General features: G+C 42.4%; 4 protein-coding genes across 10 annotated transcripts in view; 3 read left to right on the top strand and 1 right to left on the bottom strand.

Annotated features, from left to right (window-relative positions):
• Window positions 1-8,926: 8,926 nt before the first annotated feature.
• On the top strand, window positions 8,927-21,275 carry LOC136686579 (NACHT, LRR and PYD domains-containing protein 3). 6 transcript variants are annotated; one of them, XM_066660461.1, is made up of 11 exons: window positions 8,927-10,679; window positions 11,326-11,434; window positions 13,308-13,532; window positions 14,313-14,595; window positions 14,945-15,010; window positions 15,344-17,129; window positions 17,690-17,863; window positions 18,163-18,336; window positions 18,551-18,724; window positions 19,405-19,451; window positions 20,201-21,275. In XM_066660461.1, exons 4-11 carry the CDS (start codon window positions 14,322-14,324, stop codon window positions 20,782-20,784), a joined length of 3,279 nt encoding a protein of 1,092 aa, XP_066516558.1. In that variant the 5' UTR covers window positions 8,927-10,679; window positions 11,326-11,434; window positions 13,308-13,532; window positions 14,313-14,321; the 3' UTR covers window positions 20,785-21,275. The 6 variants fall into 6 exon arrangements, with proteins under 6 accessions (XP_066516558.1, XP_066516559.1, XP_066516563.1 ...); XM_066660462.1 differs by having other exon boundaries at window positions 8,927-9,085; XM_066660466.1 differs by lacking the exon at window positions 8,927-10,679 and having other exon boundaries at window positions 10,897-11,434; window positions 14,321-14,595.
• Window positions 21,276-22,674: 1,399 nt separating this feature from the next.
• Window positions 22,675-42,117, top strand: dnm2b (dynamin 2b). 2 transcript variants are annotated; one of them, XM_066660468.1, is made up of 22 exons: window positions 22,675-22,872; window positions 23,878-24,043; window positions 26,234-26,307; window positions 26,706-26,855; window positions 27,279-27,363; window positions 27,661-27,779; window positions 27,885-27,983; window positions 28,656-28,816; window positions 29,130-29,272; window positions 29,463-29,598; window positions 30,185-30,252; window positions 30,988-31,126; window positions 35,432-35,518; window positions 35,732-35,802; window positions 35,912-35,960; window positions 36,190-36,300; window positions 36,697-36,806; window positions 36,907-37,018; window positions 37,577-37,741; window positions 38,261-38,487; window positions 38,632-38,868; window positions 39,063-42,117. In XM_066660468.1, the coding sequence occupies exons 2-22, from the start codon at window positions 23,883-23,885 to the stop codon at window positions 39,127-39,129; spliced, it is 2,571 nt and encodes an 856-aa protein (XP_066516565.1). In that variant the 5' UTR covers window positions 22,675-22,872; window positions 23,878-23,882; the 3' UTR covers window positions 39,130-42,117. The 2 variants fall into 2 exon arrangements, with proteins under 2 accessions (XP_066516565.1, XP_066516566.1); XM_066660469.1 differs by having other exon boundaries at window positions 23,881-24,043.
• An 804-nt stretch (window positions 42,118-42,921) lies between these two features.
• tmed1b (transmembrane p24 trafficking protein 1b) lies at window positions 42,922-49,526 on the bottom strand. The gene is made up of 4 exons (XM_066660495.1): window positions 49,219-49,526; window positions 47,130-47,227; window positions 46,545-46,731; window positions 42,922-46,148 (listed from the first exon to the last, which is right to left on the bottom strand). The coding sequence occupies exons 1-4, from the start codon at window positions 49,396-49,398 to the stop codon at window positions 45,930-45,932; spliced, it is 684 nt and encodes a 227-aa protein (XP_066516592.1). The 5' UTR covers window positions 49,399-49,526; the 3' UTR covers window positions 42,922-45,929.
• Window positions 49,527-61,813: 12,287 nt separating this feature from the next.
• Window positions 61,814-70,979, top strand: part of LOC136686599 (tumor necrosis factor ligand superfamily member 14) — a 12,335-nt gene continuing 3,169 nt past the window's right edge. The window contains exons 1-5 of the mRNA XM_066660494.1: window positions 61,814-61,906; window positions 63,560-64,072; window positions 69,924-69,959; window positions 70,085-70,112; window positions 70,370-70,438. Of these exons, the coding sequence (XP_066516591.1) occupies window positions 63,878-64,072; window positions 69,924-69,959; window positions 70,085-70,112; window positions 70,370-70,438 (328 nt within the window). The 5' untranslated portion in view covers window positions 61,814-61,906; window positions 63,560-63,877. The remainder of the gene's footprint in view (window positions 61,907-63,559; window positions 64,073-69,923; window positions 69,960-70,084; window positions 70,113-70,369; window positions 70,439-70,979) is intronic.

The raw sequence follows: 70,979 nt of genomic DNA on the forward strand, positions 1-70,979 counted from the left end.
TTGCCAACTGAGCGAGAAGGGTATCTCTGCAGGCCGGAGGCAGCTCCAAGTGGGTGGTACAGCTCCAAGTGAGTGCGGAAGAACATTTTAAGCATGACTCAAGCATGTCGCTAGCTTCGAGATATGTAGTTGACATAAAGGCTCTGAAGATGACCCAGAGGCTAAAGAACCCTTTTTGTTTTTGAAAACAGGGCTGGTATGGAGCTGTTTCTAAATGCTTGTGTTGATGAGCAGGGTCTCAGGGTAAATGCGATGTGTGTGGTTACGCCATGCCCCTCACCCCAGAATATTTAAGGCATGGAAACTGGACTGTAGGGCCCTCACCTCAATTCTTAAGGCACAGATACTAGACTGCAGGGCACCTTATACACCTCAGTTCAGACAGTGTGTATAGTTTGATACTTTTAGAAACCTAGGCTGTCTGGTTAACTGTGATGCCCTGCTTTGCATAAAATGCCCTTCCACAAAATAGGTATCCTCGTTATATTCTTTCTTCTAACAAAGTTCTATAACTAATGCAGCTCAGATTGCTCTGTTTGAGCATTGTTTGGAAGTTTAAGAGAATGTCAGTGTGTTCTTTGGGATATTGTGTTAGATTATTGTGTATTTTGTAGTACAGCTGTATGACCATGTAATAATGTTTTCAGTATTAATATTGTACCTTGTAAACATTGAGTACATTATATGGAGTACATTTTCAGCATTATGTGATTTACAGACTTGTTTGTGGTTGGCTTAATATGTGAAATGCTCGCAATAAATAAAGATAAATAAACCATTTAACTGAGACCACATGTGCTGAGAATGATAATGTTTGCTTACATATAGGCTACTACTCACTTCCTAACAAGAGACATGACAGTAAATATGGGTTCATCAGCACAGCTCAGTACTGGGGTGCTATATATTCTTCGCCTGGCATTAGGTTGATGTTTCTCTGCTCCAGAGAATCCAGTTCTATTGTCAGTATTTCTCTACAGGGATTAGAGAGGCAGTGTGTGCACGTTTGCACATCTGTGTTAGTAATGGGTGCAACTTAATGTAGAATACATTCATTACAACTTTGTCCTCAAATATTTGTACATATGGTGTATTTCTGAAATAAATGAAACTGAATAAATGAACTAAATAAAAATTAAATGATAGCCCTTTGGGCGGCACAGTGGTGCGGCAGGTAGTGTTGCAGTCACACAGCTCCAGTGACCTGGAGGTTGTGCGTTTGAGCCACATTCCATGTGACCGTCTGTGAGGAGTTGGTAGGTGGATTGGCGACTCAGTGTGAGCATATGTGATCATCTGATCGCAAAGAGTAATACATAATACTCTACAACAAGGACATACTTCTATAAAGAATCATTTAAAACCATGCAAAGGAACTAGATGAAGTACAGTGAACATCTCTGAATGTCTGTTTATATTCTTACTTTTAAGTTGAGCCAAATTTCCTGAAAGGTTGCACCACTATCTTGGAATTCCTTAAACCATAACTACATTACAGTGAATTTCCATCTTATTAAGTTCACCTAACTTGTAGTTACATGCACTGACTCTACTCTCATATACACCCACTGAGTGATCATGGTAGGTTTGCTGAATATTATGATTATTTGCAAATTATTAACACCATTTCTACCATGTCCATTCATTGAAAGGAGCTGCTTTAAATTTTTATTTGAATAGTGGGCTGTTTTCTTCAGTGTTACATACTTGCTCACTTTATTCACTTATCACTACTTTATTGCAACACTTCTCATATGCACCTCTGTCAATCTGCAGTTCTATGTAGACATTTAAAAATGTCTAATTCCTTCTCAAATCACATTGAGCACATTTAAAACACATCTCATTTCTAATATACTTCTTTTGTACTCACTCCTTTCTTATTTTATATAATTTACAAATATGGAATATTTTCATAAAATAAGCCTTTGTGAATATAAACCATGCTTATTACAATTCACACATCTAACAATCTAATACTACTTGCAAACATGTCTAAACATCCTTCTCTTTACTACAACTTCACTCCTTTACCCACACTTTTGTAAAGATACTCCTCACTGCTTTATAGGTACTTCATGTTAACCATAAGAACTTTTCCTATTCTGTTCACATCACTCCCTCAACTCTCTTCAACCATTCATTTATTTGAATTTTTTTATTACTATACATCCCATCATTTGAAATAACTCATCATATCACATGCAACATGAACATACTAATAAACATAATCTGCTTCCCTACAGCAACATGGATCACTTTTCCAACACTCGGGTATTGATTGCACTTTCGTCAACATTTCATTAAACCAACTCACACAATTCCCTTCTATTAATTCCACTTTGTCTAGACTACTCCTGTCTGTTGTATCTTGTTGAATATTATAATGACACGCTGTCTGCCTGCCTAGATAATTTGGCTCCTATTAAAACCAAACTAGTATCATTCATTCATTCTGCTCCTTGGTTTACGACTGAACTCCACCAAATGAAATCCTGTAAGTGCCAGCATGAAAGACTTTACAAGAATACTGGTCTACTAATATTGCCATTTTGAGGCACTCACCAGTCATAATTATACATACTCCTGTATTAATTGTGGCTATTACCCTGCTGTTGTTATTATGGACTTACACAAAAAAGGAGTCTTCAGCATGGCAGGTAAGTTCTTCCTTTTACAGCATCTCAGCCCCATACCTCATCCCAGAGGCCTAGTGGCTAGCCCACCTCATCCCAGAGGCCTAGTGGCTAGCCCACCTCATCCCAGCATCACAGAGACCTAGTGGCTAGCCCACCTCATCCCAGAGACCTAGTGGCTAGCCCACCTCATCTCAGAGTCCTAGAGAGTTGCTAACCCTCCTCATCCCAGTGTCCCGTTTAATAAAAGAGCCTTCTAGAAACTTCAAAGGAGAGGTCAACATTGAAGAATTCAATTTTGAAATGATTGTTCGTGGATTTGTCCCCAGTAATTTTATGAATTGTTATTTTAATAGTGATATAATAATATTAATAGTACATTACATTTATAAAATGCTTTCAAGAACCTTGACAGTTGAATACCTATGCACAGTGACACCTATTTGTCATTATTTTTGTTATTGATTTTTTATGCAAAATATCCCTGGGCTGTTCATCCATCTTATGAATATTGGGCACCATGGATTGGCAGACACACCAGAAAAGGAGACTATGTGCTTAACACAGAGTATGAAAAAGTCTTGCCTGTTTGAGAGGGTCCAGAGGCAGAACTGTTCATGATAACAGAGGAACGTCTTATGGATGAGCTTAAAAAACAAAAGGTACAACTAAAACATGAGTAGTGTAAATGCAAGATGAAATGTGATGAATGCACTTTATTTCTACACTTGTTATTTTCTCAGCTCCACTGAACGTACAGGACCACTATGTAGTGTGTAATGACAATAAAGGCTTTCTATTCTATTCTAGTTATGCAATTACAGACTGTAGTCCATCTGTTGATCTGCATATTTTGTAAACCTCATTCAACCTGTTCTGACCCCTAGTGGACCTTAGCACTGCAGTGACACTGATGGTGATTGTGGAGTGTTACTGTGTGTTGGAATGATAGGAGTGGATCAGACACATCAGCACTGCTGGGTCTAACAAAATATTTAGATGGACAGATAGACTACAGTCTAATTTTAGGGCTGTGAATGTGTGTGTGTGTGTGTGTGTGTGTATTTCTCTAGGTAGGCACAGTGCGCAAACTATGCAAGGCATGTCTCATAGACCCAAGAGGGTCCCGTGATGATCTAATTGTAAGACTGCAACAGGAGATGAAGAACAGGCACACCTATGATAAGGTCTTTCAGAAAATCTGGGGTGCCTCAGGTAAGCAAATTTCAGAAAAGATATTTTGCCTGTCCATCATTTTTGTTCTTCTCTTCATTATATTCATTTTTTTTTAACAGGTGGATGGTGTGTCATTGCATGTCCACATTGTGTTGTGTATAGTTTGAAATTCAACTTAAGGGCAGAAAGTCCTTCACTGATCTTCTCCTATCAACACATACCAAATGTGTCAGTCTATGATTTTGCTCATGGTTTGGTCACACATGCAAACTTGAGATTTCCAGCCATCATACCATTCAAACCCCATGACGGACTGTTGGCTGAGCCTACACCTCAAAACATTTCTGCAACACAGAAAGGAAAACTCGAATTGTCCCTCTCTTGGCTTGTTGAAAGCTCTCCCAATTCAGATGGTAGTGGCCATCCCATCAACTGGGGCTAACAGTCATTATGTGCTTTATGATAAGCTTCATGAATCAAACACAAAGGATCAGAGGGACATCTTAAAGAGAATCAATTTTGTCCCAGAACTCCAAGGTTCCCTCAACAGTCAGATAGCAGAACAATTGTTTGGAAGTATGCGAAAAAACAATTATTTTCTGAACAACATGTCCCCTTCAACACATGTTTTTCATGAGAAATATTATTCACCATCGCAATACATCAGTGAACTACCGCTTTTTGGAGACACAGCTGAAGAGAGGACTAATGGACCAGTGTATTAACAATATAACTCTGAATGAGCTTGGGCAAGCAGTTTTAGGTAAGTGTGTTTACGTTAATTATATACATCCCAGTTCCTATTTTTATACTCTGTCCGTGCGTGCACATATTTATATAAAGATTAATGACTGAGTGAATATTTGTCACGCCTGCTTCCCAGGCATATTTTAATGTGCTTTCTGTTCAAACCTCCCAAGCATCTACACATACACAGCAGTCAGGTGTGATGTCAGTGGAGCAAGAATCCCCAGTCTTCATGTGATGATGGTAGAACATTTTTTGCCTTTAAATAACAAATGTATTGTCCAAAATATATATATATATTTTTTTCTCATGTGACTTTTTATGTCTTTTTATTGTAAAAAATGGAAACATTTGCCTTGTCCGGGAGGACTTTTGGACTTTGGGCTTGCCCCAAGACATGGAAGCAACGGTGATTAAATGTTTTTAAGCCATTGAACATATTGTATAATTAAACCTATACATGTAATGTATCTGAATCAGGTTAGGCTGCATGTGTGTTGATATATTTGCACAGAACCGACACTTCATTAACTACACTTTGATGCAAGTGGCTGAACAGTGTATATATCTGTCTCTTCCTGTTTGTTTGTAGGTAGGAAATGCCTGCCTTAGTATCATTGATGGAATTGCCAGAGCACAGGTAATAATCACACAGCTAGGAACTTTCTTTGTAATTTTGCTGATTGTAGTTGTATTGCATTAATAAAAATAATTTATAGGGAAGGATTATTTTCATTGCAAATATCTATGTTGTGCCAACGTGGTTACTTCCTTGCAATGCTGATCCGCTTGACCATCTCCCTGTAAGTGTTTGCACTCTAACCCTAAACCTATTTTCACAATATTCAGTGTTATTATATGATGATTATGTGAATAATATCTGTATTTCTATGTATGATGCTCAATTGAAAGAGGCCCTTGTCATCCCACTGTGGACGTCAGGACACTACATTTTATCAGTAAATTAATTTAATCATTTGCATTGTATTTTTCCTTTGTTCTCGGTCTAGCATTGGACTGTTATAGGAAATGTAGTGAGCATTTTTGTGTGTAACATGTTTACTGAGAATGCAGACTTCATATCCACTCATAGGTTTTGAGCCAAGCCAAAAGGGAAAATCTATTTCTAGATCCCATGTACAAAAAAGGACTGAATCTCATGGATTTGGTGATCTGATGTTCCAATCAGTGATGAGGTTATAGCTTACAGTAAACATCGCATGCTGTTCAAGGGTTTACCGGCCTTGTTCCAAGACCAAGCGTGTAACAGCATGGAATATTTGGATTGCAAATTCATGTTCTGTTTGATGATAAATTTTATTTGTGTGATTCATTGTCAGCTGAGGTGTGCTGATGATATTTCTTTGCTTAAAACTATTGTTTTCTTTGAAATGACAGTAATCTGGCTCAGATGCCAAGTATGGCTGCCCGCTACTCTTGGTGTGTGTGTGTGTTCATTGCCCCAATCACCAGTGTGAGTGTGTTCACTGCCACATATGGGTTAAACACAAAGGTCAAATTTCGTTTTACGGATATACAATGATCATAAAGCATGTCACTTGTCACCTGTGAAAATAAATACTGAAACACTGAAGTTCTCATGGATAACTAACTATTATTACCAGTAGATTGACCAGAGGAGGATAGGTCACCCCTTGTGAGACTTGGTTCCTCCCCTGGCTTGCTCGCTTGGGGTTTTTTACATTTTTTTACATTTCATGTCAAATCTTTGTCTTACTGGAATTCTGTGAAGCTGCTTTGTGACAACATCAGTTGTAAAAAGCGCTATACAAATAAATTTAATTTGAATAAATAGGCTAGATGTGTCAAAGTTTGAACTTGTCCAGGAATACTCCCTACTCTGCAATTCAGAGTTGTCCTGCTCTGATGCAACTGACACCTGATCAAACCAATTGTCTTATTCAGAGGTCAACAGTCTTATCCACAAACAGATGCTACAGCTAAGCAGAAGCAAACCTTATCAATTTTTTGAAGACTGAAACCAGGTGATTAAACAAATATAATCAGTTGAACTCCTGCTTGATAGGCATAAAAACCTGCAGCCACACTGGCCCTTTTTGGATTAGACTGATGACCACTGGTAGGTGAGTTACAGCAAAAAATAATTAAAATGTGCAGGCTCTCCTCCAGAATTGGGAACCAATGTCCTAATATAATAATCTGATCTTTTATCATTTGTGTATGGCTCACCATTCTTTCAAAGACAAGTTAAATTAAATGATGCTCAGGTCACAAGTCTTGATTATAAGTAAAAAAAATAATTTAATGTCACAAGCTTCATTTTACTGTCTGTTCATATTTATGTCCAATAGTGTATAAATAAAACTTTATATTTCTCATAGACTGAAGCCATCATAGAGAGGACGTTTGAGGTGATAAAATGCAACAGAGCAAGTCTGAAGAGTACATTGTTCGTTTTAGAAGTCATGACTCCAGAGGTAATAAATTATATTTAAAATATTTGTTTAACATTGCATTATCCTGTCTAATCAATAATTCATCTCACTTTAGGATCACCATCCTTCTGTTGAGAAAACTGGAAGGTTCCAACAGATATGAAGTTGAAAATGTTTTTTCACATGTAGCCTTTGAATGATTCAAACTGATTTCTTTTTTTCATTCTCTGGTTTGTCGAATTTTAAAAAACTGCTTGTTTTTATTATTATTATTATTTTGTTTGCATTTTGTATTTTAGTATTGCTGTTTTTTGCGTAGTGGCAGTTTGTTTTATTAGTAAAAACCTGTTCTTGCATGTCACTTATTTTCTCTGTACAGATTTATTTTAAATTCTGTAGGATTTATTCATTTATAACTACTTTCTTTTATTACATTTGTCTCTGTTCATATTTGTGTTTTATTCCATATGTTTTATAAATAATTAAAGCAAGAATGATGTCATTAAATGCAAGATTTCTCTGTTCAGAATATTCTTTGTATTCATTCTGTAGTTTGTTTTTATAATAAACTGAATATTTAAATTAGTTTTAAACTGTAAAATTGAATGTGTGCTTTTTCTTAATTGTTGTTTATTCACATTTTGCATTGTTTTTTTATTATTATTTAATTATTTTAATAATTTTGGAATACAAATAAATGCTTTGTTTCCAGTGTAATTTAGTTAACGAATCATTTTGAAAATGTGCTTTTATAAGGTGTCATTAAAATACAAACTAGCATTTTATTAAAAGAAATGCAATAAGAACGAAATTCTTAAAAAGGATGCCTAAAATATGATTGAAAAAATGTCGAGACACATTGTTAGAGATCACAACAATTAGTCATCGACATTTTTAGTCACTGACTCCTTCATATTAGAACATAAACATATCACTTATATCCCAATCAAATTTAGTGGAGATTCTGAGACTAACCTCAATATTAGCTAGGCAAATATTTCACTAACCAACCATATACTATAATTCCAGGAATATGTTTGACTTAAATTTTGTGTACATCATATGTTACAGAATTGTATAAAATGTAAAAAGACTGCAAAAACATTGAGTTTTTTTACAACTATTTCCACTTGCCAGAGATTCGCACACTGCGTATTCCGCCATGTTCACTTTATCAATCATGTGACTTTCAGTGATGTCATTTCCCGGACTCAGTAATGAGATAGGTCTCGGAGGAGAGGAGGACTGACAAATAGTGATGGGAATTTTGGCTCTTTTTGGGGAGCCGGCTCTTTTGGCTCGGCTCTTCATAAAGAGCCGGCTCTTTCGGCTCCTAAATGGCTCTTTGTTTTACCACTTAACTTCCACTGGTACAGATCAATATTACCTACATTTTACATGACTTTATGGACAAAATATTATTGTTCAATATTAAAAATAATAAATAGTGTTGCAATGGCCAATTGTTTTTATGGCTGTCTTGTAATAACTCACTGATTGCACTCACACATTCAATTGTATAAATAACTGGATTTTTATTTAAACACCTTAATAAAAAAATCACTTGTAAACTCTGAAGTATAGCCAATGGAACCCAAAAGGTAGGTTTTACAAAATAGCTTATTAAATTAAATAATCATCCATTTCTGGGAAATAAAATAAACAAATACTCTGCAAAGTGCAAAACAGCAGCATTCAACGGTAGTGATTAAAACAACCACAACTGTCAACAAACATTTAACTGATTTAACATTTTCTTCAACTATTTTTTGGAAGGCAGATTGGCATTCAGGAAAACCAAGTGTCTCAGCTCGGAGGGTTGGAGGGTTGGAGCTTGCTTGTTGTTCTCTGATTGGTTGAATGACAAGCCTTAGAAAAAAATGGCTCGGTCTTAGAAGGGAATCGGCTCTCATCGTTCACTTACAAGAGCCGGCTCTTTGAACCGGTTCGTTCGCGACCGACACATCACTACTGACAAATGAGATTCACGGCCCGACGCTGTTGGGCAGAAGTGTCGTTCGTCCCCACGTGGACGGTGCCGAAGTCCCCACGCCGCAACACCGAGGGAGGTCGCCTGGCAACATCCAGGACACAGCAGCATTACGTTTAGTGCGTGAGACTCTTAAATGTCTGACTATAGAGTCGCGAATAATAAGAACACCGCCTTGTTTAGCTCTCGGTGCAGGCGAGGGCCATGAGCTGAGCACCTCAAACCGGTTGGTAGAGGGGGAGACGACCTCGGCTTCCCACGCCCACGCTGATGCTCCCAACTCGGAGCTGGAGTAAAGGTGGCCGTCCCAGAGAGCCGCCGCGATGAAGGAGCTGGAGTGCCATCGGCCGCGTAGGACGCAGCGCGGGCCTCGTCTTCTCCCGCTGGAGCTCCGTGTGCTTCTCCAGGAGACGCTGAATTCGGCGGCCCAGCTGCTCGAGCTCCGTGCTGAGCCTGAGCTCGTTCCTCCGCGGTCGCCATAATCAGGAGAGTAGAGGAGCGTAGTTATTAATGTGAAAAACAACAATAAAAGTGGTAGTGGTATTAACAGTAAATTTAGAAAAAACGCTAAGTACAACTAACAAGGATAAGTTAGCAAAGTATTAACAGTAAAGGCTTTAAGTAAAAAGCTTAGGCACAGTACTAAACAGCAGCAAGCAAACACAAACTGAGCGTGCAAACTGTCAGCGGTGATAAATCCATCCATCCATTATCTGTAACCGCTTATCCAATTTAGGGTCGCGGGGGGTCCAGAGCCTACCTGGAATCATCGGGCGCAAGGCGGGAATACACCCTGGAGGGGACGCCAGTCCTTCACAGGGCAACACAGACACATTCACACTTTCGAGTCGCCAATCCACCTGCAACGTGTGTTTTTGGACTGTGGAAGGAAACCCACGCGGACACGGGGAGAACACACCAACTCCTCACAGACAGTCACCCGGAGCGGGAATCGAACCCACAACCTCCAGGCCCCTGGAGCTGTGTGACTGCGACACTACCTGCTGTGATAAATCAGACATGATTATCATTGACCCAAAATCTTTCACAAAAACCACTCACAACTTTTGCCTTACTACTGACAACTCTACTCTCTCCTTCCTTTCATATCTGTAATTTCTGCATTATTTTTGATCGCAGCCTTTCCTTTGAACGTCACGTAAGTCAAATACAAAAATAAAAATAAAAAACTGCTTTCTTTCATCTAAAAAACATTTGTCCTTCATTTTCTTTTTCTGCTGCTGAAATCTTGATCCATGCTTTCATCACATCCAGAATTGATTATTGCAATAGCATTCTCTACAGAACATCATCCAAAATCCTCAATAAACTTCAGTATATTCAAAATTCAGCTGCATGTCTTCTCCCTCACTTTAGTTCTCACAAACACATCACACCTGTCCATCACAGAAACTTCACTGGCTTCCTGTTTCAGACCGGATTCTGTTCAAATTTCTTCTATTCACACACAAAACCCTCCACAACCATCCTATCTCACTGACTTGCTACACTATCACAATTCTTCCCGAAAACTTCTCTCTTATGATGCCAATCTCCTGTCCGTACCTCCTAGGACTAAACTCCGCACCTGGTGGGACAGAGCCTTTTCTTTAGCTGCTCCCTGACTTTGGAACTCTCTTCCCAAACACATCTGTGACTGCACTGCCCTGGCTCCTCAAATCTCACCTCTTCAGATCTGCTTTTAATACATGAGTTAATACTCTTTTTCATAGCTTGCTTTTCAGCTTTTGCCTGTTTTATTGTTTGATCTAGTGTTATTTTGTATTTTACTTTTCTTATTTGAACTGTATTTTATAGTCTTTATGTCTTTGTCTTATCCTATGCTCTTTAGATTTCCCTGATTTTTATGTATGTAAAGTGACTTTGAGTATCCTGAAAAGCACTATATAAATAAAATGGATTATTATTATTATTATTGTTATTATTATTATTCTCTTTAACAAACTTTCCTCTGAAAGTGCTCCACTATGGATTAATATGGAGCACTATATGCTAGCCATTTCCAGTGAAAAGGTTACACTCTGTGACAAATGAGGTTAACTGATTAATCAACTATTATAATATAAGGCATGTCTGAAACAGTGGGTTATTTTCAACATTGGGCTTTTTTTGAATTTATTTATGCATCAGTTTTGCTTGGTTTCAGAATCTGGGATCTAAAATTATGTTTAGAAATGTCATGAAATATCAAAAGTACAAGCAATAATGAATGACTTTAGTTCAGATCATTTTGCTTGTATTTTTGCCTGTAAGTTGGTGCCAGGACGTTAGGAGGAGACTGTCTCTGTACTGAACATTGAACTGTGAAACATTTACTTATGAGACTTTATCTTTTCAGATTACTTCCGGCTAATGATAGGAATAAAGCGTTCCACATGCACAGTCCAGAAGTGAGGAGACCAAGATCAGAAAACTATTACACACTGCCACTAGCTCTGCTTGTGAAAGTAAGGACATTTACTGTGTTTTTATGATGTTCTTGTTGGTCTTGCTGTAATAACACCTCTGGGATATCATTAGTTTCTCCTGTAAACCAGGGCTACTTTATTAATATGCTCTTTGTTTTTATTGAATATCTTTGTTAGTAACTACAGTAGTTTACTTTACTGATGGCTTCTGACATTTATTTCCAGCTTTTTATACACACTCCTCTTCTGAATTTCATAGAAAATTTACTTTGAATTCAACACCTTAGAGACACACATCGCTTCATCTCAGTGGTCATTTGTTGTGTAATCCTCTATGGGATGGAGTTGTGTGCACATATAATAGTGTACTTTTGATGATTTTAATGAGAAATTTGAAATTCCTCTATGATTCAGTGTGTGAGCTGTAAACAGTGATTGAGGGAGTGTAGGTGTGAAGTGGTTGATTGGAGAGAAATGTGGATTTATTTCCAGTGAGAGTAAACTGAACCCTGTTATTCCCTCTCCATCACCACCAGTGACGTCCACCCAGCTCTAAAGAGCTTTATGTGGAATGATGTTGATGATGGTGATGACGATGATGGAGAAAAGTATTCATCTCTAATTTCTTTGGGGACTACATTGTTGTACCAGTATCTTTACCAGTATGAATGTATGTTTAGACCGACGCCTTTTTCAAATAACCATAAAACTGACTCAGGGAGGATGCGGCACATTTATAACAATGTTCTCAGGGGGAAGTCTGGTTCTATTCATCCCCTGTCAAATCTTCAGACTGGGAATTTCTCTAGACTGGAGTCTTCCTTTATTTAATAATACAGAGACTTTAACAATCAAATGAATTCTCTCTTTGATTCACCCTGCTAATCCTGAGATACTGGTGTTTATTGGATCTAATGAAAGTATGTATGCTTTATAAGTGTACAATCTTTTTAATGTTTTTTTTGTTTGTTTGTTTTGTCCACTGATTATGTCTATTTTCCACTGACACCTAGAGGCCTGTATACATCAGAGACATGGCTGCTCTAATGTGAGGAATATACTCTCTGGAACATAAACTGGTTCAGTTGGAGATGATGAAACAAACTAGTTCATTTCATTTGAGCTGCGCTTTATCTAAAAAGTATGTGGTAAGATAAGTGATGACTTTTATGAACATTGTTTGCTGTTTCTTGTGGTAGAAATGACTGACTGCATTTTTTTAATCTGTAGTTGTTAACTGAGACTCTGTGTCTAGATCTGGAGCATCAACAGGCAAATCCACAGGTTTTCATAGGCCAAAACAGGCTGAACCTGTCAGTTCTGAATAAACACTAGTATCTCAACATTAGAAAATACATGGTTCAAGAGGAAACATGAAATTTTATTAACTATTTAATTAATTTGATGGAATGTACTCTAAGTCTTTACTTCTGTTGGAGTACGTAAGTAAAAACATAAATGTCCCTTTTTTCATCTGATTCATTCTTTCATTCATATTTTTTCTCTAATTTCTATGGCTTATGTTTAATTTCACTGATTCTTTTTCCATTCTTCATTCACTTTGTCATCCATTTGTTTGTATACTGCATCTGTTTTAACTTATTGTCTTTTTTTTCTCCTGTTTCTATTGTTCTCTTTGCCTTTCCTTTGTTGTCCTGTGCACTTTCTCTCTCTCTCTCTCTCTCTCTCTCTCTCTCTCTCTCTCTCTCTCTCTCTTTTTCATGTTATTTTTTGTAATTGGTGGCACCACTGATCCACAAAGAGAAGAACAGGGTGGCCCACATTTCAGTTCCTGTGCTGAGAGCTGCTGGACGTTTGTCTGAGCACTGCTCACTCACTCAGGACTGAAGGAGTTTAAATAGCTCAGACTTTGCCCAGACATTTTTTTGGTGAAGGCAATTATCTTTTTCAGGTTCAGGATCTCACGTGAGCAGTTCCTGTCTTTCTAGTTACATCATGAAAAGATGACTCATTTTTCCACCTGAAGTGTGCCTGATCAAACTTGTTCTCAATTCAAATATCACCATGACACTGACTTCATATCAGCACACGTCTGCTCTCACAGCCCAGCTCTGGTTATGATCATCCTGATGGAAATGGATCTACTTGGAACGGTCAATAAAAGACACTAGAAAAGGTAAAATAAATTTCAATCCAATTCACATTGTGTAGAATGTTTTATGAGGCAACATAAACATGCAGTATTTTACACATATATCTGATCAGTTAATTATAGATATAATAAAATGGATAATAAAATAAATGGATAATTAAATGGGTCTAATGGATAAAGTCCATATCATGCTTTGTGTGTGTGTTAAAGCCATTATATTTGTACAATCGTGTTTGACCTGTGGTTCTATGCATATCCTTTCAGGTCTGGGTTGTTTATCAAATGCCATTCTGTAGTTCTTTAATGAACCAATTTATACTCCATACAGTGGGTCTCTTAGGGAAAGCCACATTTTAAATACTTTTCTTTTATCCATAAATTTGCTGAATTCTCTCCACAATTATAGTAATTAATTCCCTTCTTGTGACCTTTGCATAAGCCGCTGTGATTTCATGTATTTGAAAAAAAAAAAGTTTTTCCCTTTTACCAACAACTAAAACTGGACACCTCTTTCTGACAGCTTCTGTTGTACACAGCTTCCTGATTGCTGTGTAGCTTTTGGCTTTTTCTTGTATGATACAGTAATGTAAATATTGTGGTATTCCGTAACGTAATAGAAATATAATTAAATGATTTTTAATCTTTAAATGTATTGGTGCCGTAGGAATGACCTTCCCCTAAATATTAATTCAATTTAGCAACACAAGGATTTCATGCAGGTAGCTGTCAGAATTGGATTTATTTATACTGGATTTACGACGCTTTGTACAGAAAATTACATTTTGTTAATTCCTTTATTTTGAGTGAAAAAGTATGGAGGCCGCCCCACTGCTGCTGCTGGAGATACTGGGAGATCTGATAGAGGAGGACCTGCAGACATTTCAGTGGCACCTGACCACAAGGAGTGACCTGAACAATTTTCAACCCCTTCCTAAGTGTGAGCTGGACAAGGCCAGTCGAGAGGTCACCGTGGATAAGATGGTGTGTAAATATAGCTATTCCGGATCTGTGGAGATTGCACTGAAAATTCTTATGAAGATCAACCAGAACCAACTTGCTGAAGAGCTGAAGACCAAGTTTGCACAGGGTAGAGTAGAAAACAAGTCTTCATTTTAAAATGCTTTGAGATGGGTTTAATTGGTGTACATCTATATACCGGTACATTAAGACCACTCACAGAAAAACAGTGATCTTGTTACTGATCTTGGAGTGAATGCTGATGTGGTGCATTCCAGAAAACAGTATTCTGTGAATAGTGCCCTGTGTCCACTGATGAAGGACTAAAGGATGACCAACACATCTACAACATAGATGTAGATGTATCTAATAGACTGAACAGTGGGTGGACAGAGTTTTGAAAAATTTCAGCATCACTGTAGTGTCTGATCCTTTCATACCTCATTCTGACCTATTGTCCATCTCTACCTCTGTTTCAGCCTCAGCATCCTCCAGCTCCAGCAGAACTGCCCAGCTGTCTGCCACCTCTAATGCTGTCACTGAAGGTAAAGTACAGGATAGGAGTGTAAGGTTCATGCCAATGCTTCAGCAACTCCGTAGTACACACTGACTGAGAGAGCTTGCTTTCATCACTGCTACTTGAACCTGAACCATCTAACAGCCTGCTCTTGCCCCTGTTGTCCATCCTGAGCCCTGACGGGGAGATTCTGCTTTCACCTCCATGATTGGCTCTACACACTGTGTGACTGTCTCCTCTCACTGCAGCTGTTTGCCAGAATCCAAAAATGTCTGTGGAAGCATGTCATTATCTGTGTATGACAAAGCTCGGATCTGTTTACCTGTATCTGATTTATTGTTCTAACTTTCTCTACCAACAGAATTATTCCAGTCAATAAAGGCAAGATTGAAAAGCAGTTTTATGACAAGGTTTATGAAGCTGTATCAAGGGACAGACCTGGAAGGTGACCATGTGTTCTTGAACGACATCTTCACTGAACTTTATGTGATTAAAGGCTGCACAGGAGGGGTGTGCAATGAGCATGAGATCAGACAGGTAGAGGCCTTTCATCCCAGAGTGGAAGAAACTCCAATCCAGTTCAGTGATATTTTCAAAGTCCAAACAGGTGATATTACAAAAGGCACAAAAGTCTTAACAGTTGGAATTGCTGGAGTTGGGAAGACGGTCTCCGTGCACAAGTTTGTTCTTGACTGGGCTGAAGGAAAGTCAAACCAGGACATAGATCTCATTTTGTTCCTTCCATTTCGGGAGCTGAACCTGATCAAAGATCAACATCACACTCTAAGGAAACTAATTCTTTACTTCCATCCAGAACTTTGTGACCTTAATGAGTCTGAGATGTTTAGTGATAAGCGCAGGATAGTGTTCATTTTTGATGGTCTGGATGAAAGCAGAATTCCACTTAATTTTAATGAGAAAAAAATAACTAGCCTCTCAGAAGAGACTACAGCCGAGAAGTTGATATCGAATCTTATCAAAGGAAATCTGCTCTCCTCTGCTCTACTCTGGGTAACGTCTCGACCCGCAGCAGTCAACCAGATCCCTCGTAAGTACTTTGAACCAATCACGGAAATACGTGGCTTCACAAACCAGCAGAAGGAGGAGTATTTCAGGAAGAGGATCATGGATCCAGAAAAAGCCAGTAGAATCTATTCACACATCAAGTCATCAAGGAGCCTCCACATTCTCTGCTACATACCTGTCTTCTCCTGGATTGCTGCCTCAGTTCTCCTGCAAATGCTGAGGGATGGCAAAATGGTGGAGAATGGCCCTACAACTTTGACAGAAATGTACATACGGTTCCTGCTCTTCCAGACAACACAGATGACTGAAAAATATAAAGGAAAGACAGACAAACGGCAGCCTCCCACGTATGGGATAAATGGAATGGGAACACAAGACATCCTGAAGCTTGCAAAGTTGGCATTTCTCCAGCTGGAAAAGGGACAACTCATATTCTATGATAGTGACCTGAAAGACTGCGACATTGATGTGGATCAAGCTTTGGTATACTCAGGCATTTGTACACAGATCTTCAGGAAGGACGAGAAGGTCTTCAGTTTTGTACATTTGAGTTTTCAGGAGTTTCTTGCCGCCTTACATGTATTCCTCACATTTAGTCCACAGTGGAATCCTTTCCTTCAGTCTTTTTTGGATAAAATAAAATGTAAACTAATGCATAGTCTCTGTAACCTTCACAAGACAGCAGTTAATAAAGCCTTGCTGAGTGAGAATGGACAAATGGATCTTGTCCTCCGTTTCCTCTTGGGTCTTTCGCTTCATGAAAACCAGAGACTCCTCAAGAGTCTACAGCCTCAACAGCAGATCAGAGAACACAATCTGAAGGACACAATTGACTACATTAAAAAGAAAATCCATGAGTCAAAGTCATCGGAAAGATGCACCAATCTCTTCTTCTGCCTGACTGAACTCAAGGATGACTCCCTGATGGCGACAGTCCAGAACTACCTGAGCTCAGAAGACATTTCCACAAAGGTGCTTTCATCTGCCCAATGGTCGGCTCTGGTGTTTGTATTGCAAATGTCAGAGGAAATCCAGGAGAAGTTTGAACTGAAGAAATTCAGAGGTTCGGATGTAGGACTGATTAAGTTGCTGGATGTGGTGAAACACACAAGACGAGCTTTGTAAGTTCTGCCTTCACTTAGCATTCTTTCAACGGCAAACACAATCTACATACATACATCTTCTTTTCCGCTTTTCCATTTCAGGGTCGTGCAAACACAATATTTAATGCCAAAATTTTTATATTTTTTTCCATAAGACTAAAAATACTTGATGTCCCTTCATATGCTGTAGTGTAATCACAATATTATGGACCTGGGATTAAAAAATCCTTGCCTTTAGCTCCCAAGTTCAAAACATTTTGGCAGGATTCCCAATGTCCCTCTTTCCCATCACTCATTCGGATGGCAAATAACTTGGGTGTTTGTTAGTTGATGTAATGGAACTTAATGTTCTCCTTCAAGCACTTTGAGCCCAAATGATGTTTCACTGGTGTCAACAGAAAAAGATTCACATATTATGTGATTGGGAGACCAAACTAACAAGTGGAATTGTAGAAAAAATGTACTACTGATCAATCAGGAGTATCTCCTGAAAAATTCTGCAAGAAAGTGCTTGAAATTTCTTCAGTTGTCTTTGATGTTACATTAAAGACAAATATTTTCCTTTTGTCTTATATAAGGTTGGATCACTGTAAACTGAGTGTGGAAAGCTGCAGGATGTTGGCCACAGTCCTCAGCTCTGATATGTCGCCCATGAGGGAGCTGGACCTGAGCAACAATGACATACAAGATTCAGGAACCAAGCAGATTTCAGTCGGACTGAAAGATCCTTGCTGTAAATTGGAGATTCTCAGGTTTGTGTTTCTTTTAAATACGCTGCTCTCTACTGACATTACAATTACAACACACAATTAACTCAGTAGAAAAACAGACTGAATCTTAGCATCACTTCACAAGCTGCACTTTTCCATTAAAGAGGTTAAACCGTAATATTTAATTAATATTTCTTACATTTTACAATGACACATCGCCTTCATATATTACGGAATACCTGATGCACTGTGGTCAGAATTCTTAAGATCATCATATTATTGCTAGGATTAATCCTAATGTATTACAATGCATGTCTTTGCTCTGTGACATCACTTCAAAGGCTTTGTTGCTGTAATCTCACTGAGGCGTCCTGTGAAGACCTAGCATCAGTTCTCGGCTCAGATTCTTCAACCTTGGTAGAGCTGGACCTGAGTTATAATGAACTGGGGGATAAAGGAGTGAAGTATCTTTCTGCGGTGCTGGAGAAACCACACTGCACACTGGAGATAATGAGGTTAACTGCTTTTTGACAGTTGTGGTGAATATTTATATAAAATGTAGAAAGAGGACAAGATTAATATGTTGCCTGAGACACTGATAGAGGAAAGTGAAATAATGATGGGGTGTATGGAGTCTTGCAGTTTATAATATCCTGCTGAGGGTTTGAAAACATACATGAATAATTCTTGATTCTCATGAGAGCTTTTGCTCTTTCTTCCTGTATATAGACTGTGTCTTTGTATGGTCACAGAAGAAGGCTGTTCTGCTCTGGCGTCAGCTCTGAAATCAAACCCCTCTCACCTGAGAGAGCTGGATCTGAGCTATAATCATCCAGGAGAGTCAGCAGAAAGGAAACTCTTGGATCTACAGGAGGATCCACACATCAGGCTGGAAAAGATCAGGTCATTAAAGAAGGCTTGAAGAGAAATTACTAGTTTTTTTTACTTTCAGAACAAGTATCATATCCATAAAACAGCATTGCTAACTGAAGAAGAAATAGGGAAAGTACAAATAAGATTTATTTTATAGATTTAGCTGTTTAATGGCAAATTATCTACGTAAAATAGCTCTTTATATTCTGTTGCACAGATAATATTTATTAGCTAAATTTAGCATTTATTAGTTTGTAAAGGCTTAACCAGTATCTGGAATCACTAGGTGCAAGGCAGGAACACACATTTCTCAGGCAATCATGCACACACACTCACACTTATGGGCACTTTTGAATACATTTTGAGGTGTATTTTTTGGATAGAAGGTGAAAACAAGAGCTCCCAGAGAAGCCCACACAAACACAAGGCGGGATTCAAACCCTTAAGCACAGGACCCTGGGGCTGTGTGACAGTGACATTAGGTTCTACACCACCATGACACCCCTAAATGTAACATATTGGGAAGAAAAATAATGAAACTTTTTTTAAACCCAGCAGATGATACAACATTTGCTTTAATGGCAATTTATCATAAACAAAACATGTAATATGACCAGAAGTGTCCAGTTCTTTTGCCTGGATTATATGTGCTGCTTAAAAACTTACTCTAATTGCTCATGTGTTTGATGTTGTTTATGATAATCTTTCAGAGTGGACCATGGAGGGAAGTTCCGAGTTTCAGCAGGTCCTAGAAAATGTATGTATACCAGAACCCAATACACACTGAAATAACACACACAGCAAAGCAGTTAGCCATTTTTCTCTGATGATTCATGTAGTTATTCATTTTATAAAATGTGTTATGGTGACACCTAGTGGCAGAGTTTCTGTTATTTATTAATAATTTAAATGTTGCCCCCCTGTGGACAATCTACTCAGTGAAGCATAAACTATTTCATTCAGGGACACAAAGAAAGTTGATTCTTCATCTGCATGATTTAATGTGTGAGATGTAACAAAATTCCAAAACAAATAAAATAAACAGAACCAACTATCATACTTATTTAATTAAAAAAAACAATACCTTCATTATCTCCCTACTATAAAAACAGAAGAAACTGTATCAAAACAACAAAAACTCACCCCCTACTTATAAAGGTAGTTATTTACATTTCTTCTTTGGGACCTATACACAAGTGAGAGCTAAAACACAAGAACTGATGACACAGACACGACTACTGGAACAGCCTCCTCTAATGCTGTCAACTCACCACCTGTTATAGTTGGAGCGTCACTTACTACAGCCAATCAGATTATACCAGGCTCTGGGAAGAAGATTAGGGCAGAACATACAAGGGTCATAGCATTGTAAATATTCTTAGCTAATATTTGGTGGTAAAAATGACTGATTATTTTCCATGGCTCTGTTTAAAGACACTGTCTTTACAGAAGAACACTTGAATTTTGTGTGTTGGGAAACATTGTATTTTTTAATTTTTTGTGCAGACGCTTGTGATCTCAAACTGGATGTGAACACGGCTCACAGGAATATTGTCCTGTCTGAGAACGGCAGTACTGCGCAACGTGTCAGGGATGTTCAGGTCTATCCGGAGTGTCCAGATCGGTTTGAGGGTCGTCACGCTCAGGTTCTGTGTGAGGAGAGGCTGGACGGACGCTGCTACTGGGAGGTGGAGTGGGAAGAGTGGGCTGAAATTGCAGTTACCTACAGAGGCATTGGGAAAAAAGAGAAAAACAAGGATGACTCCTGTGGCTTTGGGAACAATGGGAAGTCCTGGAGCCTCAACTGCTCCAAATACGGCTACTCCATCAACCACAATAAACAGGGACATGAAATACGTGGCCCCATCTCTAAGAGAGTAGGAGTTTATCTAGACTGGACACTCGGTTCCTTGTCTTTCTACAGCGTTTATGGTCGAAACAAGTTCAATCACATTCACACATTCAAGACCACGTTCACTGAGCCTCTCTATGTGGGATTTGGGGTCTATAACTATAACGCTGAGGGGGATTATGTCTCCTCAGTGTCACTTTGCAGGATAGAGGACAAAAAGTCAGTGCCAAGTGTATGACAGAGGGGTTCAAACACTCTTAACCAATGCGTTCTGTAGTGGAACTGTTCTCTGGAATGACAGACCTCCATCGAATGCTACTGTGAGAAGTAGTGATCAAACACTAACCGTCCAACGTTAGCACCTGACCTCAATAACACTATCAAATACTCAATAATACTAACAGCAGTTGCTCAATATCTATTTATAAGTCTTCCAATAGAGACTGTTACTGCAGTAAAAAATAAACACTCCTGATTAACACTGTTCAATTCAGAATGTGTCTACAGATTTTGGCCCTGCTGTGCAATCTTCATTCATTGTCTTTAACCCTTATCCAGTTGCGGTGTGTCCAGAGCCTACCCGGAATCACCCATGGAGGGTGGGACTCACACTCACAGACACTAAGTCGCCAATCCACATACCAATGTGTGTTTTTGGAGCGTGGGAGGAAATCAGAGCACCTGGAGGATACCCACATGGACACAGGGAGAACACACCACACTCCTCACAGACAGTCACCCGCAGTGGGACTCAAACCCACAACCTCCAGCAGCTTCAAAACACAGGAGCTCTAAATCCAAATGCTCCACCATGTTGCCCTGTGTGCAATCTTGAATACAACAAACAACCTCTACAGGCTCCTCCTATAAAAGTCCCAGACAACGAGCATATAGCGGTCCATTGGCATAAAATGCCTGGCACACCACTGACTGTAGACCACTGCTGGTCCACCATTGGACCACTCAGATTACTGTCCTGTACAGGATATGACTAAATTTTAAATTTAAATTTAACAGATTTTAAATTCACAGAGACTTTTATTCTGGAAAACAAACTAATATATATATTGCCAACAATTATGAGAGATATTATAATGAGTATAAGCCTGAGATAAAATGATTATGCTAAAAATGTTGACACTGTGCTGGATTAAAATTATTTACTAATCTTATTTATAAAGAATAATAAAAGAAACTAATGAAGGAAACAAAATGTAAATTGGACTGTGAATGGAAAAGTGCTAAAATGTGGCATTTTGTCAAAGAATCTGTTTAATTACCAGCGGTCTGCCCAGAAAGCACTGTACAAAACACTAGTGGACCTCCAACTTTGCCCTCAGTGGGCCTAGAGTGGTCCACCGTCTCCTTGCTGTCAGGGGTGTTCTTCCATAGCTGCGGTTGCTAGGTTGGGCAAGCCACAAATTTAAAAAAAAAAAATAAATAAATCTCACATTATATGTCAGTGTCTAAGGATATCCGTGGAAAATAGATAAGTGCATGGGAACAACTTGATGATCTTGGGAGATATATCTTAATGTGTGGGAACAACTTAATGATCTATGGGAACACGTTGTTAATGACTCTGAACAATTTAATATGATTTAAATCTTAACGCATAGTGAAAGTGAGATCTTAACATGAGGGAACAACTTATCTATAAGAGCTAGACCATTGGGAACAGCTTAAAATGTATTTGACCAGGCCTACCCGGAGATATATCACCTTCAGCATGCGTGATGATGCGGGTACACGAGATGAATTAACTATTACAGCATACAATGAGACTCTTATTTTGTCAACATTTAATTTTGCAAGAGTTGGCTCGAGAGGATTTGTTGAAAAGTAGTAGCAGTGGACAAGCAGTGGAGCTTGTTTCTTTTTGTTTTATTTAGTTATCTGGCTTCTTGCTTTTGTAAAACACCTTTTACTCATATTCAATGAAATCCGAGAGTCTGTACAGCTGGATGATCCTTCTCCAATGGCGTTGCAGCCTTGATTGATTGACAGCTGGAATATCCAATGGTTGTGCGCTCTGAGCAGTAGAGGGCGGGGTTTGAGAAAGTTGGTGTCGGTCGCCTGACCGGATAATAGAAGTCTCTCTCTTGTTTATTCCGTTACTCAGCGTTAGTGCCTTTGGGCGGTTTATTGCTTATTTTAACATATTCTAGAGCACAACAAACATCTGGGTCAAACTACAATCCAGCCTTTTTACACTGCTGGGTTACTTCCGAGGTTAAAAGCTCTGGTGTTGGTGTTTACTCCCTGAGTTTGATAGCCTTAAATCTGCTGGACACCGGGTGACGGATTAAACCTCGATTTTTAACAGGTTTGTTACAGGTATATTTTAATTGAATGTACTGTTTTGTGATAAAAACAAGTCTGAATACATTTAAGAGTGTTTAAATATTGTTCTGTTAGGATAAGATAACTATCTGCCCGCTTCTTATTCTAGTCATCCGTTCCACCTTAAATACCGGAGCTGCTCCATGTACATTTAAGGTGGAACTCAAAATTACGTCTCATTAAAGTATCAACATTTCACTGAGATTTTAGAACAGTGCCGAGATTGAGTCAGAAAGTGGAGATAGATGTTTTTAAATTCTCATCGATGACTTGAAGCCACTTTTGGATAGGATACATTGTACAATTATTGGAATTTTATTCTTGAAATTTTGATAATCAGAGGAAAGCCCCACGTCATCCGTTATGGGGCACATAGCACGAAAAAGTATTAGTTGTCACTGTTTTTCATTAAAGAATTTAATATCTTTATATAAACAAAGAGCTAAAATCATAAACACCTCATTTAGCATTAATGTTGTGTCCCAAGATCTGAGGTATTTACATCTATTCAGCCTTCAGCAATGTTGCCCCGCCCACCCCCACTTACGTTATAAGGAGTGTTGCAGTCCGGATTGAATTTACATTTACCTGTATTAGTTCTTAAAGACAGTAAATAAATCACTCTGTGTGGTTGTGATGTAATGGACGTAGAGCTAACACTGATCGTCAGGATCTGAGCAACTTTGACCAGGGCCATACTGTGGTGGTCATAATGTTTTGGTCGGAGCGTCTCCAAAACCAGGTCTTGTGGGGTGTTTCTGGTGTGCAGTGCTAAGCTCTGAATAACAATTGGCCAAGGAAAAGACCAGGGTCATGGGTGCAAACAGATGCTCTTGTACCAAAATAATGTTATTACCTTCACTCATGAGTGGTTTTAATCGTGTGGTGATTGCATTAATAAAGTCATGAGAAAGCAGATGGCCAGTAATAATTATCAAGAGTGTAATGAGTAATGCCGGTGTTTGGGTCTGTGTTTCTGGTGCTGCAGCAGCCATGGGGAACCGGGGAATGGAGGACCTGATCCCTTTAATCAATAAGCTGCAGGACGCTTTCAGCTCCATCGGTCAGAGCTGTAACCTGGACCTGCCGCAGATTGCTGTGGTGGGAGGGCAGAGTGCTGGGAAGAGCTCTGTGCTGGAGAACTTTGTGGGAAGGTAACTACACTCACAGTGTAGCACATTTTTTCTTGTGAATATAAACTGGAGACGTGTTGATACTTCCACTGCGGTGTTGAAAAGTGCTCAAAAAGTTAGTGGTCAGTACTTTTTATTATCAGTGTACTGTACATTGTCCAGTTTGGAGTCTACCAATATTCAAGGTGCTGGGGCTTGTCTTTTGGTTTTATTCTGAAGAGTGCACTTTCAGAAACAAGGTGATGTACAGGTACAGTATTGTTTACTAAACAGTGTAGTGTATCTTTAAAGGCACAGAATTGGTGTTAAAGTCCAGTTGTGTTCCCTAAAGGTTCATTACATTCTCTTCTCCAGATGGAGAGGGGGATCTCTGTAATCTTTCATTATACAACTGTTGAGAATAAAAGAACACAATAAAACTCCTGGAGATAAAACAGGGCGAATGAACTCCACACAACTTTAAATCTACAGTTAATATAGAATAATTTACAGGTATTATTCCTAATTAAAGATACTGTATATGTTCCACTGAAGACACCACCAGAGTAACAGTTTTTCTGACAGTGCACTGGCTCTTTTCCAGTTTCAGTCGAGCGAATCTAGTCTTTCCTAAACTACTGACCATTCATAACTGTATCTGGAGTTAATGTTTGACAGAGTTCACACACTTTTTAATGCTGTTCAATTGGAAGAGGAACAAGACACAGTGCTATATACAGAGAGGAATCTAATAATCCAATGTTTATTATCACTGTAAATATATACAGGGCGGGTCTACAGGGCTGTATTGTGCAGCCCTGGGTTAGTGATTAGTGTTGTTAACTGAAGCTAAAGCTGTGGTTTGAAACACAGCCAGGAAACGTGTCTAGGTGTTGTATAAGACACATGCTATAGGTGAAACAATGTTGTAGATTAGCTCTAGCTGCTGTGTTGTGTCTGTGGTCTTTCCAAAGCACCAGAGTTAGCAATGTTTAGTTAATACATTCACGATCAGTCATTTTTACCACCAAAAAGTAGGTAACTATAAGTAGGTAAGTGATTGTTTATTCATTTTCTTGATTTTCAACAATGTGTAATTCAAGAGATGAAAGGACCTGCATGTTGGACCTGTACTGAAAGTGTGGACCTTGAGCTCACCAACTCACACACTGAGAAACAAGAGCACAGTCAGTTTTCTGTGTGCTAAGTCAGAAAACAAGGGCTAAAACGAGCCGTTCTGATTCTGCTTCACTTCTGATGTCAAGTGCAGAGACTTTAGAATGGCCCCGCCCCCTCATCTGAGTCTGACCAATCACAGCGCTGGACCCGTGTTTATGTGAGAGCACAAATATGAGGTTAAACACAGCAAAACAGACTCAATGAGCACAGAGAAATAAGAGCACAGGTTCTGAAGGCGGGCATTCTTGACAGGGCTGTTTAAACAAGGGGAGAACACTGCTGTGGGGTTTGCACCCACGCTGGACACAGACGTTTCATTAAGAAACAGAAATGTTTTCCACTGTGGAGAGAGTTTGGGGTTGCAGGCTGTTCCAGGACAGTTTGGGTGGGCATTGATTCTTAAAGAGGAAGGAAGGACCTGCAGAGATTCTGAGAAGAGACTGAAATCCTCAGCGTCTGCTGTTTCAGTTCCTCTATTTGGAGAGGAGTCCTCTGTCCTCCTCTGTCACACATGCACTGTAATACAGAAATGTTCTGGAGTTTACATGGAGGAGCCGTGTGTGTGAACGCAAATACCCGACACATTGGTCCCGGACTTTACTCAAATGTTATCCTCCGGGTACATAGTGAGAGTGAGACCCTGCGTGAATAGAGCACATGTGCCACATCTAAAGCACACAACACATTTCTGTCTGTGAGAATGTGTCTCCTGCTGAGTGCTGCGTGTGTGAAAGGACCCTCCAGGACATCTCCGGAACTGATACTTTCCTCTGGAGTTTCTTTGGGGTTCATGTATGAAAGTGGGCTGTAGACTCACGCTCCTGAGTGGTGTCCAAATGGCTCCCTACTCACTGTTTCCTACATTACTCACTATATACTGCACTAGTACAGAGAACTGAGGGTGGTGAGCTCATGTGGCTTTTTTCCAAACAGCAAGAAAATGGACAGCTTGATCCATATCTGCAGATTAAAAATTAACCCAGTTTTAAAATATGGACAAAAATCTAATTCCTGATTATAATGTTTCCTCTTTCTCTCTCTATCTCTTTTTAGGGATTTTCTTCCTCGTGGTTCAGGAATTGTCACTCGCAGACCCCTCATTCTTCAGCTGGTCAACAGCAAAACAGGTCCCCTCTCTCTCACTCTCTCTCACACACACACACTGCAGTACATGGATAGTCTGTCCTGTGTTATGTATCTTTAGACTCAACGAGAGGCTGATACATTTAAATACATTTTCATTTAAAATGTTTGAGGTTCCATTGTTTCTTATCTTCTCTTCCACCTTAAATGGCATTACCTTACCCCAGTTACCCAGTAACCTTCCGCCTGCACTGCTCCCCCTCAGAGTGTACACTTCAGTAACATCAACTCCACACACAGGGGCTTAATACGGGCATGAGCGTTAGGGACTCGACTGGAATGTAACCGCTGTCCAGTTTAAGGCGGAATGGAGAGTTGTGGTTTGAAATGAGTGTATATGTATGTGTTTCTGACTGGTGCCCTCCCCTCCCTCTCTCTGTAGAGCATGCGGAGTTCCTGCACTGTAAAGGGAAGAAGTTTGTTGATTTCGATGAAGTTCGTATGGAGATTGAGGCGGAAACGGATCGTATCACAGGATCGAACAAAGGGATCTCGCCTATTCCCATCAACCTGAGAGTCTACTCTCCTCATGGTAACACACACACACACACACACACACACACACACACACACTGGCCATCAGAGCCCACAGGAACTGTAGCAGTTGAGATCAGGGATGTCTCGATCCTCAATCTTTTGTCTGATATAAGCGCTTTTATTTTGAAAGTTCCTGATCTTTAAGATTTTGTAGATGATATGGCCACAGAATATATGAGTTCTAACAATTTCCTCACAATTAATAATAACACAGAGAATTTACATCATTAAAGCCCAGATAATGGTCATGAATTATAAAAATAGTTTAATGACCATCAACCTTAAGTTTGCAGGGTAAATGACTAGGGAATTTTTTTCTTGTGTTTATCTTGTGTTTTTTGACTCAGGCAGCACACAGGAACACTCTTTCTCTCTCTGTGTGTGTCTCTCTCTGTGTCTCTCTCTGTCTCTCTCTCAGTGTTGAATCTGACTCTGATTGATCTTCCTGGGATGACGAAGGTGGCTGTGGGGGACCAGCCGGCGGATATAGAGTTCCAGATCAGGTGAGTGTGAGCAGCACATGCGTCCTCTGAGACACCTGAAGCTTCTTTACAAGGCCTTAAGAGCTGGCTAACAGACTCTCACACTGTGATCATGGTGCTTGTGGGAGGGAGAGGGAGGGGCATTACCCATGGCCACTCGGTGGCGACACTGAGTCCAGAGTTCACAGTTAGAGAAACTGGGAGATGGACTTCACCAGGATCCAACTGCTGCTGTCTCTTCACTGTGATTAAACAGATTTAATTACAGTGGATAAAATGTATTTACTCTCTCTTCTCTCTCTCTGTGTGCGTGTTCAGGGACATGTTGCTGCAGTTCATCACTAAGGAGAGTTGTCTGATTTTGGCTGTAACTCCAGCCAACACTGACCTGGCCAACTCCGACGCCCTCAAAATTGCCAAGGAGGTCGACCCCCAGGGTAATAAAACAAACACACACACACTAACTGGCTGTCTCTAAGAAATATTTGTATCTATGTTAACACAGCTACACACTAACAACGTCTCTTACCTCTGTCCTCCAGGTCTGCGCACCATCGGCGTCATCACCAAACTGGACCTGATGGACGAGGGAACGGACGCCAGAGACATCCTGGAGAACAAACTGCTGCCTCTGAGGAGAGGTGGGACACACACACACACACACACACACACACACACACACACAAAACCTTTACTTTTCTAAAAGCTTAATCCTAATCTTATAACATTTGCTCACCTTAAAATGTAATGTTATACATTGTGGATGTGGAGGCAGCAGTGCTCCAGGAGCATTGGTGCTGTTTCATTGCAGGGTCCCTACTCTAATTTACGCAGCTCTTTTGTGTTTAAATCTGGTCTGGGTTCTGGAAGCAGGTTCTTGTTTAGTTGCTGTTCTCTCGTGGTTCAGAGCGAGTGGAGTAGGGACTAAACCGTGGCGTGTAAACCTTGCAGAGCGCAGATTATCCAGAGAGAGTCATCACTCTGCGCCACGCAACGCAGACGTCCATCACCAACTTTCCATCTGTAAAATCTACAGCTGCAGCAGAGATCACGTTTGTTTTTATCCGACTCATGATGGCAGCTCGTAAAATTACGCTGTGGTCTTTTGAAGAGGTTCAAACGCTTCTTGGATCAGTGGCCAACGAAAAAATCCAGTGAGAACTGGACGGAGCTCTGGGAGTGGAAAACCAACCAGTGACCAATTAGAGAGTAGAGTCCAGTAGATAATTTTTAAAACAGGGCTTAGACTCTGACACCTCCAGGCCACTAGGTGTCAGTGATACATGATGCCACCTTTTAACCTGTGTGTGTAGGTTATATTGGAGTAGTGAACCGCAGTCAGAAGGACATTGATGGACGGAAGGACATCCGAGTAGCTCTGGCGGCCGAGAGGAAATTCTTCCTTTCTCATCCTGCTTACAGACACATGGCCGAGAGAATGGGCACACCTCACCTACAGAAAACCCTCAACCAGGTACACACAGATACACACACAGCCCCGAGAATTAGTGAATCCTGCTGAGCAGATACCTGCACAGAGCAGGTGTCATCTCCATAGAGAAGCACTGGAGACACAATGGGGCACAGAGCCCATCACTGGGCTGTGGAACTGTCTTCTCTGGAGAGATGGAGCCCTGTCCAACACCATGGGGATGAGTGGGAGTGGTGTTTGTGATCCAAAACTATTCCTACAGTCAGAACCTGACCTCGCTAATGTTTCCGAGGCCGAACGCCATCAAATAAAGAAAGACACACACACTAATGTTTTATTTCTCCTTCGTCTCCAGCAACTGACCAACCACATCAGGGACACACTTCCTGGACTGCGCTCCAAACTCCAGAGTCAGTTACTTTCTCTGGAGAAAGAGGTGGAGGAGTACAAGAACTTCAAACCAGACGACCCCACACGCAAGACTAAAGCCCTGCTGCAGTGAGTGTACACACACACACACACACACACACACACACACACACACACATACACTCTACAGTGAGAACACAACATTCAAATTCATATCACAACAATGATTAAAATCCACACATTCTCTGTGGCTCTCAGTGAAAAACTGCTCTGATCTCTGTGTGTGTGTGTGTGTGTGTGTGTGTGTGTGTGTGTTTAGGATGGTGCAGCAGTTCGGGGTGGACTTTGAGAAGAGGATCGAGGGCTCTGGAGATCAGGTGGACACTCTGGAGCTTTCCGGAGGAGCCAGAATTAACCGCATCTTCCACGAGCGCTTCCCCTTCGAACTGGTCAAGGTGACAAACCCCGTCGCCTTTATAGCCTCTCCCTAGTCTCTTTGCTCCTCCTTCATGAAGAACAGCTGGCTTTGGCTGTGTTTGAACCCCACGAGCGACACCACAACATATTTATAATAGTTTATTAATGTTTCCGACAGCCTCCTTCTGTTTGCGGTTCTCTCCCGTTTACGTTTGCACGACTTTCTTTGTGTAATGTTCACATATATACGGCCCCGCCCCGAGGAACTGTGCCTTCTTTTACTGTACACTACCATTCTCTGTATTAATAAAGGCATTGTAGGAATGCTCCTTAATCAGCAACACATCCAGTTGGTAAATTACTGAGTAAAATACTCCCCACAGTTACCTACCTTTTACCTTTCAAACCGGAGAAATAAAAATCCTGTTAGTTTTCCACAGGAAACACACGCACATCTGAGGATCAGAACCTACACAGAAACCCAGACTAGAATTCAAATAAATTAAATATATTGACAATCATAGCAACACAGGGATCAATATAATAGAAACAATCATGAATATGAGTTTATAGAGAGATAGATGTGCTTGTAAAAGTGTGTGTGTGTGTGTGTGTTTGTTTTAGATGGAGTTTGATGAGAAGGAGTTGCGAAGAGAGATCAGCTACGCCATTAAAAACATACATGGAGTGAGGCAAGTCAACACACACACACACACACTCTGACTCTGGCCATGTTCTGCTGCAGTTTGCTTTGCTAATGGTCTGTGCTATGTTTTCAGTATGTTGTTATTGTTAATTGTTGTTTTTCTTGCTGTTGCTCTTAAAGGAACACTATGTAATATTTATACCGTAAGATTACGACTTCAAAATCATTGTGATGCTTCAGTGATCTTTAATGAGGGGAATAGAAGCTCCTCTGAGCTCAGCACTGCAGCAACGGCACTATGTAACTTTAGTAGCCGGGTAGGAAACCACATCCCCTCTCCAGTGATTTCAGTACAGTGCTGAAAATCTGAATTACACTAGGGGGAGACCCAGGAGCAGAATAAGCAAACATTACTTAGTGTTCCTTTAAATCTTAAACCGTTACAGAGTCAGTGGAACACAAACATACTTTTTTCAGTTAAAATAAATGGGTCTCAAAAGAAGATTTCTGCCACATTTTGTACATGTTTGTTTGTTTGTTTGTTTCTTTTTCTTTTTGTTCCTCTTTCTTCTTTCTCTCTCGTCTCTCACTCTCTCGTCTTTCTCTCTGTCTTGCTCTTGCTCTCGTCTCTCTCTCTCTCTCTCTCTCTCTCTCTCTCTCTCTCTCTCTCTCTCCATCCTTCTCTCCACCTTTCCCTCCAGTCCTCCTTGTTTCTCTGTGTGTGTGTGTTTATGTGAAGTGTGTGATGAAGTGCGCGGGCTGTGCTTGTGTCCTCGTCCAGGACGGGTCTGTTCACCCCGGACCTGGCGTTTGAGGCTATAGTTAAAAAGCAGATCATTAAGCTGAAGGAGCCGTGTCTGAAATGCATTGACCTGGTCATTCAGGAGCTCATCAACACAGTGAGGCAGTGCACCAACAAGGTACTGAGAGCTGCAGCTGCTGTGGCTCCTCTCGGCCAGGAGGGGGCGCTGGGAGGCGCTGAGGAACAGGCAGGGAGCAGGGGGCGCTCTGTACACTCAGGGGTGGTCTTGATGTCCAGCTATGAATGTTGAACTAGTGACCTCCTGATGTTAGGGGGCTGACGTTTTTTCAACATCTAGCAAAGACTGGATGTGAAGACCATTGCTGCTTTATTTACTGAATAATAACAGACCTGCACAGTATTTTTATGGTCAGTCTGGGTACTGTAGTAGTGAGCCTAATACAGAACTCATGATGTAAATACAGTCTGCTGGGCCTCGCCACTGCACTGAGGTCAGTTACTGACCTGAAACCAGTAGAAAGGCTTTGGACATTGGATAGTTGTTGACAGAAACTCTTTAAGCCACAGAGAGATGTACAGAAATCCCCTGCTCCTCTTCGTCTTGTCTCTGAGTCTCTGAGAGCATGGTGGTCCCTCCGTCGACGCCTCAGTGACCACAGCATGTGGACAAGGCCAGCTTGGACTGTTAACCTTCACTGGAGACAAGCTTCTGGCTTCTTTAATTTCACCTACATCCACATCGCGTTGGCGTACACATTCGATAACTATAGGGCCCTCCTTTAAATAGTCAATACTTCATTACATTAAATTCAAAGTCAGAATGTTCTCAATCTTTTTTTCACGTTATGAATCAGATGTTATACTGACACCTGGTGGCCTGGATGAGTCAGTGATTCAGTACTAAACCTGTGGGTGACCCACTCTGTGGAGCATAAATTGGTTCATTCAGGGACGACAAAGTAGTTAGATCTCGTAGCATTAATTGAATATTTATATTGATATTGATTACTGATTTCTGGTGGTAAAAACCACAGACAGTTCCTTTTAAGTAGTTCATGCTTAATTTAGCCAGATCTTACCTGAGTGATGTGGGTGAAACTTTATGAAACCAGGAGCTCGTCCGAATTGAGATGATGTTTTGGTGAAAACTAAGCCTTGTGCCTTTTTTCTCTCTTTCTCTCTCTCTCTCTCTCTCTCTCTGTATCCTCTCTGTACTCTTTTACTTTCTTTATTTATTATTTATATACAATCCCCCACCCCTGGCCAATCACCCCCACCCCTCCCCATGTGGCCCGGTGACCCCTCAGGACGGGGTTGTTCACTCCTGACCTGGCCTTCGAAGCCATAGTGAAAAAGCAGATCATTAAGCTGAAGGAGCCGTGTCTCAAATGCGTGGACCTGGTCGTGTCAGAACTGTCCACACTCGTCCGCAAGTGTACAGACAAGGTAATGAAGGAGCGAGAGAGATGTAGAGAGGGACTCGATTAGTGTCTAGATACAATAGATATTTACTTTCACTTCATTAGAAACCCCCTTCGCTTATTATTCTGTTTACAGACCGTAGCCCACCTGGTGATGCCCATTTCTTCAGGCCCCTCTCTGTAGCTCTGGGTTTCTGACCACTGTCCAAATGGTAGCAGACACCTTTTTATTACAAGTTAATTCAGCTCCATAGAAATCAAAGGCTCTGGCATTGTCACTCATGAGTAACTCATCATGTTCTGTAGTAAATGTGGGCTAGAGGGGAATATGCCCCCGGCACTGGGCTGTGGAGCAGTGGAACTGTGTTCTCTGGAGAGATGGAGCTCCTTTTGCTTCCTCTGGGATGAGTTAAGAGTGGTGTTTTTATCCAGAAATAATCACCAAAACGTGGCGGCACAGTGGCGCAGCAGGTAGTGTATCTCTCACATCTGCATGGTCCTGGAGGTTGTTGGTTCTAGTCCCGCTCCGGGTGACTGTCCGCGTGGGTTTCCTCCAGGTGCTCCGGTTTCCTCCCACGCTCCAAAAACACACGTCGGTAGGTGGATTGGAGACTCAAAACGTGTCCGTAGGTGTGTGAGTGAATGCGTGTCGCTCTGTGAAGGACTGGTGCTCCCTTCAGTGTGTGTTCCTGCCTTGCGTCCAATGATTCTGGGTAGGCTCCGGACCCACCCTGAACTGGATAAGGACTACAGACAATAAATGAATGAATGAATGTATAATCACCAACACCAGCCCCTGACCCTTACTGACGTTTATGTAGCTGAATACATAAGATCTTCCATCTTGCAGGTCTTTGAAGGGTTTGACCTCAGTCCTCGTCCCTGCTCAACTGCTTTACTGTCAGTCATCTCCTGCCTGCTGTTGCAGTCTGGTACAGAAAGGTGGCGCTGTACAGTAAGGGGTTTCTAATGAAGTGGAGATGGGTATAAGACGTAGAGAAGGGGGTTATGGGTAAATACTCTAAACGCAGACATTATCAGCTGCTGTCAGAGATCGTTAGACAGGGTGATGGGTGGGTCGCTAACTTCTGGACTGTTGATATTTGTTTGTTGTTGACATGTCGTTTCTGCAGCTTCACTCACTGATCAGTGATCCCCTTCCCCTCCGACCCCCAAACCCCAACTACTGCCATCCCAGCGTCCAATCAAAACGCTCCACCCCTACTGATTGATTTAACTTTCTCCAATCAAAAAACCTCAGTGTTTTTATTTCTTTACCCCTTCACTGCTTCAGTCTCTGCAGCTGATTCTGTCAGGTAACTCGCACACTCTGTCCTCCTGTGAAATCCACACTTTCTCTACCCTTCTGACCTTTAGTGATGTGATTGTGTGATGTGATGTCCACTCGAGTCTGAACGTGAGCTCTGCTCATGTTTGGGTCATTAGTTTGGAGTGGTAGTCTCTTCATTTCCCCCCTTCTCCTGAATGTAGTTCATCATCCACCAGGTTTTTAGCGTCTAACTCAAGCTTCTTTAGTTTGAAACATAGGGTGAATTAACGTGCACAAAGTCCAGGTTGTTTGACCAGTGTGATCGGGCTGGATCAGACCGGAACATCGTGCTCAGGCACGGTACAAGGGAGGGGCTGCTGAATATGAGTACAACCTCGCCTCGTGTTAATTGAACTTAAACCTGACACTCCCTGCAAAACAAATAGGTTGAGCTCACAATGGCAGAGGTTTAAGCTTTTAAAAACCTTGACAATAATTATTTAATGCTGTGGTCATGTGATTAAACCTGCAGATCACCTTTTACTGAAAAAAGTGTCAGTGTTCCTCTTAGTACTGACGGCTACAGACAGTAGGAAAATATTGTCAAACCGTGGGATTAGATTTCCCTCATAGCTATGGTGGGGGAGTGTGCGTTGCATGTTAGCATTATTAGAGATGTCGAGCAGGAAATCTGCCGTCATTTAAGGTGGATAGACTGGTTTATGTGGTTCCTCACTCACTCAGACACACTGTTGTCTATAGACACAGATGGAAAGCCGGACTGAAGCCTGAGCCTTTTCTGGTTATTTCCTAATCTACCATATTTGGCGCTGGGGGGAAATGATGTGAAGATTTAATTTAGAGTTTTTCTACAATTGTCAGTTTAACCCATTAAACCCCATAAAGTCTCTCACTCTCATTAATCATATCACGTTTAGTGGTGTTTCTCCTTCTGTGTTCATGTTTATTCATAACATTGTGTCATAAATCCAGGGTTTAAGGGGTTAACAGAAGACTTAGATGTCTGGTGTAGCTCCAACTTGCATGTCCCTGCACGTCCCACACCTGTTTACCCATAACCCCCCTTCATTACAACCCCTGCAGTGTGTGTGTGTGTTTACCACAGGGCTCCACAGTGTACTGTAATCACCAGGCTTGTGTAATTGGCCTTGACCCTTATGACATCACCAAAGTAAACTGCCTGCAGTGACTGGACTTACCTGTACACTTAATATTAAAGGAGCAGTCAGTCATTTTCTCCACTCATTCTTCTTCACCTTATGAAACAGTCATGATCCTGACACCTAGTGTCTGGGATGTGTCAGAGATTGTGTACTAAACCTTGTTTTACACATGGCTGCCCCCATGTGGGGGACTCACTTTGGAGGATAAACTGCTTTATTCACAGAGCAGTGTGATTCTTCCTCTGTTTATAAACAAGCATTACAAATAATGAATAATCACTTTAAAACACAGTATATTTGGTGTGTTTTAGTGGTAGATATAAATGCTCCTTTAAATGTAGGTAATTCTGGACTGTAATATTACATTTATATTTAAGAACAAATGTTTAGGTAATGGTTAAATAATTACTCTATTACTTGTACTATCAGATAGTGTCTCATAAATTTAAATGATTACCTACAGTGCAGCCCTGTGTGTGAAGTGTTCCTGCATGATGTTCACCAATCAATACTGAAAGAGTGTGTGTGTGTGTGTGTGTTTGTTTTGATGTGCTGCAGCTTTAACTGTGTATTTTCACTCCTAACAGCTGAGCTCTTATCCTCATCTGAGAGAGGAAACAGAGAGAATAGTGACGACGTACATCAGAGAGAGGGACAGCAAGACCAAAGACCAGGTCAGTACCACACAGCATGCTATATTGATGATAATAATAATAATAAAAACTCTATAGCTGTACCTATTAATAACATGTATGTGTGTGTGTGTCAGCCACAGTGCCCCCTGCTGAACAGTAAAGAGTCAGCAGCTATCGTTTATGATCTGTGTTTTACAGGTTATACATTCGTGTCACTTTTAAACTCTGTTTTGGTGTGTGTGTGCGCTGTAGGTGATGTTGCTGATTGACATTGAGCTTTCCTACATCAACACCAACCATGAGGACTTCATTGGTTTTGCCAAGTGAGTGACATCACTTTACGCTGGGCTCTGATTGATCAATTTGATCTGTAGCAAACTGTAAACACAGGGTCACTTCCCTTAACACACTGTGTGTTTCTTCTGTGGTCAGCGCCCAGCAGAGTGCCAGCGTGACCAAGAAGAGAGCCATGCCCAACCAGGTAACACACACACACACTCTTCAGGACTCTGTAAATGCTGACTTTTTTGTAAGACGCCAACGTACTGCTTCTTTACATTTTATCGCTCCAGAGGAGAACGCAAACTGCCCAGATCTGTCACGTCCCACATTTTACCTCTGTTCCGGTTTTGAGTTTAGAATATTTCTGAGTAAAAATGTGTAACCGTTGTGTTTATATCTCTGTGTTCTGCGTCGTTGTCTCTATTCAGGTGATCAGACGAGGATGGCTCACCATTAACATCAGCATCATGAAGGGAGGCTCTAAGGATTACTGGTTCGTACTCACCGCAGAGTCTCTGTCCTGGTACAAGGACGAGGAGGTAAGTGTGTGTGTGTGTGTGTGTGTGTGTGTTAATTTGCTGGCAAGTGTCGAGTACCAGCGAGGCTTTTTTGTCCCTGCAGGGTGAATCAGATTTGTCTGTCTAGTCTGATTTTAGAGCCAGTGTCCCCCTGGGTGAGTTACATGTGAACAAATCTGATTTGTGAGGTCAGACCGAGGACACAAATATGTCCACTATATGATAAATGCACATGGGATCCAGCATGACTGTTCACACTGAGCCTCACATTCAGATCACATTTGAATCCCATTTAAAACCACTTACCAATCTGGTTTAAACCTGATCCAGGGTCTTAAATCCTGCTCTTCTGCTTCTCCTCTCCTGTTGCTCCACACAGCCGTTTCCTCACTGTGTGTGTGTGTGTGTCTTTCTCAGGAGAAAGAGAAGAAGTACATGCTGCCTCTGGACAACCTGAAGATCAGAGACGTGGAGAAAGGGTTCATGTCCACCAAACACACCTTCGCCATCTTCAACACCGAGCAGAGGTGTGTGTTTCTGTTTGAATATATGCATGGCTGCTTACTGTGCAAAGCTTTGTTATTATAAAATGTCATTGATTTTGTGTGTGTGTCTGTGTGAGATCAGGAATGTGTATAAGGACCTACGTCAGGTTGAGTTGGCCTGTGACTCTCAGGAGGACGTGGACAGTTGGAAAGCCTCCTTCCTGCGAGCAGGGGTTTATCCGGAGAAAGACCAGGTGAGTGTGAGGCACTGGGGGCACAGCACTATGTCTCGCATTTGGTCAGAGACCCTTAAAGTAAGAGATAATATACTCTCCCTCTTTTTCAAAGTGGGACACAGTTATGGTTCCACGAGCACCACAGCAGTGTTATCCCCCTGTCTAAACAGCCCTGTTCAGAACACCCACTTCCGTCGCCTGTTCCTTTAAATGATAATGAGCTGCTCGCTGTTCGCCCCGACCCGAGTGCGCAGCAGTGAGGAGCAAGGAGCAGGAGGGCTTTTTACCCATTTTCGCTCGGTTCTCTTTCTTCTCTGTTCTCGTTTTCTCCGTTTTTCTCAGTGCTCTTATTTCTCCACGCTCGTTGTGTTTGTTTTGCTGCCTTTAACCTCGTCTTTGCGGTTTCAAATAAAGGCGGGTTCAGCGCTGTGATTGCACAGACTCAGATGAGGGGGCGGGGCCATTCTAAAGTCTCTGCACTTGACGTCAGAAGTGGAGCCGAATGAGAACAGCTCATTTTATCTTGTGTTTTCTGACTCAGGCAGCACACAGAAACTCTCTCTCTCTCTCTCTTAGGTGGAGAATGATGAAAGTGCTCCGGCCGATACCTTCTCCATGGATCCACAACTGGAGAGACAGGTGGAGACCATCAGGAACCTGGTGGACTCCTACATCGGCATTGTCAATAAGAGCATCCGGGACCTCATGCCCAAGACCATCATGCACCTCATGATCAACAGCGTGAGTCTCACACACACACACACACACACAGAGGGAAACATCTTTCAGGTTGTGTTATGAACTGTGTTTGGGTCTTGAAGATATGAAATGTCCTCTGAAGTTCAGAATCAGTGGAAGATGCTAGTTGTATTTGGAATGATTAATGTAAATAAATAATGACTCTAATGGACTGGTTTAGACAAATAAATCAATAAACACATCAAACTAGACGATGCTTAGGTATGAATCATTTTCATGATGTAGTGGTATGTACTGCTGTGTGTAAACATTGTCTGGGCATTTAGTTGCGATTTTCTGTTTTACCATACGATGTCGCCCACACTCCGACAAGGTTTTTTTTTTGTGGCTGCACTCATGGGTCAAACCTTCTGCAAATTTACACTCATTTTCCCACCAAGCTTTCTTTATGACCTAGTCCCTGAGCACAGAACATCACCACAGCTTCAGAGTGGGTATGTAGTCAGATACAGACCTTTACACGGCCATGGACTGTTCTCTATACTCTCTCTCTCTCTCCAGGCGAAGGAGTTCATTCACTCTGAGCTGCTGGCATACCTCTACTCCTCTGCTGATCAGAACAGTCTGATGGAGGAGAGTGCGGATCAGGCTCAGAGGAGGGACGAGATGCTGAGGATGTACCACGCTCTGAAAGAGGCGCTCAGCATCATCGGAGACATCAGCACCACCACCATCTCCACCCCTCTGCCCCCACCTGTGGACGACACCTGGCTGCACAAAGATCACAGGTACGCTATAGTCCCCCACACTCCCCCGAGATGGAGGGGATTCAGCTTCACTAAGGTCATCCTGCTGTGAACACACCAAATTGAACCGGACACACTGGAGGCCCACTATACTGACCTCTCTCTCTCTCTCTCTCTCCCTCTCAGTCCTCCCGCCCAGACAAAGGCTGCCGCATCTGCGCCCCCTCCTGGTCGTCCTCCTGCGGTCCGTGGCCCCGCCTCTGGAGCTCCCCCAACCAATGCAGCACCTCCTTTCGGGGTCCCCCCAGTTCCGTCTCGTCCTGTGAATGCGTACGCAGGTGGAACCCTGGAGCCTGTTCCTGCCCCACAGATCCCCTCTCGACCCGCCAGAGTGCCCCCATCACTGCCCCCGGGAATACCCAGGTACCCCCTGTTCAGGCCAGGTTAGGGTTTAGGATTAGGTTAAGGGTGAGGACTAGATTCTGAGCACTTGAGGAGGAGGTCTGAGATATTCTTGCACACTGCAGTTCAGGACATGACCAGCAGGAGGCAGATAACGGTTATAGTGTTTTAAATACCAGTATCAGATATCTCATTTATCTCTCTCTCTCTCTCAGGAGACCTCCAGCAGCTCCTAACAGACCCACCATCATCCGTACCACTGAGCCATCCCTGCTGGACTAGACTACCCCCCCACCCCACCCCCCAAAAAAACAAACACACACACAAAAACACACACTACCACATGTACAAACACAATATGTTTCCCCTTTATAATACCCATATCTCTGTGTGAGTGTTACCTTGATGTCAGTGTCTACCTTTTTTTTTTGTTGTTTAGTTCAGAGAGCTTTAAACTCTGTGTTTAAAAACGAGGAGTAATCGAGGACCAGTGCGGGGGTCTTCAGAGCAGAGAGCAGCATCACACTTACGTTGGTGCGGTTGTGTGCAGGGGGTTGCTGTCCCTGGTCAGGTTTAACCCTCTCTGCTGAGAACAAGCCCCTGCAGGTCGTAATACAGTTTAACCTTTAGTCTGAGTGAGAGAGGTGTAGCCTCTGTCCTGTTCCTCTGGGATGAGTTGGAGTGGGGAGTGTGATCCAGAACTAATCCCCAATGCCAGCCCCGGACTCACTGATGATTATGTAAGGGCTGAATGCCATCAGACCCTCGCAGCTATGTTCCAGTGTAAAGCTTCACCGGGAGAGTAGAGACTGAAGCAAACAGGGACAGGCCACACTTCAGCACACATGTTATGTTAATTCAGTTACCTTTATATATTGATTATTAATGTCTGATCATTTCATATATACTGGGGCTATACACCGATCAGCCACAACATTACAACCACTTACTATGTTTTCACAGTCACTGTCCATTCTCTCAGTTCCACTGACCACGCTGGAGCACTCGGTACGTCTACAATCACAGACTGTGATCCACCTGTTGCTCTGCATAATTTGTTACCCACGTTTTCCTGTTCTTCAGCACTCAGGACCCCCACAGAGCAGGTGTGATGTGGTGGTGGATCATTCTCAGCGCTGCAGTGACACTGACGTGGTGGTGGTGTGTTAGTGTGTGTTGTGCTGGTGCGAGTGGATCAGACACAGCAGTGCTGCTGGAGTTTTTACACCCTGTGTCCACTCACTGTCCCCTCTGTGAGACACTCCTCCCTCGTTGGTCCACCTTGTAGATTTAAAGTCAGAGACAGTAGCTCATCTGTCGCTGCACAGTGTGTGTCAGTCGCCCTCTAGTCCATCAGTGACACAGGACGCTGTCGGCTGGATGTTTTTGGTCGCTGGACTGTTCTCAGTCCAGCAGTGACACTGAGGGGTTTAAAAACTCCAGCAGCACTGCTGTGTCTGATCCACTCGCACCATCACAGTCAGTGTCACTGCACAGCTGAGAATGATCCACCACCACATCACACCTGCTCTGTGGGGGTCCTGAGCGCTGAAGAACTACAGAGTTGCTCCTGAGTAGTGAGTGGACAGTGAGTGTAGAAACAAAGGGGTGGTCCTCGTACGGCCTGATAGGTGTGTTGCTGATTTTCTTATTGACGTATTAATGATATTATTAGTGAATACATTGGTGATAAATGTTAGTGGAATTCTTACTTTGTTTAATGTACTGCATATTTCATATTAACCATGACATGCTTTTGATTAACTCTTGTTGGAAAACAAAAGGGAACAATGTATCTTGCCTTACTTTTGCTGATATTACAGCTTTATAACTTTATAATATGCCACTACTCTGTGCCTTCCTACACTAATCTCTAATAATTAATTACTAATTACCGATTATTGGTCAAACTGGAAATGACTTTTTCAAACACGTCTTCAGAATAACACTCCATTTTTTACAGGGCTCGTTTGTAAAGAGTGTTTTTGCTTTGTTGATATATTTATAAGCACTTTGAGCATCGAAATCTATGCAGGAATCCAAACTTTTCTAATGTATGAATATCTTAGTGGTTGTAAACCAGGGAAGTGCAGACGTGCCTTAAACCGCCGCTGGTCAGACCGAGCACGCCAAAATCCACTGTGTTGCTTCCGTTTTTGCTTTATTTTCATGTTCTGATGCATTCTTGAGTTCAAATATTTCAGAATAATATCTAAAGGGTAATAGACCACCACACAACTCCCGAGAAAAAGCTATATCTCTTGTTTATAGTTTTAACGTGTCATTTGTTCTGCAACAAAAACAGTTCCTCAGGCAGAATGTCCTCAAGTACAAAAAGAATAGGTTTCTCTTTACGAAAGTGTCCCAGAGTGAGGTGGTTAGTGGGGGATAATGTCTGCTCTGAAAAAAAAACCCAGAACACAGTTTCAGCACCACCTCCTCCTCCTCTGTTCAGAGGGATATTAATTTTTGTAGATTTTTAGAAGCACCTCCTCTTACATACAAGCTCAATCATTCAGTCACTCACTCACACAGGAACTGCACCACAAGAGGCACTATTCAGCTTTGCATTAGACAATTTGTGTTGGTTTTTCCTTTTTTAATTTTGTTCGAAAGTGTACTTAAACACTAATAGGCTTTGTCCTCAGCCCCCCCCCCCTTACACACACACACACACACAGCACAACCCACAGTGCTACCCTTCTATTATCTGCTGATGCATGAATGGAGCTCTGCATACTTGGAGGAGTCACCTAGTGTCTACCAAACTGACGTCTGAGTGAATCTCTCTGTGTGTGATGGTCTTAAATCAAACGTGAGTTCAGTAAAACATCAGTGTTAGACGTTCCCAGCTTTGCCTTAAACACCTTTTTCCTAATGCACTCGATTTTCTTTATTTCATGTTGTTTTATATCTTCCTTTGCGTGTGTCGCACTCCCCCAGTCCAACCCCCACCCTTTCTACCAGACCTGTAGCCACCTTCTCTAACTGCTGCCGACACAACACACTTGGAGGAGAACACTAAATGTCCAGTTGTGTTTTGTTAGCGAACAGATGTCTAGTGCATAGTAAAAGGGGAGTGGCCAGAAATATTTACAGCACACACAGGCACAGTCTGATGTTTTTTGTCTGCTTATTTTTTATTTTTGTTATCTTTGTTTACATTGTCCTCTGCCCTTCACTTTGTGGTCAGTGCTGTGTCTGAACTTTCTGAATGAGGTGAACAATGCAATTTATGAAAATGGAAAACCGAACAATAAAAAAAAGGTAATGGAACTTGTTTTCTGTCTTTATTTTAATTGTTTTACTTCCTCCTCTTTTACTGAACTCAGTGAAGAGCTGTGACCGGGTTCATTTACCTCACTCTTCCGTTCAGTACAGAGGGACACAGACCTCCCTGAATATCAAATACTTTGCTGAGTACCAAGTCTCTTTGAGTATATTTCCTCTCCATGTGCTGCTCTGCAGTCGTTTTGAGCTGGTAACCTCTCTAATGTGTTTACAAAGCCCCAGTGTCTGTAAATGGGTAAAAAAACTAAGTGTCTAGGTGCTATGCTAGGCTTTCTCTCTCTCTGCTCACGGCAGAGAAACGCCATTTGGAGATTTTTAGACAAGAGACTCCAAATGCTGAAAAGCACCAACCGATATGAGGATGTTTCTCTATTCCTGCTCCATAGGAGGGTAACACTGACATTTTGTGCTGTATCAGATCACTTAAGGTGGAAATGTCTCCAAACTCATGAGATGGCTAACTGCATTAGCGACAGTGCTAATGAGTTTCTGTGGGAATTCAAACAGTGAATAAAAACTTAGGTTGAGGTAATGTCAGATATGTACAAACAAATATTATTTTCCCTTCAAACACACTGTTCCACCTTAAAAGATGCAGAGCTTAGAACTGCCTTTCCCGACAATCATACTTTCCTTTTAACTGAGTACTGCACTGAGTATGAAGTTGGTTTCTGGGTTTGAGGACTTCACTGAGTAAGTACTCAATACTGAATATTAAGTACTTCAGTATGGCGTACAGTAAGAACACAAGTGAATGCAGTAAAACAGACAAAAGTTGTTCAGTATGTTTTTATTTTTAAAAAATCTTAAAAAATATGCATCACATTGTGGTCAAGGTGAGTCTGCAACTCTAGCTAAAGTCAAACAGGAATCAGCTCTGAAAGGAAATGACTTCGATTTTAGAGAAAGACAAAGAGGAACGTCAGAGAGAAAACAAAGACGTCCAATGACCTGAAAGCCCCATGTCTCCACAGCTCCCACTAAACCAACACCACTTTTAAAAACAACAAACCTCCACAGGAAATACCACCACTGCCAGGACAAAACTTTTTTATCTCCATTCTGGCCACTTTCCCTCTCATTCAGCAGTGGGGGTTTGGAGCCAGAAGATCGCTGGTTCCATTCCTGGAATGGCAGGAAACTGGGGGTGGGGGTACTGAAGGAACAGCACTGCCTCCTCCCTCAACATCCCTGGCTGACGTGACCTTGAGCAAGACACCTAACCCCCAACCACTTCCTGGGTGCAGATTTGGCTGCTGGCTGTTTCAGAAGTGTGTGCGTGTGTGTTTACAAGTACTGTTGTGTAATTTTGAATGAATCATCTTTAACTTTCACACCGATGGCCCAAAAACTTCCTGAACAACCAACCAATAGAACTGCTCCTATAAAGTGTTCTGGAGATACAAGGTTTGGGATTGACAGTGACAGTATTACATTTATAAACTCATTATAACCATCCATTATAATCAATGTTCAATCATTATAAACTAAAACATACTACCAGGTGTCTTCTGTCCCCTCTTTGAATATTTTATTAATCAGATCCTGACACTGAACTTGGGAAGTGATGATATATGAGACTGGTTTTAATATTAATTTGGTAAAGAGTTACACAGCAGATCTGATTGATTTTAAATTAAGGGCCTGATCAATGAAACCAATACCTGATCAATACTGGACTCACTGTAACAGCTGAGACAGAGCGCTCAGATGATGGAGAACATAATGATCCTTCACAGAGAGCAGAACATCCTACACCAATCTCCCAGATCCTGGAGCCACTGAGCCCCTGAACCATGCTCCACAAATCAGGACTTCTTTAGCCAGATAACTTAAACCCAAACTCAAGCCCGTCCAGTAGGAAAAGAGTTGAGGGATATCTGGAGTTAATCAGATCACTTAAAACCAAAATTCAGGACAGTCCAGGAAGATTTTTCCCTTAATGGACAGCCTTGAGTTAGGGCTTCATTTATCAGGCTAAAGTTAGCCATCCTTTGTGTGACACACCTGGGGAGGGTGATGTGGACTCAGTACAGTCCAGCGACTGAAAACATCCAGCCGACAGCGTCCTGTGTCACTGATGAAGGACTAGAGGACGACCGACACACACCGTGCAGCGACAGATGAGCTACTGTCTCTGACTTTACATCTACAAGGTGGACCAACGAGGGAGGAGTGTCTCACAGAGTGGACAGAAAGTGGACACAGGGTTTAAACATTCCCTGTCTGTGTGGGACACTGTGTTTAAACTTGTCTCATGCCTGTACCTGTTCATTTTATTAATGATTAAACTATATTATTGTTTACAGTTTCAGCTGATGGGTGTGATGAGTGTCGAGGTGTCATTCCACAATCATTCAGCCCCAGAGCGACAGTGGAAGACTGAGCTGAATTACAGGGTGTTACTGATCACAGATGATTATTGAACAGTGATTTCTGTGGTTCTACTATGGGTTAATCGTTAAACAATGTCTGTCCCGTCAGCTGAGGTCCGCAGAGAGGAGCAGGACACAGAGGAAACTCAGACCAGTTTCCTCCGTTCCTGTTTGTTTGTTGTTTGCATGTTTGTTTGTAATCGCTGCAGTCTAGCGGTCAGTAACGATGAAGACGGGAAGAGGTTTGATCCTAAAGCTGAGATTAGAGCAAGGCACTTCAACCCTTTACTGGGTTTAAACTACATCTCTTCAGAGGAGAAGAGTTTATTCACATCATCTCTGTCAGAACAAAGCGTCCCACCTCAAAAACACATGCTGACCATACGGGAATGTTTTGGTCATTTTTGGAGAGTTTCTATTGGTCCACTCTTCATTACACGTCCAGGGTTGGACGATACAACCAAACTTTATATCACAATTTATTTCTTTTAGTTGATACAATATTCTGATATCGATACGAACAGAACAAACAAGAAACATGACATCACCCATCAAACATAACCCTATTGGCTTTGTTAATATTAAAATGTTTAAACTAAATACTAAGTTGAGTGCTGACCTGATGACAGCGCCCTCTAATGACCGTCAGTTAGTGACAGATGCTGTAAATAATGTGTACTGAAATATTGAAAATGTGTCTATAATAATATCGTTACTGGAACATTTTATATTGCGAAATATATTGATATTTAATTATCATCCAGCCCGAGAATGTAATCAGTGAGATTAATACACTTCGCATTAAGAATCTGATGGCAGCCAATAGAGCACTGGTCAGATTTCCTGCCATTTATACTTCCACTGTAACCCACAGTTCGGGGGTCTTCATAGAGGGATTTAATGTGCAACAAAAATGAGGTTTTGATAAGAACCATGACTAATTTAAACATATATAATGTGATAAATATAAAGATTCAGTGAACAAATTCTGACATTGGTGTACATATTTCAGAAAGGACCAATAGAAACTGCCCAAAATTAAATCAATCTTCAACTTAACAATACATTCATATAGTGAAAGCTTTCCTTTCTCATAAATGCAGTTTTAAAAGTGCAAAAATATCATTGTCATATCAAAGCCTCATTGTTATTGTTAAAAGTGTATCTTATTCTTACATCATGTGAAAACACCAGGGCTCTTTATTCATTTAATTACGAACGGACCAATAGAAATGCTCCAAAATGATCTGGAATGCATGTGTTACTTGGAGATATGAGGTTTCTACACGCCTGTGTATACGTACACATCAACAATCATCTTCCGCACTCTGTCTCAGGTCCTCTCCCAGCCGCCTACGGTCCATCACGCAGTCTCCTGTGCTACTATAGGCTGATTAGAAGATAGGGGGCATGGCCTCAGGACCTGATCTTCCTCTTGTCCTCGAAGAGGCGGCGGACTGTGAAAACCTGTATGACGGCCACCAACAGCATGACCAGGAGAGAGCTACAGGACCAGAAAGAAACCCGCCACAGATTATCCTCCAACAGGTTCCGGTCTCGAGCCTCGAACGCCCGCAGAACCGTCTGCATCTGACGACTTCGCTCCAGACGGCGATGAATAGAGTCCATTGACTCCTACCGAAAGGGGGTGGGGCGGGGAGAAAGAAAAGTGTGAGTGGGTAGGAGGGTTAGCATATTCTCTGCTCAGTTTAAACTAAAATGAATAATGGATCCCAATGCCTGTGTGCAGTGACAGGGACACTTTACTAAATAAATATCAACATCCTTTGCGTGAGACGTAAAGATCCTGAGTCAGAGGTAGTGTGTTACTGTGAATCTGTGAAACGCGGCGGAGGGAGTGTGTTACTGTGGATCTGTGAAACGCGGCGGAGGGAGTGTGTTACTGTGGATCTGTGAAACGCGGCGGAGGGAGTGTGTTACTGTGGATCTGTGAAACAGGGCGGACGAAGTGTGTTACTGTGGGAAGTGTGTTACTGTGGGAGGTGTGTTTATAGAAGAAGGTCCTCTTACCCTTATATCTTCCAGTTTATACTCCAATACACTCTCTGGCTCCCCAAGCCCCGCCCACTCATCTTCAGCTCCCACGTCATTGGCTGAACTGTCAAGTATGACCTCAAAAAACACCATCTTCTCTGAGAATCTGCTGAAGCTGTTGTCAAAGCAGATCTGATAGTCTCCCTCCTCAGTGGGCTCCACCCTGAACAACAGAAGAGGGCAGCAACGCAGTCGTTCAATCAAATCTAATTCAGTTTCCAAAGCTACCACATAATTACTAATAAACATAGACAATAGTAACCACAGCTAACACAATATGAACTTCCACATTTTAGTCAGTCATTCATTCATTCATTCATTCAGTGAATAAGTGAGTAGGTGACGGAATGAAATCCATGTGTTGGTTTCCATCTAAAGTGACAGGAGTGTGTGAGTGATTGGAGAGATGGGTTTGGACTGCTCCCCGAGACCAGGGCCTCATGTTAGAAATTACAGCTCAGTGTAAATACAAATGGATAGAGAAAAGCAGCCAATTAGGAGCTGCGGAATGTGGCGGTAACTCAGAACAGCCAATAAGCAGGAGGTGGAGGAGGGACCTACATGTGGACACCGTCAGAGCGCCGGAACTCAGAGACCAGCTGGACCCCACGAGGAGAGAAGATGGAGAAGTCCACGTCCATACCTGCCCCGGCAATGACCTGCAAATAAACAGAAACAAACACACACACAAAATAAAACATTGCAATTAATAAAAAGTAACACCACCCCAACTACTCCCACTCTCCTAATGTACTGAAGAGAACAGTTCTTCTGCTCCACAGCCCAGTGCCGGGAGATGTGCCTCTCTGGTGACACTCTGCACTGAGTGTGATGAGGTGTGGCTCATGTGCAGCTGCTTCAGAGAGTCAGAGGTTCTGTACCAACATTGAAGAAAAAATTCCCTTGTTCAGTTTACATTAAAGTGTGAATCTGGAGCCCACCACCACATACAATGTGAAACAAGACCCAGTTAGTTCTCTGTGTGCTGCCTGAGTCTGAAAACACGAGATAAAATGAGCTGTTCCGATTCTGCTCCACTTCTGACGTCAAGTGCAGAGACTTTAGAATGGTCCCGCCCACTTGTCTGAGTCTGTCCAATCACAGCGCTGGACCAGCCTTCACGTGAAAGCGCAAAGACGAAGTTAAATGTAGCAAAGCAGACAAAGGCAGAGAAAAAAAGCACTGAATAAAAAGGGAGAAAACGAAAATGGAGAAGAAAGAGAAACCAGCGAAAACCAGAGTTTCTGCTCCTCGCTCCTCACTGCTGTGCGCTCAGGGTCGGGGTGAACAGCGAGTGGCTCATTATCATTTAAATGAATACGTTCTGAACAGGGCTGTTTAGACAGGGGGAGAACACTGCTGTGTGGCTCGTGGGGTTTGACCATAGCAGGTCACAGACATTTCATTAAGAACCACGGTTAGACTTTCCTCCACTCTTACAGGAGCAGAGCTGATTAACACTGGGCTGTTGATAACAGAAGAGCTGACCTTTGACCTGTAGAGGTGTTTTCCACTTTCCCAAAGCTGATTCAGCTGCAGAAATCCTGGATGATTTGAGTAAAGATGAGGTTAATCAATGTTTCTCCACTCTCCTTACAGCGTGAGGATGTTTAACACGGACACACAACACAAACATCAGAGCAGCTTCATACCCTTAATACAAACACAGGCACACTTTAATTTAAAAACTGTTCCTCTGCCCGAAGGTGGATGAGGAGACGTGCTGTGGTACTGACCTTTCCACAAAATGAACGTCTGAGGAAGATGTAACTGAGGGGTGTGATGTGTAGCTCAGAACCGTTCACTGTGCTGATAACAGGATCCAGTCATTTGAAGATGTTTATGTTAGTCGTGTTTACACCTGGTGCTCCATCTCCAGGTGGCTGTTCTACGTTATCAGCCGGGTTTATGACTATGTTTCAGTGGTCGTTCTGATGATTATAATAGTTTTCATTGGAGTTTCAGTGACATTTAGTAGAGTTTCTGGAGTGTTTAAATTAAATGTAGTGATGCAGCTTCAGTCATGTTTTACCTGGTACTCCACCTCCAGACGGCTGCCTGTCTTAGTGCTGCTTCTGTGGTGTTTTAGTGATTTCAGTTGTGATTAAACCACATTTGTATGTCATAATCCACATCCTGGCTGCAGAAGTCCATTTTGTGATACTGAGGTGCTCTTTCACTGTTGTTTTAGTGAATTCAGTGCTATTTTACTGGCGTTTTAACCACTTTTTCCCGAAACACCACTTCCAGACTGCTATTCTTCTCTTTAACCCATGTTAGTGAAGTGTTAGCTCTGTTTTAGTAGTGTTCTAAAGTGATTTTAGAGGTGTTTACTCATGTTTTACCTGGTTCTCCATTTCCAGGTTGCTATTTTTTTCAACTCGTTTTAATTAAGTTTAAATGCTGTTTGGGTGGTGTTTTAGTGATTTTAGGTTGCTTTTGTTTTCCATACTGCACCTGGTATTCCACCTCCAGACTGCTGCTCTTCAGTTTAACCCATTTAGTGGATATTTAGCTCAGTTTTAGTAGTGTTTTATGGTGATTTAAGATGTTTACCAGTGTGTATACCTGGCTATCCACCTCCACACTGCTGTTCTTCTGTTTAAGTCAATTTCAGTTAAGTTAAAGTGCTGTTTCAATGGTGTTTTACCTGGTACTCCACCTCAAGGCTGCTGTTCCTGGCGGCGCTCTGGTAGAAACACTCGGTGTGTCCGGGCTGGAGGAGGAAGGTGAGCTCGCTGTCTATGCCCGGGGTAAAAGCCGCTTCCACCGCGGCGCAGAGCAACACAAACCCCGCAGGGCCGAGGACCGAGCTCCCCGGGAACAACATACCGCTCCGGAGCCGAGAAATAAGCAGAAACAACACCTGAAATCCCGCGTTAACTCCAACACATCTCCAGCACTTCCGCCACTCTACTCTCGGCTACAGCTGGGTCTCACTCGAGAAGAATCATTCATATGAACCGATTCCTTTTGATGAAACCATTCGAGTGAATTGAGATATAACTTTTGTGGTGCTTCAACCGGACGATTCATTCTCAGAGACTCTCTCACACTTAATTCTGGGTAATTAGTAATTAAGTCGTCTGAAATTCACATAAACAATTAAAATATATAAAACAAATCCAGCCTGTTTCAGCTTCGCTTCTACAAACAAGAGAGTCTTAAGTGTAGCTCGGTATATTTATGTCATTCCACCAATAAATCATCTCTAAGTAAGGACTGAATCAGTTGGGTGTCGAGGAGTCGGTTCCCTACATTAACTGAATCGGTTGAATCACACCTTCAGCTGAAGTTACTCAAACTGCCCGTCACTGCAGTTACTTCTGCTTTAGAGGGTCGAGTGGGGATAGCCAACCAGAACACAGCTAGACTCAGCAGCCAATCCGTGAGCACCGAGTGTCCCTCCCTAAGCCAATCACAGCGGGAGTGTCCTGTAGCTGTAAATGACGCTATATGTTATAAAGTAATAGATGTAAAGTCATGATAGAGAAGTTCTTTTCCTAAACACACTCCGAAATGGCCTCTACGGGCTGCTGGAGCTCTTATTTTAAAGCTAACTAACAAATAAAACAGCAAAATTTAGACATTTATGTGTGTGCACACATACAAAATGGGCATTTGTTTATTTTCATGAATATATTCTCTGTCTGAAAAAGCTTTATCCATTTCAGGTTTGAGGAGCCTAGCCTGGGCACAAGGCAGCAACACACTCTGAATGGGGCCTCAGTTCATCACAGGACAACATACACTCACCCAGTCACTCAGTCACACACACACTCACCCAGTGACTCACACACTCACAGCTATGGACACTTTGAACAACCACTTCATGTACAAACACGTGTCCTAGAGAGAAGACACATTTGGGCCAAATCTGTCTTAGCTCTGGCACTTACGGTTCAGTCAGACACGGCCTAATGTCATGAGCCGGTCTTGTCTTGGGTTCTAGTCCATTTAAAGACTTACTCCTTTAACTTGATAAGGGCTGTATCTCTATTCTGGTGCTGCTTGACCTTAGTGCAGCATTTGATACCAGAGATCATGTGATGCTACTTGACAGGCTCAAAAATCTGCTAGGAATAAAATGATCTGCCCTCTCTTAGTTCAGAACCTATTTGTCTGACCGTTATCAATTTGTTAATCTGAATAAAATTAAATTTGGTGTTCCACAAGGATCAGTGCTTGGCCCTGTACTGTTCACACTCTACAAGCTGCCACTGGGTAGACTAATCCATAAGCATGGTATTCAATTCCACTGCTACACTGATGACACAACTCTATATATCAGCCACACCTGATGATGTTGCTTGTCTACGTAAAATAACGGAATGTCTAACTGAAATTAAAGACAGGATGATGCAAAATCTTCTCATGTTGAATTCTGATAAAACTGAGGTCTCCTAGGTACAGATACCCATTTGCTCTGAAATGCTGATATTAATCTTCAAAATCAACAATAAAACACAGTACCATCATTAAAAACTTAGGGGTAGCTTTTGATTCGACTCTCACATTTGATACCCATATATCCAATACAGTCAAAACTGACTTCTTCCACTTATTTAATCCTTAAATGATGCAGAGAAACTAGTGCATGCAGTTTTAACTTCACGTCTAGACTACTGCAATGCACTCCTGGCAGGGAGCTCGTGCGTTACACAAGCTTCAGTTAGTTCAAAATGCAGCAGCCAGGGTGCTCACTAGAGCTAGAAAATTCAAGCATATAACCCCAGTTCTCTCGTCCCTACACTGGCTACCTGTAAAACTTCGCATTGACTATAAAATACTCCTCTTAGCTTATAAATCTCTAAATGGTTTAGGCCCGCAGTGTCTTACTGAACTTCTCATACCTTATCTGCCACCACGTACATTTCATTCACAGGACGCTCGTCTACTCTTACTTCCTCACATTAAGAAAAACACTGCAGGAGGAAGAGTCTTTTTCAGTAACCTCTGGTTACTGTTCAGGGCTCAGACACGATCTCAGTCTTAAAACCTACCTTTTCACACAAGCGTTTGGTTAATCACCCACTTTCAGGTTACTGTTTTGCTACTGGTTTTATAAATGGTTTTACATATTATAACAACTTATAATACTTTGTATTAACTCTGTCTTACTACCACTGTTATCTACTGGTCTGTGGATGCTCTTTTACAGGGCTTCTTTTATTGTGGCTGAACTGAAGCGGCTAAACTCACCCAGAGTCAATGATGTCATTCCAGGCCTTAAGTGGGGAACAAGAGAACTGCAGATGGGCCACATTTGCGTAGAATATTATCTGTTGTCTAAGGTGTGTGAGAAAAATAGAGCACTCAGAGAAAACCCACATACACAGGGAGAACCCACCACACTCCTCACAGAAGGGGACCAGAGAACTGGGACCTGCACTTTTTTTGCAACATATTATTATTATTCATTCATTCATACATTCATTGTCTGTAACCCTTATCCAGTTCAGGGTCGCGGTGGGTCCGGAGCCTACTCGGAATCACTGGGTGCAAGGCAGGAACACACCCTGGAGGGGCACCAGTCACACACTCACACCTATGGACACTGTGTTTTTGGAGCATGGGAGGAAACTGGAGCACCCAGAGGAAACCCACGCCGACACGGGGAGAACACACCACACTCTTCCCAGACAGTCACCCGGAGCGGGACTAGAACCTACAACCTCTGGGACCCTGGAGCTGTGATAGAGACACTACCTGCTGCACAACTGCGCCGCCCATATATTATTATTATTATGATTATTATTATTATTAATTAATTAATTTATTTTTATATTGCTCCTGCTGTTATTGGTTTATGTCTTTAGAGGTATTATTATTGTTGACATTTTATTTATTTATTTATATTTGTTGTTGTTTCTCTTTGTTCATGACTTTTCTTCAATCATAATTTAGAGTGAAATATATAGGTAAATATATAGGTACAATATTCAGAATAATAATACATGTATTTACTAATATGTACCAATGAGTTTGCTGAATTAAATGAAATGAAATAAGTAAACATCAAACTGTAGCAGACATAAAGAACCTATATAACTTTGTTGAATTCAAGACTGCACTTTTCTATCTCTGACACTAGAGGGCAGAATAGACTCCATATGTTTTCAGTTTATTAGCATCCAGCTGTAGAGGCCTGAGTATTGGGACACTTGTCACTGCTGCATGGTATTGGTGTCTGGGTGGGTTCTCTCTGTGTTTTTGTGGGTTTCCTCCAGGTGCTCCGCTTCCCTCCTACAGTCCACACACACGTTAGGTAGAGTGACTGTGTGAAACTGTCCACAGGTGTGAGTGTGTGAGAGACTGGGTGAGTTTGTGTAACTGTCCACAGGTGTGAGTGTGTGGGTGACTGGGTGAGTGTGTGACACTGTCCACAGGTGTGAGTGTGTGGGTGACTGGGTGAGTGTGTGACACTGTCCACAGGTGTGAGTGTGTGGGTGACTGGGTGAGTGTGTGTAACTGTCCACAGGTGTGAGTGTGCGAGTGACTGGGTGAGTGTGTGTAACTGTCCACAGGTGTGAGTGTGCGAGTGACTGGGTGAGTGTGTTTAACTGTCCACAGGTGTGAGTGTGCGAGTGACTGGGTTAGTGTGTTTAACTGTCCACAGGTGTGAGTGTGTGGGTGACTGGGTGAGTGTGTGACACTGTCCACAGGTGTGAGTGTGTGGGTGACTGGGTGAGTGTGTTTAACTGTCCACAGGTGTGAGTGTGTGGGTGACTGGGTGAGTGTGTGACACTGTCCACAGGTGTGAGTGTGTGGGTGACTGGGTGAGTGCGTGTAACTGTCCACAGGTGTGAGTGTGCGAGTGACTGGGTGAGTGTGTGTAACTGTCCACAGGTGTGAGTGTGCGAGTGACTGGGTGAGTGTGTTTAACTGTCCACAGGTGTGAGTGTGCGAGTGACTGGGTGAGTGTGTTTAACTGTCCACAGGTGTGAGTGTGCGAGTGACTGGGTGAGTGTGTGTAACTGTCCACAGGTGTGAGTGTGCGAGTGACTGGGTTAGTGTGTTTAACTGTCCACAGGTGTGAGTGTGTGGGTGACTGGGTGAGTGTGTGACACTGTCCACAGGTGTGAGTGTGTGGGTGACTGGGTGAGTGTGTGACACTGTCCACAGGTGTGAGTGTGTGGGTGACTGGGTGAGTGTGTGACACTGTCCACAGGTGTGAGTGTGTGGGTGACTGGGTGAGTGCGTGTAACTGTCCACAGGTGTGAGTGTGCGAGTGACTGGGTGAGTGTGTGTAACTGTCCACAGGTGTGAGTGTGCGAGTGACTGGGTGAGTGTGTTTAACTGTCCACAGGTGTGAGTGTGTGGGTGACTGGGTGAGTGTGTGACACTGTCCACAGGTGTGAGTGTGTGGGTGACTGGGTGAGTGTGTGACACTGTCCACAGGTGTGAGTGTGTGGGTGACTGGGTGAGTGTGTGACACTGTCCACAGGTGTGAGTGTGTGGGTGACTGGGTGAGTGTGTGACACTGTCCACAGGTGTGAGTGTGTGGGTGACTGGGTGAGTGCGTGTAACTGTCCACAGGTGTGAGTGTGCGAGTGACTGGGTGAGTGTGTGTAACTGTCCACAGGTGTGAGTGTGCGAGTGACTGGGTTAGTGTGTTTAACTGTCCACAGGTGTGAGTGTGTGGGTGACTGGGTGAGTGTGTGACACTGTCCACAGGTGTGAGTGTGTGGGTGACTGGGTGAGTGTGTGACACTGTCCACAGGTGTGAGTGTGTGGGTGACTGGGTGAGTGTGTGACACTGTCCACAGGTGTGAGTGTGTGGGTGACTGGGTGAGTGCGTGTAACTGTCCACAGGTGTGAGTGTGCGAGTGACTGGGTGAGTGTGTGTAACTGTCCACAGGTGTGAGTGTGCGAGTGACTGGGTGAGTGTGTTTAACTGTCCACAGGTGTGAGTGTGTGGGTGACTGGGTGAGTGTGTTTAACTGTCCACAGGTGTGAGTGTGTGGGTGACTGGGTGAGTGTGTGACACTGTCCACAGGTGTGAGTGTGTGGGTGACTGGGTGAGTGTGTGACACTGTCCACAGGTGTGAGTGTGTGGGTGACTGGGTGAGTGTGTGTAACTGTCCACAGGTGTGAGTGTGCGAGTGACTGGGTGAGTGTGTGTAACTGTCCACAGGTGTGAGTGTGCGAGTGACTGGGTGAGTGTGTTTAACTGTCCACAGGTGTGAGTGTGTGGGTGACTGGGTGAGTGTGTTTAACTGTCCACAGGTGTGAGTGTGTGGGTGACTGGGTGAGTGTGTGACACTGTCCACAGGTGTGAGTGTGTGGGTGACTGGGTGAGTGTGTGACACTGTCCACAGGTGTGAGTGTGTGGGTGACTGGGTGAGTGCGTGTAACTGTCCACAGGTGTGAGTGTGCGAGTGACTGGGTGAGTGTGTTTAACTGTCCACAGGTGTGAGTGTGCGAGTGACTGGGTGAGTGTGTGTAACTGTCCACAGGTGTGAGTGTGCGAGTGACTGGGTGAGTATGTGAGTGTGTGACACTGTTCACAGGTGTGAGTGTGTGAGTGACTGAGAGAGAGGCAACACTCAGGAGCAGAGCCTCACACACCACAAGTGACCTTTAGAATGACTGCTGAACTCCCTCCAGTGTTGTTCTGAAGACTGGGGGCAGATTCAGCATATCCTTTAGTTGCTGTGTTTACAGTAAAAAGTAAAAATTAAACATTCATCCCGAGTTCAGAGTTTTAGTTTGATTGGTTTCAGTTCTTTGTCGGTCACTTTCCCGTGTTTCCCCTGACCCTCAAACACTGCCCGAACAAATACTGCCCACTACTGAGAAACCAGCTCAGAGGGAACTCCCCTGTTCTCTCTCTCTCTCGCTCTCTCTCTCTCTCTCTCTCTCTCTCGCTCTCTCTCTCTTTGTGAATTCCTGAATGATATCTTCTGGTAGTGTTTATATCATGCTCATTCCTCAGAGTGAGTTTGTCCCTGCGCTGTTGCTGTGCTTTTACAGGGGGGATGAGAGGAATGGAGTTCAGAATGATCTAAGTGTGGTTTTCTTTCTCTGGGTCATTACTCGTCATCAGTGTCCTGAGTCCAATGAGGACAGAGATGTCTGGGTATGGTGTGTGTGTGTGTGTGTGTGTGTGTGTATGTGTGTGTGTGTGTGTGTGTGTGTGTGTGTGTTTGTTTGTTTGTGTGGGGCAGGGCAGTGGTGGTGGTGGTTTGGGGATGGATGCTGTTGACTGTAGGACTGTTTTGGAGATGGATGCTGTTGACTGTAGGACTGTTTTGGGGATGGATGCTGTTGACTGTAGGGCTGTTTTGGTGATAGATGCTGTTGACTGTAGGGCTGTTTTGGGGATGGATGCTGTTGACTGTAGGGCTGTTTTGGTGATGGATGCTGTTGACTGTAGGGCTGTTTTGGGGATGGATGCTGTTGACTGTAGGGCTGTTTTGGGGATGGATGCTGTTGACTGTAGGGCTGTTTTGGTGATGGATGCTGTTGACTGTAGGGCTGTTTTGGGGATGGATGCTGTTGACTGTAGGACTGTTTTGGGGATGGATGCTGTTGACTGTATGGCTGTTTTGGGGATGGATGCTGTTGACTGTAGGGCTGTTTTGGGGATGGATACTGTTGACTGTAGGGCTGTTTTGGGGATGGATGGTGTTGACTGTAGGACTGTTGTGGGGATGGATGGTGTTGACTGTAGGGCTGTTGTGGGGATGGATACTGTTGACTGTAGGGCTGTTGTGGGGATGGATGGTGTTGACTGTAGGGCTTTTTTGCAGAGGTATGCAGATGAATCCTTGCCCTTTTACTTAGACTTGCTTGTGAAACCGAAAGGTTTGAAGATGATTCAGTGCAGTACTGAGATGTTTCTGAATGTGAAGATGCAGATGCTAATGATCACTCTGCTGCCTAGCAGTGACCTCAAGTTACCTGAGGTCACTGTATACTAACTGAGGGGGCTGCAGTCTTATGGCTTATGGCCAGCGTAGCTGCTGCTTCTACAGTCTGAACATTTCCTTCTGAGTTCTTTATATATAACCACCCTATGTCTTTTTCTGACTATGTATTTAGATAGTGTTTAAAGTGTTAGGGTTAGGTTTAGTGAGTGTGAGTGTGTGTGTGTGTGTGTGTGTGTGTGTGTGTGTGTGTGTGTGTGTGTTTGTGTGTGTGTGTGTGTGTGTGTGTGTATTCCTAGCTTATGGTCTGTTGTGCTCTTCTGCAGCAGCTTCCTGTGTCTCCATCTATCACTCGAAGCCAGCAGCTACCGGAACTGCCTGTATGTGTTTGTGAGAGGTTGTCTATGTTTGTGTGTATGTTGGTGCAGTTAAGGAACATTGAGGTTATACAATGGTGAAAATACAAAAATAAATGTGTAATTAATTTGAATGAATATGTGATTGTATATTACAAGTCTATCAGTAACATTCTCTGTGCTCCAGAGTCTCTCTGTAATATTTTCTGTGTTTCCGAGTCTTTCTGTAATATTCTCTGTGCTCCAGAGACTTTCTGTAATATTCTCTGTGTTTCCGAGTCTTTCTGTAATATTCTCTGTGCTCCAGAGTCTTTCTGTAATATTCTCTGTGCTCCAGAGACTCTCTGTAATATTTTCTGTGTTTCCGAGTCTTTCTGTAATATTCTCTGTGCTCCAGAGACTCTCTGTAATATTTTCTGTGTTTCCGAGTCTTTCTGTAATATTCTCTGTGCTCCAGAGACTCTCTGTAATATTTTCTGTGTTTCCGAGTCTTTCTGTAATATTCTCTGTGCTCCAGAGACTCTCTGTAATATTCTCTGTGCTCCAGAGTCTTTCTGTAATATTCTCTGTGCTCCAGAGACTCTCTGTAATATTTTCTGTGTTTCCGAGTCTTTCTGTAATATTCTCTGTGCTCCAGAGACTCTCTGTAATATTCTCTGCGCTCCAGAGTCTCTCTGTAATATTCTCAGCGCTCCAGAGTCTTTCTGTAATATTCTCTGTGCTCCAGAGTCTTTCTGTAATATTTAATTCAGTGTTTGTTGTAAAGATCCTAATATTTCTCTCGATAGGGTTAGACTGGTGTTTGTTGGGTTGCTGTTTTTGTGTTTTTCCATTGGCCTGCATGCAGCAGTGTGGTGTCTCTCTGTTTGAGTTGATCAGATAAGTGTGGTTACCTGAGGTCACCTGTTTTTTCCGTTCTGTCTCTCTGTCTGTCTCTTCCTCTCTGTGGCTGACCCTTTACACAATCTATTTCCAACTCCTCTTTCGAGTCTCATGCTGAAGTCTGCACGCCTGCTGTCATTGAGAAGATGAAAAAACACATCCTCCACTAAGAACACACTCCTCCATAATTGTTTATTCATTAATTATTATAATTATGTTTAATTCTGGAAGAAGATCAAACAAAAAATTTTATGGAACATTTTCATTTTTTAAGTTTTTCAGTGTTTTAAAACCAATAAATGACAAACCCCAGATCACAAAGCACTGTGCTAATGACCCCTCACTGTGCTGTGTAAGTTTGATGTTTCACATTTGAACTATGATTTAACACACAGTCTGTTGATGACTCAGTGTCTCTTGCTCTGTGTTGGGTGGCCCACCCTCTCCCCTACTTTCAGCACGCTGCTTGCTAATCTGAGCTTGTTATCAGAATGAACAGATGTTTGTTAGAAACCCTTCTCCCTTTGGCTCTTAATCAATCCCAAAATACAATAGGGTCCCCACTATGATCAACCCTCAGGAAAACGTTCCTCACACCAACAGCTCCATTTTCCTTCGTCAGCGCAGAGCTCCTCAAATGCCTGGCTGATCTATGTGCTGTTTTACATATTTCAGATGGTAAACTTTGAGCCTTTTCACACCTGGTTGTAACCTCCTGTGTCCTGTGTGTGACAAAGGCCAGGTGTGAACAGGGTACAACGCGTTTCAAACAGGCATCACTTAAACCACATTCTGAGGTGGTTGGGGACAAATATGACCACATTGTTAAAGTAGTGTGAATGACGGAGCGTCTCCTTGTGTCTCTGACAGCACTTCGTGTTCAACTGATAAATGATGAGGTTTCAAGCACTAGGTATTGTGTGTGTGTGTGTGTGTGTGTGTGTGTGAGGGGTGCAACGATACACACATTTCATAATACAATACATGTTGCTGTTTTTGCACCACGATACAATACATTTTCGATACAAAAAAAAGAAGAGAGAAAGACCATGATTTTAATTTACCCTTTATTTTTTATGTAAAGGTCAAAGAGGCCAATACAAACACAAAAGTATATTTAAAAAGGACCTACCCCCAACCCCACCACCCAACAAGTTTAAGTATGAAAACCCAAGTAAAATGGGTGAAACGAATGCAAGAGGGATTTTTATAATGAGGCCAATTGCGGAACCCAGGATTGTCTACAACGGAGTAGGGCTGCAAATCCCAAGCTATAAATTTCCCTGTGGTTCGAGCAATCTGTTAGAGGTAAGGTTAGGGTTAGTTTACGCAAAGTTACCGTTTGGTCCACCATTCTTTGCCTGTCTTTGTCAATCTGGGAACTTCCAATTCTGCAGATGGGTATCAGCAGGTGAAAAAGGCTACAGCTGTGGCAGTTGCTGAAGCAAAATCTAGAACATGGGAGGAGTTTGGAGAGGCCATGGAGAATGACTTCTGGGCGCCCTGAAAGAGGTTCTGGAAAACACTCCGACAGCTCAGGAGGGGGAGGGGGGACACTATCCAAGCTGTGTTCAGCAAAGATGGTGAAACTCTGAACTTGACTGAGCATATTGTTAGGTGTTGGAAGGAGCACTTTGAAGAACTCCTTAACCCGAGAGACATGCCTCCTGTGCAGGAGGTAGGGCCAGAAGTGTCTGGGGTATTAGACTCCACTTCCTTGGCTGAAGTCACTGAGGGGGTGAAAAAGCTTCGCAGTTGCAAAGCCCCTGGAGTGGATGAGATTCACCCAGAGTTACTGAAGGCACTCGATACTGTGAGGCTTCTTGGATGACACGCCTCTACAAAAGTGCATGGACCTTGGGAACGGTGCCTTTGGATTGTCAAACAGGGGTAGTGGTTCCTATTTTTAAAAAAGGGGACCGGAGAATGTGTGCCAATTATCATGGCATCACACTTCTCAGCTTCCCTGGGAAAGTCTATGCCAAGGTGCTGGAAAGGAGAATCTGTCCGATAGTCTTTTGATAGATTTTGGAGGAACAATGTCATCCGGCCATGGAACTATGGACAAACTCTTTACTTTTTCACAGATGATTGAGGGGGCGTGGGAATTTGCTACTTCACTCTACACATGCTTTGTGGATTTGGAGAAGGCATATGACTGTGTTCCCCTGAGAGATTTTGTGGAAGGTGCTCCGGGAGTATGGGGTGCCATTGTCACGTACGGTTCTTGTACATTTTCAAGTACGGTTCTTGTACTATCAGAGTTTGAGTTGTGTTTGCATCCTCAGCGGTAAGTCAAGCTTGTTCATTGTGGGCATTGGATGTCAGGGCTGTACCTTATCTCCACTCCTGTTCCTGATGTTCATGTTCATACTCTCTATGATCGGGTGAGGAGCTCAGTGACGAGGGAGGAGCTCGGAGTAGAGTCACTGCTCCTTCGCAAGAGGAGGTTGAGGTGGTTCGGGTGTCTGATAAGGATGCCTCTTGGAAGCCTCCAACTGGAAGGAGGCCCGGGGTAGACCCAGGACACACTGGAGGGATTGTGTCTGTGGAGCTGGGACGTCTAGGCTTTGTTGCTCGCCCTGTTGCCACCACGACCCTGAAATGGAGATGCGGAAAAATGAGGATGATGATGATGGTGATATATTAAATTATCTAATGTGATTTTTTTATGTATAAAGAGTTACCTTGACGCTAACATTATTTCTATCTTAAAGCATAGCTGTAAATCCCCAGCATTATAATACAGGTGACAAACAATGAAAAGTGTGCCACCTCTCGCTCCGGCTGAGAGATAGAGAACTGTGTGCCTCAAACCATCGCCATAACAGTGTGACTTCAAAAATACGGAAAAAAAACACGTCCCGTAATGGTTCGAAATGGAACACACCTTTTAGTGTCAGAATACGGGAGTATTCCGTATTTTACAGGACGGTGGGCAGCACTAGTTTCAGCCCAGTCTTGTTCTCTCCGATAGCCATTTAACATAGCAAGGCGTTGTTTAGTCGTCATCATAGTAGAACAGCATTCCTATTACACACCGTGCCACTAGATGTCGCATGAAACTAAGGCACGCCTCAGATCTATCTCCTGCTCTGCAGATGGTTACAACTCAGTAGCATGGGTTCACAATGTGTTTAATGTGTTTGATTCACAGCTCGTATTTTATCGAAAAACATTAATATTACTATGTGTATTGTGGCACTCCTTGTGTGTGTGTGTGTGTGTGTGTGTGTGTGTGTGTTTGTGTGTGTGTGTGAGAGAGAGACGTGCCTCTTATTATTTTATTTTAACTTGAATATTTTTGGAAAATACAAGTTAAATTTCCAAGTCTATGTTCATTATGTTTCTACGACAAAAACCTGTGGAGTTGCGTAAGTGTTTCTGAAATATCCTCCTTCTCCATCCCTCACAGGACAGCACATTTGAATGGATGTGCATTTGGGCTGTCACTTCTAGTCGGCTCACCTGACAGGTGTGAACCGGGCCTTTGTGATCAGGACACAGATCGTGTTTGTGCAAGCAATGCTTCACAGTAGAACAGTGCACCTCAACACGACTGCCTCTGCTGTGATGTAGGGGATTGCTTTCCTCTTCGTCCACGTCCATGACTTTGGCTTCTGCAGTTTCTCTTATCTGCCGTATTTCAATTAAATTTCAGTCAAAATGAAACTGCAAGCTTTGGCATGTTTATTACCTTCCTGTGCTCCTTCAGTGCTTGCATCAACAGCCCAGTGTTTCTGACCAAGCAGCTCACTTCTGTTATTTACAAGAAGACGAAACACCTCAAAAAGTTTCTGTGATTTTTTCTTTTACCAAACAGTTTCTGCTCTTTCAGTGGTCAGCAGATAGGCCTCAGTGTGGAGAAAGAGAGAGAGAGACACACAGAAAGAGAGAGATAAGGAGAGAAAGAGAGATAGGGCAAGAGGTGGTAAAGAGAGAGAAAGAGAAAAGGGAAGTTTTAGTTTCAGAAAAATGTGTAAAAAAGGCGTGCTCTATTGCAAGAGCCCCTGTGACATCAGCTATGCATTTAAACACACACTCACACACACACACACACACACACACACACAAACACACACACACACACTCACGCACAGGGAGGAAATGTCAGCAAGGGCGTTCGTGTGTATTTGTTTATGTGTGTGAGTGAGTGTATGAGAGAGAGGGAGAGTGAGAGAGAGTCACAGAGTGAAGGCAGAGCAGTGCTGAAGTCTCCAGGATGCTGGTATGATCTGAATGTTTTTCTTTATCTCAGTTTTTGGTTCAGTTTGTGACTATGCTGAGTGTAATTCAGTTACTGAACTGGTCAGTGTGGGTCAGTGTAAACACAGGAGCTGGTCAGTTCTGACAGGTGTAAAGCAGCTGTTATTAAGCATTAGTTAAATTGGTCAGTTCTGTTTTGTTGATGAATTGTTTGTGGTCAACACACAACACTAACCTAATGGCTCACTTTAATGTAAGGGTCAGTGGGAAACTTAAACCTCATCACGCATGACATATGATGCTCAGTGTATGTGGTGGTCAGTGTAAAGCAGTGACTTAATTAGTTCATTCATTGTTGCTAAAATAAAAAAGAGTTGAGTTTTTTTCAGAAATGATTTTTTAGAGTGTGGAGTGTAAAACAGTTTAAACCTGGATGCTTGTTTAGTTCAGTCTGAGCATTAGTCCAAAATGGTCATGATTAACACCATTTTACATTAAATAATTGTGTAATAACACATTAATACACACATGATAATGTTGTAACTAATGTTGGATAACTGCCATGCAGACTTTATAAATACAGGTTTACTGATGTAATTACACAAATGTATTATACTATATATAATTTAGAAATTATATATATATTATATATATATATATATATATATATATATATATATATATATATATATATGCTGTACGTAATTACTATTTAAAGTCTAAAGTTTTATTAGATATTGTATTATATGTAATTACAAGTGTGCATTAGTGCATTTTTGTAGTTACTGTATAATTACATGTAATTACATCCATGCATTTTGGTAGATAGTGTATAATCACATGTAATAAAATGAGTAGACATTTGTGCCTCCCTCTATAACAGACTCACACTATTTAATTATTTTATTAGTATTTTGTGAATAATGTGTAATTACACAGTTATTACAGACACAGTACAAAGCGAAGCTCATGTGGCTAAAACTGTAGATAAATTAAAAAAACTTGTAAATAAATTGTAAAACTGTAGATAGATGGAAACCCAAGGGGCCTTGCTCTCTCTGGGAGTGTAGAATAGTCCTTTACTCCCCCCTTCAAAGAGTTAGCACAAAGACACTCTGGCATCTGTTAGCTGGAGTAACATGTGAAATTAGCACTCTCCTCCAAGCGTGTTGAGATCCAGTGCTGCTGAGTTAGCAGCAGTGTCTCAGAGAAGGCAGGTAGTCCCCATCTTCCCACTGTGTGTGTGTGTGTTGGGGCGTGGAGAGTGTGGGCATTAACTGCAGTTGTCAGTTTTGCTAGTGTGTAGATAACTGGAGAACACCAGAACATTTCATGATCAGTGAATCATCTCTGGACTTGGTCAGTTCTCAGAGCTGGTTACTTCTTTGTCTAATCTTTTGAGAAGCAGCTGCTGACTCATGATACACTTTTGACATCTCAGTGTCTCACTGTGTTCACACCTTCATCTTCTCTCCTTCCTGAGCCCACCCCCTCAATTCTACCCTGTGCTAAAGGGCAGAAGGAGATTAGCTTCATCTGGCTTTGAGAAGCGAGTCATTTCTAAGCTGTTGTCGTTAACCCCAGGACTGCTGGCATTGTTCTGTGGTGACCCCTAAAGACCCATGACCAGACTCTGACTCTGTTGTTTCTCTCCCTGTCTTACTCCCTCTTGCAGATAGACCAAGCTTCTGAGGGACATCTCTGCAGCTAGTCTTCAGTCTCTCTGAGGGATTTTGGAAGCTCTGTTCCCTGCTTGTTTCCTCCTGAGGGCCACATTTTGAGGGTGTTCAAGATGGACAGAGTTGCAAAGTAGTTTTTTTATGTTTGATTTTGCTGAGCTCCCACCCAGCCCTCTCTCCTCCCCTGGTCAGTGATTTTCCCAAATGGACGGATTCCGCTTTCTTTAGTTTTTAGACCTAGATATTTCCCCCCTCTTCCTGGAAGCCTGGTAAGGAAAGCCTAGGTATTGTGGTCAGTTGTAAACGAGAACAGGATGGAGCAGGGTCCAGTCGGCTGCCCACAGGTGTTCATCGTGGATAGTCAAGCTCCTGTGAACCTGAGTCCTATCAGAGACACACATACAGTTAATAAAAAGATGTATGTCCTCTACCTGCTGGTGGGCTTGGCTCTGCTGGGGATCTCCATAGAGGCAGTGTTAATCTACAGACTTTACCAGCGGGATGAACAGGTCAGTGTGTGTGTGTGTGTGTGTGTGTGTGTGTGTGTCTGTGTGAGTGTGTGTTTCAAGTACATATCATCCCAGGACCACTACCTGTCCCCACCAAGTTATTAAAACAAATCTTAATTCATTAAAATTCAATTTAGTATTACTATACTTGAAAGGTCTTGAATTGGTTCCAATATAAATCCCCCACCACTGGGCTGTAGATGCCAGGCCCCAAATAAGTGCCGACCGGATTGTGATCAACTTTGATCAAGATGAAGACATCTAGCTCCATATTTGCATCAGATCTGTTCATGTTTAGAGTGGTGTGTGTCCATCCCTCCACTGTGAAATGAACAGTTCATCACTGTGGGTCTGAAAGGATGTGATGCAGTAGAGGAGATGAAGCCCTCACTGAGAAAAGGAAATAGACACAAAAGAAAAGAACACCAGAGCTCAGACCTCAGCATCGCTGCATGAGTTTGGGATGAATCTGGAGCAGAGAAGGTCATTTCTGGACGTGAGCCTATAGGGCAGTGTACAGTGGAGTATTACAGCTGGACACTGTGTGCTCCAGGCTTAGGCTTAGTGCAGATAGCACCTATATTCACCCTGTGATATTGTAAATCCCACCACAGTCCGTGGTCTGTCCCTGGCGAGGGAGACTCCAGCCTGGAGGAACTGGGAGGCCTTGCCCTTAAGGTAGGGGGTGGTTTGCACTAAGTTTATCTCAAAGGCACTGTAGACCTCCATCAACATGCCTGGCACTGTGGACAGAGGCTGCACCTGCTGAGCAAACTCGGGTCGCATCCCAGCTCAGGTGGGTAGATGGTGGTCTCTTGGGGCTGTGTTCAGATCCCACAGGGTATAAGGTTCCCCTGCTGCCTGGCTGAAGTTTCTCTGGAGTGTCAGGGGTCCTGGGATGTGTGTGTGTGCGTGTGTATGCATGTGTGTGGGTAAAAGGCAGGTTTCGGGAGTTTACCAGAACTCTCACCTCAGCGTCTCATTCTCTCACTTCTGTAAATGTCAGTGTTACAGTCAGCTCCCGAGCCGCCGCTTCAGCAATGAGTCAGAGCTGTTCACGGTGTCCTTCAGAGCGTAATCCCCCGGCTGCAGCTCTGCTCCACAAAAACCTGCTGCTGCTCTCTGACTGCTTTTAGCTGCACAGAACGCTGTGTAAGGAGTGTGTGTGTGTGTGTGTGTGTGTGAGTGTGTGTGTGTGTGTGTGTGTGCGTAGAGTGTGTAGTGTGTATGTAGAGTGTGTAGTGTGTAGTGTGGGTGTAGTGTGTGTAGTGTAGTGAGTGTGTGGTGTGTGTATACGTAGAGTATGTAGTGTCTATGTAGAGTGTGTAGCGTGTAGTGTGGTTGTAGTGCAGTGAGTGTGTACAGTGTGTAGTGTGTGTGTGTAGAGTGTGTGGGTGTGTAGTGCTTGTGTATAGAGTGTAGTGGGTAGAGTGTGTGGTGTGTATGTGTGTGTAGTGTGTAGTGTGTGTGTGTGTATGTGTAGAGTGTATAGAGTGTGTAGTGTGTGTGTGTGTGTGTGTGTGTGTGTGTGTAAAGTACAGAGCTGTATAAACACTGTGAATATTATAATGTATCTTATAAAACACTGATAGTTTGGGGAAGACCCCAGTGGTTTCTGTTGTGAAATGTTAATACCTCAAACCTCAGTAATATCACAAAAAAGTGGCTCAATGGGGGGTGTGGGGGGTGTAATAATGTGGTTAAACTGCAGTAGTGTGATTTAACAAAGAGAGTGAAATTTCTGAGGTCTGTGAATGATGTGGTTTTTATTATCATTTCAAACACAGTGAAATAAAACAGCATTCCCTCGAGGACAGGGGGCTTCTACAAACACTCACCTACACAAACCTGCAGCAGCTGCATAAGTGCAAACTTGTGCAACCGCAGTGAACTATGAATCCCATGGAGGGCAGAGTGTGTGGTTTAGACCAGTGGGTGTCTGTGTCATTTAGTGCAGTAACAACACACTGATATTGTTGAGGGAACAGTCACAGGAGATGATTTATAGTGTATGCAGGTGATAAATAGGACAGAGATCAGTGTGTGTGTGTGTGTGTTACAGGTTTTTATATGGTTCTTGACACTTAAACAAACAGCTGAGGAGCAGAACATGTCTCCTGTACTCTTTAAAATAAAACCCAGAGGCCCATTCAGCAGGGACACAGGACCGTGGTCCGCTGCAGGGCTGGAGTAGAGGAGTAGAGAGTTTGTAGACAGGGAGTTTAGCTGGTCTCCAGTCCCTTGGCTCTGCCTGTGCTCCACTTATTTCTCAGCATGACACTGAACTGCTGATGTGTATCTGACTGTGGCTTGAGTGGTTGCTGTAAGGGGGCGGAGCTTGTGGGAGCCATGCACGTTTGAAAACTGACTAACACTGATATAAGGCTGGTTCCTGTTAAAAATCGTGTCAAAGTATTGAATCAAAATCATCATCCTGGAACCGGGTTCGGCTCATTCCTGCGCGTGTGCGTATACAACACATGGGGAATTCTTTGGAATTTCTATTCCTTCTGTAAATTCATTCTAGCAGCTGGAAAGTACAAGTTCGTCATTAACGTGTTTCAGGAGACAGACTGGGACATATTTTAGCGATTAGTACGCTTTGTTTTAGTTTAAAATCGGGATTTCTTTGCATTTGGCCTCTTGGCCTCTACCGGGAAAGCTTTAGAGTAGATGCTGAACATTGCTGTAAGGATTTGACAGAGTTCAGACTCCAGTTAGTTCAGATGCTGGTGCTGGATGATGAGCCGTGTATCACAAACACAACTCACACACGAGTCATCTCACACTTCATCACTCCACAGGGAACAGCCCCAAAGCCCAGTGCTGGCGGGCGGTTATACCCCTCTATCCCACACTTGGCATTGGGCATGGCCACCTTACGTTCATGTGCAGGTACTCCAGAGGGGCTGATTACTTACACACACTTTTATAGACATTATACAAACCGTCCCCTGTCAGTGCAGCGTAATACACCTCATTCTGAAGAACCCCTTCATGAGGCAAAGAACCCTTTAATCATGCAAAGGTTCTTCAAGTGTTGTTCAGGTTCTATATAGAACGGGGAGAACACACCACACTCCTCACAGACAGACACCCAGAGCGGGACAGAGACACTACCTGCTGCTCCACCGTGGATCAGAGGCCATTTACACAAACATCTTAAGTTAAGATTTTCTTTAAAATCAAAGTTAAGGTTTCCTTAAAATAAAATCGGTTTCCCAAAACACGGTAACTCTTTTCCTTAAGGTTTCCTTAAACTGCTCACTTATGTATTCAAGGTTCTCTCCTTATCTTTGTCTTATCACTTAAGGAACCCCTTAAAGTTCGTTAGACCGTTTCACAAATCACCTTAGCAACCAAATTAAGGAAAACAACTTAAGGTACCTCTGATATTCTCTTAACCATAGCACGGCCGAGTTTAAGGTGATAAAGGAACGTATCCCTGAGGAGAATGTTCCGTGACCGGGGGAAACCCACTGGATTGGCTAATGATGAACAGTTTATTTAAATTATAGATTTAATCCGCAGTAAAAACCACGATTTGTTTAATTATCTTTAGTTGCATCACGCTACTTTCCGCAGCTGTGCTCTTCCTGCTGCGGTGCAGTTAATGATCGCAGTGAGTTGCAGTGAGTGCATGTTAACTACAGTTTCCAAGCAAACAATAGAAATGTACTCTTGTAAAAAGTCTGTAAGTGCAATAAATTCCTTAACACACTTCCTCACATAAGGAAATCTTTTAAAGGATGCCCTGCAGCACCCTTAAATAAATCCCTCAGATAAAGAGCAATAAAGCCAATAAGTGTCATTCTTAAGGGGAAAACTTAAGGTGTTTTGTGCGACCAGCCCCAGTGTCTTGGTTCTCACTTGGCTCCACAGAAGCAGTCTGATTTTTATCGGTCTTCCTCAAGATGTTTACTGCATCTTCGATAAATGTGTGTTAAGGGGATGGTCACAGGCCGCAGGTGGTTCAGTGTTAAATAAAAATATTGCACCTCCAAGGAAACAAAATAATAACGAATAAACATGACATTTTTAAGAAATGAAATTCGAGGACCCTGAAATTCACTTGTCACTTTTAGCTTGTATTTCTACATTTTTAAAAGTGTGTTGTGTGTTTTCTGCAGTTTTCGCAAAGCTCTCAAAAAAACCCTTCCGTTCCTCAAATTAGTCCACAAGATTCTTGTAAATCTCATGCATTTAGCATCAGTTCAGGAGTCATGACATTGAGCCACACTTACTTTAATGCAATAATAATTGTTATAGCCCAGTGATAGGAAAAGGGGTCTGAGACTCCGCCTCCTGCCCTCGCCCCTGTGACAACATTTCCAACATTTCACTGCCAGGAACTTATTTTTCAGAGATCTGATCATGAGGGGTGGATTTACCCTGTGTGTGTGTGTGTGCTGGGAAAAGTGCAAACTGGACTCAGCACTTTTTCTTTTCTAGTGGTGTCTTTGACGTCTTTGGGTGAAATTTTTGACTGACTTCCCCTTTCATATCTGTAACAACTGGTCACATGAAACTAGCTCTGTTTACACTTCATTCACTGTGTACGAGCATTAATCAATCTAATACCATACTATTACTGCTAATTATAATAATAGTATTAATTATTATATCCGTGACCCTGAACTGGATAAGTGGTTACAGATAATGAATGAATAATTATTATATTCATTTCATGAGGCTGAAACTATATACCACATGAAAATTATAACAAAAGCAATGGCTAATGCTATGAAAGCATTACATATACAGCACCAGACTGAGAGAAATGAATACACAGAAGGCTAGGCTAGGCTAGGCCACCAAGGCTAAAGACCAAAGCTAAAAGCAGCATGAATTGGAAACAAAAACAGAGGAAAAGGTAAACATGTAAAACCAGAAATAGGACAACCAGTAAGCTAACAAGCGGCTAAGCTAACAAGCTAAGCTAAGTATTAAAGCTGACAGTGAAGGAGACAGAAAGTGTTAGCGCTGAATAGAGGCAAATAAACCAGTCACATGTCATAGTTGCATGGTTTCTGATTAATGGTTTAGTGGATAACAATGCTACCTTCAACACATGAGACTGGCATCTGTTCTATTCCCCACTTGGGCAGGAAGTTCTCCAGGGAAGTTCCTACACATGTGTTATGTGTACTCAAGAGTGTTTTGGTCAGATAATATTTGACGTCAAATATCTAATAAACATCCGGTGAATGTCACCAATGGAGGCCATGTTGATCTGTAATGGACACGCACCCACCCTTTCCTACAGCGCTATGGGGGGTCACATGACCCTAAAAACAGCAGCATACACCAATATGTCCATGAGCAATACTTCACACAAGCTCAATATCTGTAGCAAGATTAAAAATTAAAGTCTCTCTGGATTTAAAATTAAAACATAGAATAAAAAATATGAAAATGTATAAAATATTAAAGTAAAGTGAAACAAAATCACCACATTCTCTCCAGCTGAATTTCACCAGCCCTCAGTTCTACATCAGACAGAGGACGCTAATGTAGCTTACTCCTAATAGAAAGCAATTAGCATGATGCTAGCCTCATACTTGAATATGTGTGTGTGTGTGTGTGTGTGTGTGTGTGTGTATGTGTTAGGGGGACAGTGCATGTTTTGTTTTTTTGTTTTTTTATATTAGTGTGTTAGTATGTGTGCATTAGTGTATCTTTGTGTGTGTGTGTGTGTGTGTGTGTGAGTATGGAAGAAAAAAATTGTGTGAGTGTGAACTGCTGCCTCATCATTTCTCTCCCCTCTTCTGCCTCTCTGTGGTTTCTCAGTTGTGGTTGAGTTTTTTTAGGTTAAATCAATCTTTCTGTTTCCTTTTCTCTCTCATTTCAGGCTTCAGGCAACGCGGCTCACGCAGACAGGATCATTGTGAGTACCACACACATTTCAGCACTGTTCCCTTGTGAAAAACATGGAGGAACATGAGCTGGGCCTTCACTGATCTACTGCAGCACACACACTGTCTCACCAAAACACCTCTCTCTCTGTTTCAGGGGACAAAACATGACTGGGGATCTGATGGTATGTATCCCACTCTATTGGCCAGTGCTTTCTGTTCACAAGATACTAGTGGACCACTGGAGTCATTTTATTAAAAATTTCCATTTTTAATTTTTTATCACATTAATGTGTGTTGTCACATGTGGTCTGTCAGAAAACCAAACAAATATGAAATAGTTTGACCAGGAATTACACAGATGTTTGCCTGTGACCTGAGCTGCTGTGGAAGTTATTATGAACTTCTGAAAGTTACTATGATTGTGTCTTTGGCCATTCAGGAGACGCCAATGGTATTCATCCAATCAGAGACAAGAAACCTGACCTCAAACCAGCTGCTCTACTGCAAGGTAAGCGTTAACACAAACAAAAAAACACACACACACACACATTCATTCTCCTGTTACTTGTAGACACCTGTTAAAAAGAGTGAAATCATCATACAATGAGCCAATATATGGCTCTTTTTCAACAAGTGGAACCAGTTCTGTTCACGATTGTCTCCAGTGGTCCTTGAGGGGAACTAATACTTCATCAGCAGGGGGTGCTGTAGGGACTTTGTTCCAGCGTCACTGTGTCTGAATTCAGCTCCAGAGCCAAAGATAAACAGACAGTACAGAGTCATGGTTAATCTACTGTTTACAGTGGGTTCTAATACACACATGTAAATGCAGCAAAGGTTCTGAGGTGTCCTGCGCTTGTGAACATTGAGAATGGTGAATAAAATTATCCATTGTGCCTCAAGTCCACACAAAACACATGTGACATTTTCACGTTCCGCACATGCAAGGAAAATATAACACACCATAAATGGCCTGTCAAGCTCCACTGCTCCATAACAATTTATTTGAGACTCTGAGCTCTTTCTGGAGCTTCATTATCTCGACTTGC

This window comes from Hoplias malabaricus, chromosome 2 (assembly GCF_029633855.1).
Source record: "Hoplias malabaricus isolate fHopMal1 chromosome 2, fHopMal1.hap1, whole genome shotgun sequence".
Taxonomy (NCBI): Eukaryota; Metazoa; Chordata; class Actinopteri; order Characiformes; family Erythrinidae; genus Hoplias; species Hoplias malabaricus.

Coding starts and splice junctions, on each gene's coding strand:
- LOC136686579 (XM_066660461.1), top strand. CDS start 14,322: ATGGAGGCCGCCCCACTGCTGCTGCTGGAGATACTGGGAGATCTGATA. Junction 14,596..14,944: donor GAAGACCAAGTTTGCACAGG/GTAGAGTAGAAA, acceptor CCTCTGTTTCAG/CCTCAGCATCCTCCAGCTCC. Junction 15,011..15,343: donor CTCTAATGCTGTCACTGAAG/GTAAAGTACAGG, acceptor CTCTACCAACAG/AATTATTCCAGTCAATAAAG.
- tmed1b (XM_066660495.1), bottom strand. CDS start 49,398: ATGTTGTTCCCGGGGAGCTCGGTCCTCGGCCCTGCGGGGTTTGTGTTG. Junction 46,732..47,129: donor CGCTCTGACGGTGTCCACAT/GTAGGTCCCTCC, acceptor TCTGTTGTTCAG/GGTGGAGCCCACTGAGGAGG. Junction 46,149..46,544: donor ATAAACTGGAAGATATAAGG/GTAAGAGGACCT, acceptor CCCTTTCGGTAG/GAGTCAATGGACTCTATTCA.
- dnm2b (XM_066660468.1), top strand. CDS start 23,883: ATGGGGAACCGGGGAATGGAGGACCTGATCCCTTTAATCAATAAGCTG. Junction 27,364..27,660: donor GATATAGAGTTCCAGATCAG/GTGAGTGTGAGC, acceptor GTGCGTGTTCAG/GGACATGTTGCTGCAGTTCA. Junction 38,488..38,631: donor TGGCTGCACAAAGATCACAG/GTACGCTATAGT, acceptor TCTCCCTCTCAG/TCCTCCCGCCCAGACAAAGG.